This window comes from Styela clava, chromosome 5 (assembly GCF_964204865.1).
Source record: "Styela clava chromosome 5, kaStyClav1.hap1.2, whole genome shotgun sequence".
In the NCBI taxonomy this organism is placed as follows: domain Eukaryota; kingdom Metazoa; phylum Chordata; class Ascidiacea; order Stolidobranchia; family Styelidae; genus Styela; species Styela clava.
Window position 1 is genome coordinate 12,783,337 of NC_135254.1, and position 61,927 is coordinate 12,845,263.

General features: G+C 35.0%; 5 protein-coding genes across 7 annotated transcripts; 1 reads left to right on the forward strand and 4 right to left on the reverse strand.

Annotated features, from left to right (window-relative positions):
• The first annotated feature begins 565 nt into the window (after positions 1-565).
• LOC120344174 (bromodomain-containing protein 2-like) lies at positions 566-15,515 on the forward strand. Its single transcript, XM_039413282.2, has 23 exons — positions 566-620; positions 705-828; positions 1,290-1,541; positions 1,800-1,937; positions 2,033-2,212; positions 2,331-2,819; positions 4,331-4,426; positions 4,515-4,633; positions 5,214-5,342; positions 5,509-5,640; positions 6,201-6,312; positions 6,807-6,940; positions 7,526-7,630; positions 7,953-8,157; positions 8,321-8,456; positions 8,620-8,733; positions 9,118-9,222; positions 12,451-12,497; positions 12,573-12,698; positions 13,011-13,139; positions 13,225-13,356; positions 13,954-14,225; positions 14,371-15,515. Exons 2-23 carry the CDS (start codon positions 826-828, stop codon positions 14,630-14,632), a joined length of 3,417 nt encoding a protein of 1,138 aa, XP_039269216.2. The 5' UTR covers positions 566-620; positions 705-825; the 3' UTR covers positions 14,633-15,515.
• Positions 15,516-17,335: 1,820 nt separating this feature from the next.
• Positions 17,336-21,029, reverse strand: LOC144422921 (uncharacterized). 2 transcript variants are annotated; one of them, XM_078112933.1, is made up of 6 exons: positions 20,395-21,029; positions 19,644-19,999; positions 19,413-19,552; positions 18,898-19,001; positions 18,689-18,812; positions 17,336-18,508 (listed from the first exon to the last, which is right to left on the reverse strand). In XM_078112933.1, exons 1-6 carry the CDS (start codon positions 20,805-20,807, stop codon positions 17,408-17,410), a joined length of 2,238 nt encoding a protein of 745 aa, XP_077969059.1. In that variant the 5' UTR covers positions 20,808-21,029; the 3' UTR covers positions 17,336-17,407. The 2 variants fall into 2 exon arrangements, with proteins under 2 accessions (XP_077969059.1, XP_077969060.1); XM_078112934.1 differs by having other exon boundaries at positions 18,140-18,508; positions 18,894-19,001.
• A 1,056-nt stretch (positions 21,030-22,085) lies between these two features.
• Positions 22,086-28,744, reverse strand: LOC120344865 (uncharacterized). 2 transcript variants are annotated; one of them, XM_078112962.1, is made up of 8 exons: positions 28,543-28,744; positions 27,393-27,469; positions 26,158-26,206; positions 25,432-25,524; positions 25,020-25,112; positions 24,466-24,582; positions 23,858-24,047; positions 22,086-23,559 (listed from the first exon to the last, which is right to left on the reverse strand). In XM_078112962.1, exons 1-8 carry the CDS (start codon positions 28,634-28,636, stop codon positions 23,433-23,435), a joined length of 840 nt encoding a protein of 279 aa, XP_077969088.1. In that variant the 5' UTR covers positions 28,637-28,744; the 3' UTR covers positions 22,086-23,432. The 2 variants fall into 2 exon arrangements, with proteins under 2 accessions (XP_077969088.1, XP_077969089.1); XM_078112963.1 differs by lacking the exon at positions 25,020-25,112.
• Positions 28,745-30,211: 1,467 nt separating this feature from the next.
• LOC144422998 (zinc finger MYM-type protein 1-like) lies at positions 30,212-31,501 on the reverse strand. The gene has a single exon (XM_078113140.1). It carries the CDS (start codon positions 31,499-31,501, stop codon positions 30,212-30,214), a length of 1,290 nt encoding a protein of 429 aa, XP_077969266.1.
• Positions 31,502-33,924: 2,423 nt separating this feature from the next.
• LOC120344182 (uncharacterized) lies at positions 33,925-40,266 on the reverse strand. The gene is made up of 6 exons (XM_039413292.2): positions 40,081-40,266; positions 39,356-39,547; positions 37,093-37,192; positions 36,622-36,763; positions 36,135-36,215; positions 33,925-36,050 (listed from the first exon to the last, which is right to left on the reverse strand). Exons 1-6 carry the CDS (start codon positions 40,190-40,192, stop codon positions 34,074-34,076), a joined length of 2,604 nt encoding a protein of 867 aa, XP_039269226.2. The 5' UTR covers positions 40,193-40,266; the 3' UTR covers positions 33,925-34,073.
• Between the last annotated feature and the right edge of the window lie 21,661 nt (positions 40,267-61,927).

A 61,927-nucleotide genomic window follows, 5' to 3' on the forward strand; every position in this document is an offset into this window, starting at 1 on the left:
CAATGTTTCCTAGTCCATAATGCAGCTATTTTCATGGTTTCATAACACCTAAAATAATACAGAACTTTGAGAGGTTTTCAGTGCTTTAGATGTTGAATAGGCTAGTTAAAAATTTGACGGTTCTATGCAATTTGTAGCGCCTCATTTGATTTATGCGTAAGAAGGAGTTTCAATCTTTTTGAGAGTGCTGTGACAGATGATAGGAAATTTCAGTCAGTTTAGGGACAGAAAAAGGTGTTTTACAGGGTATTCAGTGTTTCTCATCGTGTAATAGTAAAGAATTTTTTCATTTTTTTGTGTGGGCCTTAGCAGTAGCAAGTCAAATTCAGCATGAGGCTATGGTGTAAATTCCATGTACCAATAATATGCTGAATCTGAAACAATATATCTTAGTTCTGAAGTTGTTAATTAATCAAATTTGGGAGTGCTGGCTCGATAAAAAAACAACCCTTTATTCCATTTTGTGTTACATTTCTCCAACATCCATGATTATTCCAAGCGACATTTAGTCCATAGCCAGTACGTGCATATTGTGATCTTTAAACTTATAATGTATTAATTCTTTTAGTATTTCTTCACCCATAGCACTGAAGTAATGATGGTTGGGGTTGGGGATACAGGTATAATAATTATTACTTTATGGTTAGTTTTGTGTAAATCCATAAATATTTTTCTAAATATATTTTTTGTTTCATATTCCACAGGTAATGGATACAGAGTAAATAAATTAAATTTAGTGATAAGGAGTTGACAACACTGACAGTCTAATTGCAGTGTAGATTGGTTGCGTTTTCTAACTGTACGTTTTAGCACACTACAGTGAAAATGGTAAGATTACTTAAATATTATTACATGTTTTATCGTATTGTTGAGAGTTCTCTGAGATCTGTAAATAATGTACCTACCTAGTTGCTCAAATCTTCTTGTTATGCTACTTACTAAAAAGTTTTTATCCTCATAATATAATGCCATGCCACCTGTGCCAATATAAACTACCGTACATTAGCAACATTACATGGTAAAAGTCCTGGGCTGTTCTTACTCGGCAATTAGTTTTGTTCTTTTCCAATCTAGTAATTAATTGTATTAGTATTTGCTTGATTTGGTACTTCGAAGTTTTTTATGCCAAAGCTGTATATTCAATTCTTCTATCAATCCGTATGAATTTGTATTTAAATTTCATGTGGCGTATTAGAATTTGGATTTAAAAAAATGAAAAAAAAAGGAAATTAAACAGAAGCATTTCTTCTGACATAATTTCCTTTATATATGTCTTTTTTATATTTCAGTCAGCAGCTGAAGTGACACAAGCTAATGCTCAGAGTAGTGTCAGAGATATGGATACAATGTCAACACCATCATCTGTGCAATCTAATGAAGATGGAAGACGTCTGAGCATAGACATGCCTTCTGGACAGAAGAAAGGCCGGCTGACAAATCAATTGGAATATTTAAAGAAAAATGTGTTGAAGGCTGTTTGGAAACACCATTTTGCTTGGCCTTTTCATTCACCAGTCGATCCGGTCAAATTAAATCTACCTGTAAGTAAAACAAATGTATGTTGTAAAGTTTTTACGACCAAATTCTATTTTTATCGATTATCTGATAGACTCTTATATGCCATTCTAAACTGCCATGCTGGCTACATTTTACTGCTACCTAAAACTTTAGTATAGCCAATTATTTTGTTTTGTGTTGTTTGTGTTGTTATTTCAAATGTGATCTAGACGGGCATGATTAACATGATTTTTTCGTCGTGTAATAAGTAGCTTCTGCTGAACGCAAATGAAATATTTCAGGATTACTTTGATATAATCAAAACACCAATGGATATGGGAATTATTAAAAGAAAACTAGAAAATAATCACTACTGGTCAGCAAAAGAATGCATTCAAGACTACAACCTCATGTTTTCCAATTGTTATATTTATAATAAGGTAAATATAAATATTATTTGAACTGTTGCTTCATTAATTTGCTTGCTAACTTGCACATTTGATTTTAACACTGTTCCATCAATATTCTTATTCAGCCTACAGATGATGTGGTACTTATGGCCCAAACATTGGAGAAAAACTTTTTGCAAAAAATCAAGGACATGCCACCAGTTGAGTATGAAATTGAAGCCCCTGTCAAAAAAGGAAGAAAAGGCAAAACTACCAGTACTTATGTTCCTGGTGCTGTGACAAGAAAGCAAACGGCTGAAGCACTAGTAAGTATATGTCTCATCACTTTGTTTTGCTTCACCATCTTGTACTTCCATGTGAAGTTACTTTCTAGAAAATCACACAAATCTTTTTGGTTTGGCCTGATTTGGTTCCATTTTTCAGCCTTCCAGTACGCAACCAACAACTGAGCAACAATCTGTAACATCGACGAACGATTCGCATCCTCCATACAAGCATGAACCGCAAACTATTATAAACAATAAATCAGAAAGTCTGCCAACGCAGCAAGCTATTAATAATGCTGCCCAGCAGATGATGGCTACGAATGTTCATCAAGCGCCTACGATGCCATCTAAACCAAAAAAAGGAGTAAAACGAAAAGCCGATACAACTACTCCAGTAATAACCACTGTAGCCGGAAAAATACCTACCGCAATGTCACCAGAACACAGAACAGAGTCACCTGAAGTAGGCCAGGGCCACGACTCTTCGTTTAATAACAATGATATTTCTGGGGAAAGTATCGAACATGACATGTCCACAGATATAGCTGGAAAAATTCTTGCACGCACACCCTCACTTGCCCGAAGAGAAACTTCAGGACGGACAATAAGACCTCCACGTTCAAAGGATTTAGATTCCGAAGAAAATGTGAGTTTATTAATTCATCATTCTAGGGTGAATTGGCAAATCTATATTTCATAGTCCATCTATATGTTTCTTTCCAATATTATGTAGGCATGCTTTCTAGTTCAAAGACTTCCAGTTATTATTATTAAATATCTTTCGAGTATCATCAGTGTGACTAAGTGATTTTTCCATCTCATATATTGAATCCAATGTTTAATAATGATCATCCAAAAAGATGTTAATCACAGTTTGACCAATAAATTTTATTGTGGTTGGTTGATAACACAATTGAATTCCACATTTTAAAAATAAAAGCGCAATATTGGCTAGTAACTTAGATTGGATCCAACTATTTTGCAACAAAGGTCATTGACCTCAGATTGAATTCCCAGCCCATTACTTGGCCCAGCAAAGTGGGAACATTACAGACCTTGAAAAATGTGACAACCTACGCATCAGCAGCTGCTTGTGCTATGCGCCGAAAGTGTGTAAACTTTCATGACGAAAGCACCTTTCTTCTGCGATTGATAAAATTACATCCAGTTCCATGTATGAAAGATGTGATTACGCTTCGTTATTCATTTCCTGTTATTATTGATTTAATGCATTGCTACATCATCACCATGCTTTTTTAAAGAAAGCCATACTCATGTCATCACGAAAAATGATGTGATTTATTGAGTAGCCACTCTTGATGACTCATCCAACTCTTCAATAATAGAAGAATAATTTTAAACATGATGTAACTGATATTTGATGTATATTCATGTTTTTGTCATTCTGAGTTCATAGATTCCAAGCTGTAATAATTCGATTCCATGTCTGTTTCAATGTTCGCTTGCTTTTGGGTTATTTAACAGCAAATCACTTTTTCAATAGCTACTCTGAGGATACCCTTATTTCAAAAATTTTCAATTTGATTCCAAATAAAATGAATAAACATCATGTGACATTTCATCAAACAATATATAAACATATGACATCACTACGAAATGTTGAATTTTACATTATTCATTTTGATTACTCGAATCTCATATGATAATCTTAATTTTTTTGTGAAGTATTTTGGACACCAGTGACAGCAACCAAACATTTGAATTTGTACTGTAAAGCTTTCTAACACCATTCAATTGAAGTATGTTGTACATTTCAATCAAGTGTAACATATATACCTGACATGGTCAACTACAGCCCGCAGGCCAAATCTGGCTCGTTGGTTAATTCAATCTGGCCCGCCTGATGTTACCACAACCAAATCAAAACCAAATTTTTATGTAATAGCTAAAAATTGCTCACAGAATTTTTTAAGATTGCAAATAAATTTAGTTTTGCCATGAGGCTTATTGTTTTACACTTTGCTTTTGTAACACTGTAAATATTGCCCTCCAGTCTAGGTGGGCAAGATTTTTGACCGCTGGTCCAAATACATTGCAAAACCCTGATCTGTACTGACTACAAAGTGCTGTAATAATATGCATTGCCAATAATGTGAAAGACGTAGTAATTTACCATTTTATTTATTTTTTCTGCAGGATCAGCATGCAAAGAGACCAAAGGTTGCCAAACTGAGCGAGCAATTGAAATACTGTAACAACATCATAAAAGACTTGCTATCGAAAAAACATGCAGTATGTTATTATATGCATCTTTTCTAGTCATAATGACTGGTCAAATCCTAAAGATGATGATTATTATCATGCATGTCATTTCTTGCAGACCTACGCATGGCCATTCTATAAACCAGTGGATGCCAAGGCGTTGGGACTGCACGACTACTTTGAAATTATCAAAAAACCAATGGACCTGGGAACGATAAAGAAAAAAATGGAGAACAGGTTACTAGGACTTGTATATGTGCAACAGACGCTAAAGTTAATATGTGTGTTATCATGACGATTGCCTCAACTGGATGTTCCTATTTTATTACTAGTAGTTTATGTGATTAATGGACGCGTATCAACCACATTATCCAGATTGCAAAACGTCAGTCGGTGTTTTTGAATTAAACCCCAAAATTCTTCATTTTTATCATTTTTGCTCTATATGCCTACCAATCGATGGATTATAGGTTGGTTCGCTATCGAGCATACACCGTGCAAAAATTGGATTTGAAATTTTCTAAATTTAGTTTATTCACGTCCTAAGGAATTTTCTGTGGTTATTTAGCTAAATGTAACCTTGTCTTTGTAACAGGATCATCATTTAGCTGTTTTTCAAATTTACTTATTCACAGAGTTGCTTCTGATTCAATCTGTCGTCCAATCTTCATTCCTAATATTTCTGAATACACAAGCCAAGCTTGAAGAGTACCCAATTATTACACTTCAAATATGTTAATAATACAGTCTTTTTATTTATTGCCTTAATTATACAATCGTAAATATGTTTGAGGCTCAATAAGGTATATTGTTTTAGAGAGTATCGTTCACCTGGTGAATTTGCTGATGATGTTAGAGTTATAGCAACAAATTGTTTCAAATATAACCCTCCAGATCATGATGTTGTTGCAATGGCAAAGAGGCTTTTGGAGGAATTTGAAATCAGGTACATCAGATGTTGCATTTCTCCATTTTTTAACTTGAAAATGTAAAATAAAACTGTCATTTTTCTAATTTTATTTTGCTGTTTTTGTATCCATTTCTCAATGTGAAAGTATTCTTTGTTGACAATACTTCAGACATTTACAAATTTGTTCCTCCCTTTCGCTTAGATATGCAAAAATGCCTGACGAACCTGTGGAAGCTGATCAGACTAATTCTCAGGCAGACTATTACGATGTATCGTCAGCTACAAAAGGAGAGAAAAGTGTAAAGTCTGAAAAATCTAAAAAAGATAAACACAAGTAAGTATATTTACTCAATATAAAGCTCTTCACATGAAAGTAGAAAATTTTGGTTTATTACAATTTGTCTTAAAATTAAAAAATTTTGTCGTCTTTAAAATCTTTAAATGTCCTAAATCTAAAACAGTGGTTCTTGAAATGGTGAGGGGCATGATGCTAATTAAAAATAAAAATATTTGTCAGATCTTGCCTGTCTTATTTTGAATATTTAGATTTCAAAACTTTTTATTTATTTCATTATTTACGATCCATCCACATATTTTCAACATGTTTTTTAAATAAAACATACTTTCGCCTTACTATCTGGTATTTGTAGCTTATTGTTAGCTCGTTATTTTTGATGTGTGACGCGAGACTTGGCAAATTTCAATAAGGGGAAACGACTTAAAAAGTTTGAAAATCACTGATCCAAATAGTTCTTAAAATGAAAACCACTTGTTTGCTTCTAGCTTTTTTTAGATTGCATAATTCCCAAATTGTGCGTTTATCTACCAGAAGTTAAGTTGAAAAATAAGAATTTGTTCTTGGTTCTGACTCATCTCTCTACTTTCCGTTTGCAGACATCGCAGTCGACATCGTACAGTTAGTAGTTCAAGTTCGTCAGATTCATCTAATGAAACTTCAGACGTGGAATTAGAACGTAATAAGAAAATTGCACAGGTTCAAGAAAAGGTGGGTGCAGGGTTAATGCTTGACAACATTCCAAGATTTTCCACCAGAAACCTTCGACTGCGGATACAGCAAATTATCCCAGTCGGCTAGTTGCGTGGATTTGTATACCAAACAATTTCTCGAAATAATATATCTCAGGGAACCCTCCGACATCAATCTTTTAGACAGCACAGTAGAGACAGATCTAACTCGCCCATCTCTAATATTTGACCAAAAATTTATCTGTACCAATATTTGCATTATATAACTGTGGGACACCAAGATTTTATTTAGCGATTATAGAATATACTTAGAAAAGTGAAAAATTGTGTTTAATACTTGTTGTAAACATTAAAGTGCAATTTACTAGCAATCAAGATATGCTGTTGCCCTATTGGTGATATAACTATAATGATATAGTATATTAGTGCAGCAAATCTACGACTTCGACTCTTGGATTAAAACTATTTAATTTTTCGTCATGCGAATATCGAACCATGTTGAAAATTTTTCAGATCAAACAAGCACAAATTGACTTAACCAAATTAATGGAACAGCAGGCTGCACTGCTGGCAGAAGCAGCAAAATATAAAACTAAGAAAGAACATAAGGAAAAGAAGAAGAGGAAAAGGAAGGAAAAGAATGCAAAGTAAAAAAAATATTCATATTTACATATACTGTGATGAGCGAATCAATGTTACTACAATTAGGCCTATTATCTGTATTATGAAACCCATTTCATAAACCTGTATTTGTTATACAATGTACTACTGTTGTATACATAACTGAAATATAATAGTATATAAACAGTTACTCCCGTAGTGTGTGTACCAGGTCAGGATTACGCCATGATTCCTATTTAGTTCGGGTACTGTCTTTCTTAGCCAAGTGAATATACCCACTTGCCCATAGGTTTCAGTCCGTTTACACAACTTGATGTAAAGTAGGCAAATAAAATTAGTTACCTCCATATTGGTACACACACTTCTGGAGCGCCTAAAACATGTATAGGTACCTGAACTATAATTAGGGATTACTTCAATGTAATTCTATTTGTAAAGGCATTTTTGTTAAATATCATAGCATTAGATGAATATTCCAACCGAAATGTTCTAAAATGCGCCGTATATTGCAATGAAATCATAAATTTGCTTCAAAATAATCTAATAAGATTAGGTAGAATTCTATGAATAGGAATGCCCTAATCAGAATTTGACGAAACTTTTTTTGTCAGGCAAAAAGATCAAGACAAAGAAAAGAAAGGTGGTTCGAAAATGAAAAATGATAAGGATGACAAAACATCTATGTCAAAATCGAAGTCGAAAAAACAACCTAAAAAGTATGTTTCTATATGTATGTTTATTTTGGCATAATGAATAAACATCATAACAGAGACTGGACATGATTGAGACACAGTTGTGCGGCATGTACTCTGTTTTAGACTGCTTCATACTAATATGATAAAATACATGGATTAACTGAAATATACAACAATATCCTTATGGCATGATATAGCACAATTATATCTGGCTAGTTGCCAACACCATAACAAAAACCTAAAAAATGTCTTCGCATTTGTGTTTATGCTATGCTTCTAACCATGGGTTAATTTGTTTAAAAATGTATTCACAAAACATATGGTAAATCTATGATTCATGCAGAACTCAGAAGAATAAAAATGTCAACGGCACGAATGCTCCGAATTCGGCTTCTGCTCCCGGTGCGAACACATCTGACGTTTACGTTTTTGAATCCGATGATGAAGATCATGCAAAACCAATGACTTATGATGAAAAACGTCAGCTTTCTCTAGACATCAATAAACTTCCGGGAGATAAATTAGGACGTGTCGTACATATTATACAGGTATTGTTTTTACGTTCATGCTCAATTTTATGAATTCTTTTGAGTTTGTTGTGATTTTTCGATTGAAGTTTATACAACAAAAACTGTAAATTAATTGTGCATTTTAAGTTATTTGTTTTTTTATTCATGAGAAAGTTGAATTCAGTATTGTTTTTTTTCCCAGACTCGTGAACCTTCACTAAAAGATTCTAATCCAGATGAAATAGAAATCGATTTTGAAACATTGAAGCCATCAACGCTGCGGGAACTTGAAAAATATGTCATGACATGCTTGCGGAAAAAACCAAGAAAACCTTATTGTGAGTTGATGATATAATATATAGCCTATGCATCACAAAATTGGCATCTGGGATATGAATATTTCAGTTGATATATTTTTTCTGGTCAGGTTTTGTGTACCATGGATATCTTTGTCACTTATATTTTAGGTGATTAAAAAAATCTTTTTTTTTGTCTGAGCAGCAAAGAAAGCACCTTCTTCTAAAGAAGAATTCACTCGGCAAAAGCAAGAGGAATTAGAGAAACGATTAGAAGATGTCAGTGGTAAGCTCGGAATGCCGAAGAAGTCAAAGAAAGGTAATTTGTATTTAAATATTCCTGTTAATGATCCATCCATGATTCTGGTTTATGGTAGACTTGAAAGAATGTGAAAAGAAATGAATGTTATTGATGCCTTAAGAATTTTGGTGGTAGTTGTGCAAAATCAACCTTTTTGAGTGGAGTTTTGATCGAAATATCCAGAATATACTTTCATACACATAATAAATAAGATGTATATTCACATCTATAGAGATGGCCACCAATGTTCTCCTACTAATCAAACGTGAACAAAAAACCAAATTCATGAATCTAAATGAAAGTGTCATGCTGTAGAGCTAATATTTCTAGTTAACCAATATCGAATATTGACAGACATCTTGCTCTGAAGTTTTGTAATTCATATTTTTGTTCATTTTCCAGGTGGAGGTGGTGCAGAGAGTCGATTATCAGCAAGTTCCAGTGATTCAAGTAATTCAGACTCTTCATCCGATTCCAGTTCATCTGATACATCTGACTCGGAGTCAGGTATTGACGGATAGATTGCATTATTTAGAATTGGAATACTGGCCAAAACGAAAGAACGCGGTTGGTTCGAGCGAATAGCTTCCATTGTGTACCGCCGTTCCACGTACAAAAAGTCGTTACCTCATTGAAGGTGTAGTCTAGTGTAATTCAAGTGATTTTCATGCGCTAGAAAAGAATGCACATCAATACGAATGTAAATTTGTATTGAAATACGAAGGATATTTATCAGCTCAAAATGGTGAAGCAAAATTTTTTTGAGTAAGAAAATTTTAAGGCATATTTGTATGGTAATTTATAGAGTCTATCTCTGATGAATAGCTGAAAACTAAAAACCTTGTTGAAAACCTTTATGTTAATGTGGGAGAATTTGTAATTGTAGATTATTGTGCATCTGTAATGTACATTTATATATATGTTGTATTTAATGAGTTTGTTCGGACCTGAAAATAATGAATTCGAAAACGCAATAATCGTTCCAGTAAAGTTTACAACAATCTCTTGCTAACATGGTGGGTCTGTAGACTGAGTATCACTACTAATAATAAGTTTAGGTTTTAACTAATCAAATTTATAATTGAGCTAATCCAGAATACCTTTTTTAAATTTAATTAAAATTAAAAAAATCAAACGGAAATCATCAAAAGTAGTTGCTATTCTTCCTTTTCGTTCTTTACGATCTGGCAATTAATAACTTCAAAATTAAAATCGAATATTCCTTTTATACGCATAGGTTAGATTCGTCTCACAATTTTGCTTTGGACATCAAAAATAAAACTTTACTAAAATTTATCATATTCGGTGAGACTCATTCGAGTTTTTGTTCGATCGAGTCTTTGTTATGAAATTCACTTAAGAGATATCTTGTTCAATACAAAGTACAATTGGTTAAAACTTGTGAGTAAATGTTTTAATTGACTAGACATCGTTTCGAATTTTTCATTCATATTTTTACCCAATTTCTGCCAAGTAGTTAGTTTTTGAATACTTTCGTTTTTCGAAATTATATTGTAGGATAAGTTGATTATTTCGGTTATTTGTTTGAACGATCGACATTTATCGGGATGTCCTTACAGTTATATCCATTTGAATTTGATGACGGGGTACAACTGTAATATCCATGGATCAATACTTTTGGTTTTTAGTCTCATATTTTTGAGGTTTTTGGCTCAAGATTCCTTAATTATTGGCCCAAATCTTGATCTTCTACCAAAACCTTTCATTTAGCTAATTTTAGGACATCCCTGTCACTAGGGAGTGCTGGAGAGATAAGAGCTGGTGCGAGCAAGAATATAGCGTGCTGCGGGAGCGTCAACCTAATATTTGAGAAGGGAGTATCAATGATACTTTTCATGTACTTCTCTGTACTTAATTCGATTGATTTAATAAAGTAATTCTTTGACACTTGTGATTTTTTTAGTTTTGTCGAAAAATGCACATTGTGACAATTTGTGTTTGACGTTGCGTTACTCTTTTCTAACACAGCTTTTCTCGCATGGTATATTAGAAAACAAATGATCGCGTGTACATGCTTAGCTCTCTTGCACTCCCTATGTTGATCGACTGTGTCAAATCTAACTAAATTCAATCTATACAGTTGATACTGATGTTAAATTATTCGAATGAAAAAAAAAATGTAAGATAGAAATTTTGATTTTTCGTCAAAACATTTTCTTTACAGCTGCACACTTTCTTACAATTGTATGTTATTTTTACTTTTACATTTTTCGTTTACTTATTCTTTTCAAATTGTCACAATGTGCATTTTTTACTCAAATTAAATATGTTGGTCATTTTTATTTGAATTGTCTGTTTATGCACGCAGGGAATACGGTCAGTGTATAGTTGATCTCCAGCACTCGGTAGTGATCAGGATGTTGGATTTGGTTAGAAAGAAGATGGTCTGTTTGCTTTTCGGAGGAAGCGTTATGCTAGTTTTTTTAAAACAAAAGTACATTAGATTTAATATTAAGTGGTGATAGCAACTCACTTTTCCTTCCGAAAGTTGCGAGATGTCATTATCGGTGCAAGTCCCAATTATGACATTCTTGGAAGAGATGTCAAGTCTCTTTTCTGTTGTCTGCGTGGAAAGCGCTTTCATTGTTCATTCATATTCTGGACTGTAGCGACTTGCTTGCTACTCTGTAAGAAGTTGGGTAATTGATGTTATCAAGCTTAATACATCCGATTTGCTGTTAAGTTCTAAATTTGATGCTAAAAGTCTAAACTCTTTGGATTGTCAAGGTTAGCTGTAGGCCAATGTAGTACAGCATTTGTTCCCAACCACTTTTGATACATTCCTCCTTTTGCCTATTTTGAAACTCTACTTCCCCCCTCGCAATGCAATAGGCATGTTTAATTAGTAAATTCTTATGGTGCATTATGTAGTGGGCGATACACTTACTATGGCCTTTGTGACGTTTAAATAGTTTATAATTTTGCATAAATATACTCATACTACTAAATAAGTCAAAAATATGAGTAATACTACATGCAAATACAGGGTGAAATTTTTACCCCCAAAAACAATGAAATTTGTCCAACTATGAATCATGTATTACAGTATACTTCTGTCCAATTTACCCATATATCATAAGCTTGTTTCTTCTAAATCGATTTGCTGCACCATGTATTGGACTTGGCAGATTGGACTTGTGCCAGATTTAAGCTTCTTTGCGCTGGAGTGCTCTTTTATTTTTTGATTTGAAAAAGCCCGCTGTCATATCAAGAATAGAATTCAAATTTCTTGTTTCAGATACTCTAAATTTACCTCCAGATTTTAGAATTGATATATTTGACTTCAACTACTGTACCCAATATTTTAAACGAAGCCTGTAGATAATATTACAGATTTGACTTGACCAACCTGTTATTTTGCCAGATAAGTTTAAAATATGTCCACGACGTTACCTGCTATTCTCACCTGCCAACAAAAATTTCTAGGCTGGAAGTTTTTTGCCCAAAAACTTAGCTAAATTTTTTACCTTGCTATTGTCTGACAGAGTTACTCTAAATTGTTGCAAGCTTTGTGCTAGTTGCTGTCTACTGCTATCGTAGTAAGATAAACCTATATTTATATATAGTAACTCTCATATCACTTTAAGTGGGACCAAGAACTTGAATTCTTGAAAAACCCCGGAAGAACATGCTTCGCTCATAAGTTTCCGTAATATATCTCATTCTATATAACCACACATAATCCTCTATCTTCTCGTATTTATGACCAAACAGATTCACAGCCACCACCAGCAAAACAGCCTGCTCCTCCAATTGCACCGGTAAGATTCATTCATTTGTCAATTGTTTCCTTATCTGATGTTTGTGAATTTAAATATCATTCTCTTCACCATCAGACTGTTCAACCTGTATATAATGAAATACCCAAGAATTTGCCAAAACCAGCTGTTCATCCTTCTATGCCAAGACTACCGTCTAGTGGACCAACCGGAATTGCAACCGCCAAGCCTCCTGCTCAAGTAGTGAGTTAAAAATTAATAAGTATTTAGCCATGCAAAATTTCAATTATTTGATTTTCTACTTTCACATTCTTATGGAAGTCTGATTGATTCGTTATATGAAATAATAACTACAAATAGCTCACAAATTAAGGATCCGATAATAACAAGCTATTGTATAGGAATTTCCCTTCATATATAGATTTCATATTCTCAAGTATTTGAAAAATAATGTCAGTTATTTGGATTTCGATTATTTACATTGTCTACTCTGTAACTAATCAAGATCCTTTCTTCCCTGTACTTTTTTATTCAACATGATAACATATTTAATAGATGAATCCTGTTATTGCACAATCGATGCCTAAATTACCAAATCCAACAATGAATACCGGTCCTACTTCAGCACCATTACCACTGAATCCAGGTCAAGTTACTACGCAAAGGCAGTTTTCAGATACAACTGTAAGTCACTTGTTTTTCAATGTTCTCTTGATTCGTTTCTATTTGGTTCAATGCCGTTTTAATAAAGAAATTGCTTTTTCTTTAGAGCAAAATTCCATCTGTTGGTGGTGCACTCCCCCTGGCTAAAACTGTTTCCGATGGGGCACAACCACATCATGCATCTGTCAATTCCACACAAAACCCGGTACCATCGCAAGATCCTCAAGACAAGAAAAAGGTGAGAAATCCCACAAAGAACATTATTTTTAGGCTTTTATATAATGTTAGAATATTATTAGAATAATGGCCTGTTTCGTGTACTCTTTTTCAGTTTTTATGATATAATCACAATACGGGTTTCGAGGTGTGCCAGGGGTGTGGTTGGGGAATAATTAGATTTAATTTACTCACTCGGGCTTGTCATTGTTGGCGTAATAATATAACATACCCATTGATTCTTTGAGACTTTTTTTCACTTCATACAATGTGATTTACAAAACTGTTTGAATTTTGGAAATCCTAAAAGTTTTTACTGTGCCAATACAACGTTTATTCGACAAAATAAATCTTTGTGACATCTTTTCTTCTAGTATCATTCCTTGAATTGGCAAAAATGGAGATTCCTAAAACTGTGTTTTTTAGCTAAAAGTCAAGGTTATACATTCTGGAAGGAAATTTTTCTTGTTGATATTATTGCTTTGCTCTAATATAATTTATTCGTAAGTCTTACTTACCTGTTTTTAAATAAATACATTTTTTCACCAGTCAAATAAATCGATAATTCTTTGATCCTGATTGTATAGTTCCTAAAAAGATTGGTTGTTTTATCTTTTAGACCGATTTCAAAATGAGAAACATGAGTTCGTGGAGCAGTCTAGCACAAACAATGGGAAGTAAAGGGCCAACAAACAATTCACAGTCATCCTCTCATGGAAATGTTATGCATGGTCCTACACCAGGGCAGCCACCCGTCAGCGTTAAAAATGCAGCTAACAGTTTTGAGGTGTTCAAACAGCAAGCTAAAGAACGGCAACAGTTTATGGGTCTTCTTAAACAACAAGAGGAACAGAGGCGAAGAGAGCAAGAGCAAAAAGAAAGAGAAAAAAGGTGAAACTAGTTATATTTTTGTTAGTCAGTTACATCTCGAACTTGATAGCCTACTATGTTAAGATGGCTTCTTATACAACGAAACTTCAAATTCTAAGCTGAATAATCCGAACTAACACGCAAGGTACTTTATATTTTCCCACAGGGAGAAAGAATCTGCATCATCAACTGCGGCTCCACAACAAGCAATGACTATGGCACCGATACCAAAACCAATTGCAAACGATGCAAACAAAGCAATTGCGAATGGAAACAGCCAGTCAAATGCTCATCAAGCACCTGCAGAATCAGCAAATATAGCCAGGATGCGAGAAATGCAACGTCGTCGGAGGCAAGAGATGGCGGGTCAAATCGACATGAACCACCAGTCGGATATTATGAAACATTTTGAAGACAATTTGTTTTAACAATCCTTTATTACAACCACATGTTGCAAATACTATGTTCACTTATTTATTAATGTTTTTTTGTGCGCTGGACAGTTTTTTTTTTTTTTTTGTGAAATTTTTTTGAGGTATTTTGTAGGAAATTGTTCTTTTTGTACAGTACTTAGATATGAAAGTACGTGATAATTTTTTTTGCAATAATTTTACCGCCGCTGTTAATTGCCGCGATGCATACAATTTCCATTCGGCGTATTTAGTTTGTATACCATATTTATTTAATTTTCAGTCGTGTTATTACTTATTACCATTCTTCTTTCCATTATAATGCTCCATTTACAAAAAAGTGCAAGTAATTTGTAGATAGATGCACAAAGCTGCCGGTAGTGTTTGATTTTTTCTCTGTTCGCATATGTTTTTTCCCTGATTGGTTAAATAAGTTGATGTTGCATAGCAAGTTTATTTCAATGTAGACAGATTGTATGATTATTTTAGGTGTGTGAATATAAAGTGGGTGGATCTATAAACTTGGTTTATTTGTGGTCCATGACTGTTAACTGTTTCTGGTGGTATGAGTTGGCGAAAAGGCAATTTCCCAAAGTTTTGATCATTACACCTCTGAAACATGTTTTCTGGTGTTGAAACGATGTGTATACAAATTTAACGATAAGTCATTGCGACTGATTGGATTATGGTAGAATCACTTAGTTCTATGCTTACATGGAATTTATTGTCATCAGATGACGTTTGTTCGTTTCATGTTACCATATTTTTGTAGCTAATTTTTCATTTTCCAGGTTTTCTCGGTAGTAACGCGATTTCGTTGTTTTCTCGTACCTATGAAGGTAGTATTTTTATTTTTTATTATTATTTCGACGGCCTGTAATAAAATGTGATTTTTACACTGTCCTGGTTCTTGGGGCTTACTATTGCTGATGTGGGTGCCGTGAGGTTTGGTATTTGATCTGCAGAGCTCATAGTTTCCCCGATTTTTGGCCCCGAGAAAGCTCATCTTAAATTTACCAATCATAAATTTCTACACAAACAACTTTTTAAGTGTCTTTGTTCCAAAGCTGGTTTTTGTCTTCACAATCATTTGTATTCAAAATATTCAACTATATCTGCTGTGAAACAGTGCCAGCTAAATTTAGGTTGGCGTAGCTATTTCGGACTTAATATTTGGTTGTCGCCACTAAACTAACCGTTCCGAAGGCAAAAAAGCCATGGTGTTATTCGATGTGAACACGCAAAAACATAAATTTCAAAACCAAAGAAAAAAATGTTTACAACTATGACTCAAAATCTGTCCGCTGGAAAAAACGAGTGGCTGCTTGATTAGCCAAGGTGAAAAAACAAGACGTCCATGCTCAAATATATAGACAGGAAGTCGTGCGGATATCAAATCTTTTAGAGCTGCGTTTCTCAAACTCTCGAAATTGCGACTAAATTGGTCTCTGTGGTGGCGATCTCAGCCGTTCTTCGGATCCCCCATTTGTAAATTTGTCTTCCAACTGACAACTAACAGGCGGACAGTCCTGGCGCCAGTCTGGGTAGCCTGACGTAAGTTTACAGCAATCTTTTTAATTTTACCATATGCTAAATGATTTGGAAACCACCCTTCTCAGTGGATACTGGAAGTCGTATAAGATGTCGTGATAAGCCGGTTGGGCAAGTTGATGCACAAAGTGAATCTATGGACCTTGCCCCGAGAATCGTTTTCCTTGTTTACTTCGTGATATTGGCCAATCAGCAAGATGCAAAAAATGACGTAACAATGCCCCCCTTTTCGCATCCGCTCAGACACTTTTCTCACTCAGACAGATTTTCAAGTGTGGTTGTAAACATTACCTCGTTTTCGCGTTTTTGAACTTTATTAGTTAGTTTTCAGTTGTGTTTCGGAAAATTAAATATAAATCAGATAATTCAATGATCACTCTGTCTTCCTAGGAGTTTTAATTTGATTGCAGTAATAAAAATTAGTGTAGAAATAGCTGTGATAGACTAGCCTGAAATTCTAAACTGGTACTTTCAAAAAACAGATTGTTGTATTCGATGATTCATAATGATGGCTTGTAACACATACCCCATTTTACAGGCGCCAACTCGCAGTAGCACTCTTAAAATGGCCCCGAAAATTTTGCAATGGTAAAGTAAAGGAAAATTTTTTCGAGGGTCAAAGGTCGGGGAAAGGTCCATTACAAATTTTTTTATCACCAATTCAATCTTTTAATTTCTTGGTGTTTCGCGAGACAAGATAAAAAGCGTAGGTGTTCCGGGACGAAAAAAGTTTGAGAGATGCTATTTTGAAGTACCGGTACCGTAATCTTTCCGACTTCGACTGACCCCCAGATCGCGTTACCGCCACAAGGTGACAATTTTTGTGACGTCATCACACGATCTTCCCTCCGTTTCTCCTGGCGTTTGATCCCGATGTTAAGTGCGCCTACACGCATGAATGACTGAACTCACCCAAGATGCTTCTTACAGCCTTTGGGTGTTTTGGTTTCGCTGTTAGCCAGTCGTAGGCTGCGAGGTCTCTGTGCGCAAGTGTTATCGTTTCTCGACTGAAATTTAAATCTGCAGTTATGGGTATTGTTTATAAACCTAAACTAATATAAAACCTCAGATTTTTTTATTGCCCAACAGACTAAGCGGCTGCCCATGTGCAACTTTCATCCCAAGATGTGTAAACATTTGGGTCCCGATTCAATATATTTTAAGACGTGGCAGTTTTCATGAATATATATTTAATTCAAATTCGTTGTAATAATTGCACATCATAAAGAAGCTCCCTTGAAATCACATCACTCGACTATCTGACAAGCTATACGATCTTGTTGTCACTCGGCGGCCCGTGGCAGTGTTTGGTGTATTTACTTTAATGCGATCTTGCGATCGGTTCTGATTTCTCAATAAGTCTGTTATTTTAGTGAATTGCTTTGAATCTGCTGGATGTGCATGTCTCCTTTGTAAGATTATCTGCCTTGATTTCATGGCTTCAACAGAAGCTGATACCGTTGGTAACAAATGAGATCGTTTCACGAACAAAATCGGTTTTTCTTCATCTTTTTGTTCGGCTTCACGTACAACCCTGCGATATCCAGCATGACCGGTTTTTGCTGGTGAGGGCGATATTCTTCTAATCTCCTTTTGGTGAGTTTTTCTTATTTGCTGTGGCGTGCTGTTACATCTTTTTGGATGCCTGACGTTTGTTGCTTTTTCTAGCAAAACCAAAGAACCGAGTTTAGTCAAGTCGCGGGGAGATGGCATTTTCTGCCGAGGGGGGCTTTTTCGCGACGCTATATTGCGGAGGTCTTTTCGCAGCTGCGCGATTTGATTCCTGTTTTTCATGTTAGTATTTAAGTATTCTTCATTTTCACGTCTTATCAATGCCGAGTTCACTTGCTCCTTTAGTTCGGGTGAGTTGTCCTGGTGTTTCTCCGCGTCCACTGGTACCACGTTCTCAGATTCGATGTAGTGGCTTAGTAGATTTGACATGTTAGATAATATGGACCTCGTGCGATTGTAAACAACTGGTCTATCGTCTTTCTGAATACTACTAAACAATTTGGTATTGCTTTGGAGTTTCATGAAGCGATTTTCAGAACTATGAGCATAGACTATCTCCCGATCCGACCCGGAGGTTTCGGGTGATATGCTGCTTTCAAAAGTCATTTCGCCAGTATCTGGTGATTTCTCGAGACTGCGACTCGAGTCTGTATCCAACGTTGGCGACGTGCATTCTTTCGTCGTTGTCAAATCGGACCCATCTGTACGGGAGGGAATTGAACATGAAGCTATCATCTGCATTATGCGCCATGTTGACGTCTCTTTCTGTAGGTCCCCATGCAATTCTGGGCTTTTGGTCGTCTTGATTTCGGGCCTCATTTTCTGATTTCCCTGAAAAGAAAATTATGATTGAACAGATCAATGACAGGTGGAAAGATAAAACTTTCCCGATTATTTTTTCCTTCAAATTTCAATATCTTCTTCATTTAGGCAAAATTTGTTTAGTTCGCGTGTTTCCTGCTTTGTACGTTACACTTCTTCCTCCTGGAGACAAGCAATTTTACTGCTTACCTTGTTTTCTCCTGTACATGAAGGCCTTTGGGTTTGAGTTGTTGGAGGCCTTGTTACGGCAATGGAAGGATCTGGTGTTCCGTCGTCTCTCGTCTTCCAAAACTGGGCAAATGCTCCGTTTTGTCTGAATAAAAAGAAATATCGTGAAGAATTCTATTCAAGATTGTAAACGATGATTAATTGATGAGGTACGTAAAATACCTACCGACCTAACAAATACCCTTGGACTTAAAATTGGTTCTTCAGCTGGTGGTCTCCTCTCTCTTGAATATCTTTGACGAAAAGCTGACGGTAATGGAAGATTGGCATTTGCCTAAAATATCAATGATAATTAGTTTTTTTTTTTTTAGATTTCTCCAATTAGTTACACAATCTACATATTCATTGTTGTCACATTGGGTACACGATGCATTTTTGATACGTTGACTCAGATCATGTAACACACAATACTTGTTAATCATTTTATGGAATGTACTAAAAGTCGAAGTCGTGCAAAGTTTCCGAATATCACAATCATTTGGAGCTTCAAATACGTATTTTAAGATAGACCATCATTGCTTACACCAAATTAATTTCATTTTAAGATAATAAAAAAATGATTCATTAGTCAAATAGTGTATGATGTAGAAAGTACATTGTCAGTTAACTTGAATGACAATGTTTAATTTAAGTTGTTGTAGGTAATCAAGAATGAGAGATATGAAAATATATCTATTTCACCTACTTTCCATATATTAGGTGTCACTGGTGTAGATTGCACACCCAATACGAATCCATCTCTCGCTTTTGTTGCGTTGTAGTAATATGGAGTATGTTCGGGTGGACCAGTAAGACGATACATGTTATTTTCATAAACAGGTGACACTGAAATAAAAAACGCAAACCGAATATTTGAATTGTGCGACGCGCTCTATATAAGCAGGTCAGCATACTCAGTTACAAATAAAAACATTACCGCTTGTTAAATGTGTCCTTTGTCCCACACCACATGAATGATTACGTCGATATTGCTTTATATACAACCTTAAATCCGCATAATGAAAAAACTTGAATATTGCTCCAACTGAATTGGCAGTATATCTATCATATAAATTGATTTTAATCTTCAAGTCTGAAGCCAATGTCGGGGTTGAGGGTATTGTTCTTTTTTGTGGTGTTTTTGCTGTACAAACAGTTCGGTTTTCTGTACTCCTTGTCTTCAAATGATATTTATCGTAATCTAAATTCCATCCACAAATGTGTTTTACAAATTTTTTACTCGGTTCCATCATTTTCTTCTCATTGCCGTTCTGATCTTGAAATTCAGTTTCCCTGAAAAATTGCCACATAACTTTTTTCAATTATCGGCTTTGCAGATTCAGCGACTGTGTTGTTATAAGCACGACGAAACGAATATTATTGTGCTTCATGTTTGTGCTAGAAGCACGTTCGCTTGGGTACCTTTTTTTCTATCGAAAACATGGTATTCTGCAATAAATAACTAAAACATGGCAGTTCAGTGACGACAAGATCACATACATCTTCATTTTTGTTGCATATTATATTTATTGTGTGATTGGAAACTTCACAAGTTATACAGTTATCGTGACACATACAATTCAATGGAAAATGATGACTTTGTTTTTTTTTCCGGGAAATTAGATTTAACTGGTATATATGTACTCAAACCTATATTGAAGGATGAAGCGAGCTTACTAAAAACCTACCTTATTAAATTGTTTATTAAGCTCCGATCTTTCTTTACATCAAACGCGTTGCACGGAGGTGGGGGAGTACCTGGGTTTACGATTTCGACTGGTAGAATTTCTTTAGCAGCAATTTCTTTATGGGGCTCGATATTGGCCCTTGGGGAAAGTTTTAGTACTGGTGGAAGTCTTTCGCTCGGTGGCAATTTTGCGCGCATTCGAGCTTCTTGTACAGACATACGCATTTTGGTTCGGGCATCCAGTCGGCTTGCAAGTAAATTTTGTCCCATAGGGACGCCTTTGTCAGTCCAACCGGTCGGCGCAGATAGGGTGCTTTGAGAGGCCACTGCCGGCGCAGGTGAAAGCTCACTAAGAGTCATTTTGTATTGTTTTCCGGATTCTAAAATCAGCCTGTCACTCTCGATTGAAACCATGAGTTTATTGTTTTACACAATTGTCGTCGCTAACTATGTCTTTTCAATACTGAGTGACATGTAGGAGAGATTACATTTTATTGACATAGCATCGTACTCGGTAGCTTAGAGTGTCTGGAACTGCCAACAATCTTTATATAAAGAAACTATTTCCGAGAGCTTACAATGCTCATTTATTGTTCTTATGCTGACATCATCATACTAAGTAAACCAACAGTTGTATTTTCTAGAAAAAGTGCGTTATTTATTAACATCATGTGTAGTAATAAAAGTCTCGATTTGTCGAGTAGTGTACACCATATATCACACGAAGAATATCTGAGGTTTTTATTTTAAAAACATATATCGTCAAGACTGATGAAATATAATGAGTATTGCTACTGTAACAACGTATGGCAAAATAGACGTTTTTTTACTTACTAAATGAAAATCTGAGATTGAGAACAACTAAATTCAAATTTTGTTAAAATTCTCGCTTCAAGAAATTAACTGAGTCGTCTAATAGTCTTTCAAGTCTGACATCAACAGTACTGAATGGTCTCTTAAGACTATGTAAATAACATCAAGTCTTTAACGTGAGTGAATATATTTGCTATCACTGCCTTTGTGTATAAACCTCATCATATTAGGTCAATGATATATATTTACAATAAACGTTATCCGACTTTGTTTATGAAGACAAACTTTTGCTTTATTTCGTTAGATGAGGAAAATAACATACCTCATAAATATTTTATACATATATCTTAATAAGGGAAATATATCACAGTGTTTACATAATGAAGCGCTTTTATTTCAACGTATTACGTTCGATATATAATATATTACTTGTTATGTTTTCTATCAAATCTGAAAATCACTTAGGCTACTACAAATCTCAAAAAATAACGCTCAGCAATTCAACGTCCCGTACTGTCCGGATTTAGATAAGATGGAGATATTTATGCTGCTCTGTTTTTGCCTTTTGGGCCACTGAGCTAAACAAGGACGGCTATGTGTTGTAAAACTTTAATGCCTGATGTAGTGTTCTCAGACTGAACTATGGCTAACATGGTTGTTACAATGAGAGGGTGACTATTATAACGAGTGGAACTAAATCTCGGTACGCGATCATAATTCGTGTTTCTTTTGTGACGGACAATGCCTATGCCCGATGAAAGGCTACCGTGCTGTAATCAGTCAAGAAGAGGCACCAAGACAACGTAACTCTTTCCCACCACAAACGTAATTGAATACCTTTTGTTTCATTTTGATCATAATGATTGAAACTTTCCAGTTTTATTAGCAAGTCATGCATACGCACAAATATCATCAAACAAGTTGGCTATCAATGATAAATTTCCTATAAATTGGCCTACTGAAGATTTTGGAATTATCAGCCAACTTTTTTCTCTGTTTCGTACTTATGCTGGAGTAAATCTAAGAATTAGAGTACTGGAGTTAGTAATTATTATCTAAACTAAATCATAAATTCTCAAAGCGCTCCACATGGAGCCCAAAGTTTTGTAAGAGAAACCTGGGTGCTCCGCGAGCTATTCGTTTACTCATCAAAATACTGACTTGGCTAATTTTGTAACTATCCAAAGAGGCAATAACAGCATTAATGAAATTTAAGAACGATGGCGTCGAAATGTGGCAACAATGCAGCAATTCAAATATGACATTCTTTGTAAGTTTTAATAGATAATGTCATATTTTAATTACGGCATTGTTGCTACATTTCGACACAACTTTATTCATATGTTTGTCAAGTTTATTTTTTAAATATAGAGCAAATACATCCGGGTCATTGAATGAAGTAATTTTATTTTACTCAGGAACTTCAATCGGTAAGTAACAAAGTGTTCATACATCTAACTGGGACATTGAGACGACATGGAAAAATAAAATAAACGATGACACAGATATTGGTATTTTACTTTTATAATCTCAGAGATAAAAAGACAGAGCAAAATTCAATTGATTTAATCAACTAACTTTTGCAGATGAATGAAAATTTCATACGTACACATATTGTTTAGAAATACAAAGCGACAATTATTCTCCGATTGGGATTTGACGAGGTTGCTATACAGTGCCTATTTAGCATTTTCCCCAAATGCACCAACCGAGATAGATGAAATGCGCACTTATATATCTTGATTAATGGAGAAAGTCTGTGGATAGATTTTTTAAGATATCGTTAGATATCGGTGGCTGCTTTAATGTGGTCTTGTTCAGAGCAAAAAGCGCGAGTACGCGTCGTAATACGTAATCACCAAAAAATTGCCCCTACCAAACTTTTAGGTTGGCTACGCTACTAATCAGTTCGTTTGGATGCTTCTTGCCCACCTTACTAACGTACGATAATTTTATAAGCAAACGAATTCTGTAAGCAATTTGAAATACCACTGACACAATATTTTAGTGAAGTTGTATCTATTTGAAGATTGGAAAAAAAAAAGAAATTAGTTTTGTAAGACCAAAGGTAGTCGGTCGTCCGTAAAATATATCCGGGTTTATATACTGGGCTGATAGGACGAGTCTTGATAACTACAAGACAGAAACAGAAAAAATACATTTTATTCAAATCGTATTAGGCTTATGTTAGGTCCAAAGTTATTACCAGAGTCTTATACAAACAGTTTAAAAATTGTTAGTTATCTTGTATACAGCATTCGTGGCTGGAGCTCCTTCGCCTCCTCCTGGTGGGCACGCAGAGGAATGGCCATATGAACTGTACGTTAAGTGGGCGTTCTCTGATGTAGCACACCTATTGTACAGAGTTACATTGAGTATATACATACACAAAATTTGGTAATGATCATACAGACATTCTTATTTGAAGAATGAAGTTGGCTTGACAGATCTTTGTTAGAAACATTGTTTGCCTCGTTTCTACATATTTCTCTCATTTATAAAGACAAAAATTTGCACATCAGAAAAAGAAGCAAGATCAGATTGTAATAACCACCACATTAAAATGGTCATAGCGGTGCTTAACGTTTTTGAAGGGTTGCATAAACACGATCTAAATTACTGTACATATAAAAAAAATTAGATATAATTACCAGCCATCATCTTGTAGGGCAAAAACCTTGTATCCCAAACAAAATGCTATTCTTGCACATTTCTGTATTGCATTTGTTCTGATTCCATACGAGTCTGAAACTGTTGGATACTTTCCTTCGACTGTTGGTATTACTCTTCCTCCGCTCCATGGTGTTTCCTCCTTGTAACAGCCAACGTAGACGTAGCTTGCTGGAAAAAGAAAATATCTACTACTGAGGTTTTTGTGAATCTTGGAAACTGTTTTGAGGCGAAATTGTTTTGCTGGTTGTAATCTACGTACTTCGGTTTTATATCGTTAAAATAAAAAATCATGGAGATTCTTAGCTGTTCGTCAGAGTGAAGTTACTAATCATTAGCGCAATACAGTAAACTATTTACTTCATCCACTCGTTGAAATAAACTCGAACCGCAAATTCATTTTATTTCACTTTACATTTTATGAACGAACTTAAACATTATTTAGCAACATAAACTTTTTGCTTATAGACTTTATATAAGCCTTAATTTGTTTACTGGTAATGTGACATAACATGCAAAGAGTAAATACTTATTTTGTATTTAATTAATTAATACTTAATTGCCTTGTTGTCTATCAAACATATCTTACTTGGTTCGTTCCAATTGTTAGTACAGTCGATTATAGAAGTAGTTGTTGGCAAATAGGTTGTCGTAACTAATGGTTTAGTTGAGATGAGGACTGAAGTTACAGTGGAAGTTGGCACACCTGATAACATTGAAAATTTCTGTTATCCAGCGAACATCACTGGTTGCTATTAGAAAAGTCCAGAGGGAAAAGTTGCCACTGATCACCGAAAGAAAGTTGGAAACCGTTTCAACCGTATTTTCAAAGCTATTATATTTTAAAATTTTCATCATCATTACTTCTCGTAAATATTTTGAAACATTCACTGATTCCAAGTAATATAAATGAGATATTCAAGTTCATCAAATCAAAATTATAGTTGTATTTTTAACTTTTGACGTGTAGTCAAAATGAAATTACACATGTAAAATATACGATGTGCATTCCTTCATCGAGTCAAAATACGTCCTAAATATACATTTATTCAATTTTTTGGCACATCAATTAATTATTATCAATAATTTCATGTGGTATTTTGGTTTCAAAATACCCTTAATTTAGTAACAAACAGTACATACTGTCTATAGTTGAAACAGTAGTTAATAAGTCATTGGTTGGACTTAACGTCTCTGTAGTGATGTCGGCCGGAGTTGCAGTCGACGTCAGCATGTCTAAACACATTGGAAATTCCCGTTATAAGAAAATTGACGACTGAAATGAACGCTATTTTCTTAACTGCAACAATCGAAACCAGGAAGATGTTCAGGAAGAATTTAGCTTAGAAATTTCACGTTTAATGAATGGCATATTCAAATCCATTTATCATCCTATTCCCAATATAACTTATATATTTCTAATGTAACATCCTGGTACGTCCACACTACACTTTCACGCTATGTTTAAAACATAAATGATAATTGTCTATTTTTCATTCTTGTTATAAAATACTCTCAATCTATAAATAAAATGTTACAATAACGTAGCAATTACCTTTATTAAATGGTGTAGACTGCTTCAAGCTTTTGTATTTGTTTAATCTTTTGCGCAGAGCCTTCTCTATAAGACGAAACTCAGCCATATGATCTTAAATTGAGCAATATCATAGTTAACTAATACGGTTAGAAATTACTTGAACTTATCATCTGTGCAATGCTCAAATATATGGACACGAATGCCGCGCTCGGTGGTTTACTGAAAACATCGGCCAATACGTAATAAAAATGTTCCCCTGTAATTGAGATAAAACAGCAACATTTTTGTTAAAATATCGGTTCCCATAGGACGCAGCGACAAATTGAAAAAACAGAGCCTTCTGGCAAATAATTCAATTTTTATGTACTACAAATTTGACATCGATACCCAATAACAACAAAATAAACCCCCCAAATCACAACAAGAAAAACGATCTATATGCATCTCTGTATCCAATTATTCGTTCCATAGAGTCCAGTTCTTAATGAAAAAATATCGTTTTCTGAGCTTTATTATCTGATTCATAAACAATTTACGACAAACTGCTTATAGAAATTTTTTATCTTACTGGGCAAGTTATTGAATGTTGAATTAGAGACATGAATTCAAGAATTTATGATTGTTACTACATGCTCACCACTTGATACATATGACTGTATTGAAATGGACGCTGCTGATTTATAGTGTCAGAGGATAGATTCTTAATGTTCAAATGGTTTCTTATCTAAAGCATCACATAGCTACCTTTTATTCTTTGAATATCCCTATCACAATCCTGAGCGGAGTAGGAAGTCTATAAAAACAAAAAGAATATCCCTATCACAATCCTGAGCGGAGTAGGAAGTCTATAAAAACAAAAAGAATCGTCATATTAAAATTTTGACGCTACATTAGAATATTCAGAATTTTGTTTATACGATACGCAAGAACTAATGACAATTTGATTTTGATAAAAAAATACAAGGGCTAAAATTGCTTCGTACATTAGTTTGGCCACTCGCAATACGTTTTGATGGCAAATTTTGTACCATCAAGCCGTGGATAAGACGTTCGTGGATAAGCCATTTAGATGATGGTAGTTGCGATGAACGTTTACAAATACAGTCTGGCTATTTTAGCTTCAGTCCACTACGAAATACCGAGGTTCAGTGGGACATGTTCCACGGCGCAGTGACACGGTCAGTGATTTATCCATTGAATGCGTAGAGGCCCAGTTTTGCGTTATTTTTTGTGTAATATTAGGTTAGTGTTAGGCCCATGGTCCAATCTGAAATAGTCCAGAGTGTTTTTGAAAAAGTGAATTATTACTTTTAATGAATTAATTACTTTTATTGAATACATTTGAGAAGTTTAGTTACTAAAAAAATTACACTTTCGTTTTTTTTTTTTTAATTTTGACTCGAAAACAGTATTTAATGTTTTTGAATCTTCTAACTATCTAACAAATAACTTTTTTTGTTTCAGAATTTATTTCAGATTCCATAATAAGCATCTGAAATATTCAACAGGCAATTCTACAATGGCAGAGTAAATAGACACGTATATATATATATGTCGTCAAAGTTTTATGTTGCCAATGCGGGGAAATTTTTTTTTTTTGAATTATTCGAAAAAAAAATGAAATATTTTGGTTGAACAATATTACAAAAAATAATAAATCTACAAACTTGAAGTCGCACAGGTCTTCAAATGATGAAGCTGATTCGTTGCTAATTTTACCTGAATATTTCGTTTAGTTTAATAGACTGCCCCATTGTGTACCAGTATGTGTCCCACCAGCGGGGTGCAGCGGCACACTTGACAGGCGTTCTTCAGAGCAGTTTGGTGGTTAAATGTGTGTCGCTTGGGAATTTCCTAGCCGCTGAATGAAAACTACATTTACCCTTCTCTGCATTGGTCCTATAATGTCAAATGAAAACGCAGGTTTTGGTGCCCAAAATATAAAATGAAAAAAAGTTTCACTAGTAATAGTATCTTGCCTCATCTTTATTCGTTGGCACTGTAATCCATACAGGTTTTTCATCGCAAATCGCTGCCATTTCGCATCGTTCAGTTGCTAAAATTTATATGAAAAAAATTATATAATTCAAATTTATAAAATAAAAAATTGTTTTATCTTCCCATGAATAAAATAGTTCATAAAAGGATCTAATCCCAAAATTACCATCGATATATGTGTCCGATTTTGGATTTAAGCTATCAACTCAGTAATAATACATTTCAGACAAGGGTGTTCCGAAGGTAAATTTTGAAACTTCGCGGAGTTTATATTCTAGATTCCCCTGAAATTTAGATTTGGAATCAAAATTTGCAACAGAATAAGAATAGATTAGTGTTTTCGTAGATAATATTTTGTAATCCCAGAAAGAGAAATCAGGATGTGAGATAAACTGCTGGAGATGGGGATCAAAGCTGCAGTAAACTGCCAAATGACTGGAATTTAAAAATTCATCATTTTAAATGAGATTTACATAGATTAACGATTGTTTAGTGGCGATCCGAACATATGATAGCGTCTACTTATAAACATGTGCTCTCCAACGAAGATAAGTGTAATCGAGTGACATATTCAATATGTTAATCATGAATGACTAACTGCTCGATTATAAATATTTTTTATTCGTATTTTCATACTTATAGAAAAATAAAAACCTTACTATTCTCAAATACCACTAAGTGTTGCTATTCTATTGAAAGACGAAATAATTCAAATGCTAACACAAAATATATAGAAAAATACGAATAACTTGGCAACGAGTTCGCGGCTCACCATGAGATGCTTGACGGCCCGCCAGTGAGCCGCGAACCACCGGTTGAGGAGCGCTGGACTACAGAGTTGATACAGAATTGCAGCATCTTTTAAAATCGAGAACCATAAACATATTTTCGATTCGATGTAATTCTATCTGAAATTCTAGAATTCGGATGCGATAACCAGGTTCTTGTAATTCATGAAGTTGTCACATATTTTCGCTTTTCATACTGATATCCGCTCATTGCATGAAGTTAATGTTACCGCTGCAGTTCATATGGACCGATGAATTAATATTATTATCTTCCGTAGAAATGTAGAATTGAAAAATTATTTTCGACTTGCTACAGGAGAAAACTCATAAAAAAAAATCTAACCTGATATAGAGAGTCCAGCAGTTAATAGAAGAGTTGTCAGCGTTACAATTATGATTTTAATCATTTCTAGACTCCACGCTGCTCTCTCTGGCATTCAATAACGTCTCACTTAATGAACGTTTATATACTGAAAAATTGCTATCCTAGCTAAAACATTTTGTAGTTTAAAATCGTGCGGTTACGGAAGTGGATCAGGTCGTGGCACTAGCATAGCAAGTTTGATGAACATTTATTCCTTTGAAATATGGCCCAATCACAAGTGCTGATGAACTTTTCGTCTTTTCTTATTCCGGGACAAAGCGTAACGAACTATAGAAAAATAACTAATCGTGACATTACACCGATTAGCTGTAGCAGCTTTCGACAATGATGATTGATATCTTTCCCAGTTAGAAAACTATAACGACTTCCTGAATAAACTGGCTATGAATTCAATCCTGATTTCAAATTATGAATCACTAAGTCCACTTCCTTGAGCAGGGGTCACCAGTGGCGTAGCCAGCCCAAAATTTTGGGGGGGGGCAAATTTTAGAAATTATATTGGGTTTAAAACACCCGTTCTTCAAGCGCAAAACAACAACAGTTGGTCAACAAGCAAACTGATTCAATTACTCAGCTGGATTTTTGTGAATACAAAATCCATTAATAAACAATTTTTTATTTGAACTAACAAATATTAACAACGCAATTTGAATAAGTAAAATACATCGCCCCGATTAAAAGTCCATCCTTCGCTTCCCGCCAACTATGCTCGACACAACTCGATTAATTTTCTCCTCGGTGACCATTTCACGGTGACAGTGAAGCACACACAAATCAGAAAGGCGATTGGACGTCATTAATAAGCGCAGCCATGTGTTTACCCGTTTCATGCACGAGAAAGACCGCTCAGCCTCAACAGCGGTTGCTGGTAGCGTCATAACAATCTGTATTGCGGTGTACACGCTTGGATAATCTCGAGCGCTCAGAAGAAGCCCCTCAAAACACTCGTCGTTAACGTCGGAACTTAAAGAAGTTCTCCACAGTCTCACTTCATTCTGGAGGTTATCCAATAAATACAGACGCTCTACCTCATCCACGTGAACTGGTTTGTTCGGTGGAAGAATTGATAGCAATGAAAAAAATGATGGGTTGTCAATGAAGCGTTCCCGAATAGAGCAGCTCAAGTCGTCGACGTATGGGAAATATACGAAACGTTTAAAATACTGGGATGCTGAATCAGCACAGACATTGTCGCGATAAACTTGTACTTCGACTACTCTGGGTATTGTCAACTCTTTCAAGCCAGCTATTTCACAAGCTTCTTTGTAAATATTCGATGCGATTTCAGAGTCATTGCGTTCCTCAGCGATAACGCTCTGAAGAGAGGATGTGAGGTTCTTTACTGACGGCACACTGACTCCGACCGCCTGAAGTGCGCGCGCTAGTGGCTCCATTAGTGCCGAATATCGACCAATCAAACATACGGCGTAGATAACCGACGACTTTTCTAGAGCAGATTTCAGAGAAAAAGCCTTCGCCCGCGTCCGACTGTTAGCATCTCTCGCCAAAGAATCAAGAGCCTCAAGTACTCGTTTGAAGTTGCATTTGAAGATTCGGATGCTCTTGTACTTCTCAGACCATCTGGTGGGGCAGAACAAAGGGATGTTAATTCCTGAACCCGCGCGCCTTATAGGGCTCTCCCTGAAAAAAAACGAATAGTCTCACGAATGATATCACAGGTGCTTCTGATGATTGCAACTTTACTTTGGTCATTTATGACCAAATTCAAACAATGAGAAGCGCAGTGCACAAATATTGCGCGCGGGTATTTATCACGAATGCGTTTTTGCACACCGCTGACGTGACCTGCCATTGTCGTTGCACCATCATAGCCTTGCCCCACAAGTTTTTGCAAATCCACTCCTCGACCAGAGAGGTGGGTCAAAATATTTGAGGAAATTGATTCGGCAGAAACAGAATCCATTTCCACTAATCCTGTGAAGCGCTCGCACACTTCACCACCTTTCACATACCTCAAAACAATGCTTAGTTGTTCTTTCCCAGAAATATCACATGATTCGTCGGCTATTACGGACACAAACGATTTATTAGCCTCCATAACGATATCTTGCACTATCATGTTGCTTGATACCTTGAGAATTTCATTTTGTATCATCGGGCTTGTATACTTAGCGTTTCCGGCCTTTCGAGCGAAATGCCTTTTCAAATCTTCATCCCCTGCGTCGATACGAAATAGAAGAAGGTTCACAAAATTCCCACTATCCCCGGAATGTCCGCGCAAGGGTATGTTACCCGAAGCACAGAACATGAAAGTCTTGACAATGGAAGTCATTATTCGTCTGTTTTCTTTTGTTTGCGTAGCATATTGGGCCTCCATGTTTGCACGCACATTTTGACCAGTTTCCATGCTTTTGACAAAATTTTTCGCAGCTATATTTGATTCTCGGTGGTAATTTGTGTCTCGGTGTGCTACAGCCTTTTCCATAAATCTTTTGTAGTCAATGCATGGTCTTGTAACAAAGGCAGTGTCCCTGAGAGTTCCATGCTTCAAACGTGCTTGCATGACTATGCATATCTTACACAAACCACCCCCATCAGAGAGTTGGGTGTAAACTAACCAACTGCAAAATCTGTTATCGTCAAGCCATTTTTTGAGAAATTTACGACGACTTTGTCTAACAGTATCCAGAATCGTCACGTTTTTCGGACCATCCGAAGTTAGAAGCCTGTATCTCTCCGCATCGGTAAGCTGTGTATGTTTCTTAAGAATAAATCCAAGATCGTTTGTTTTCCCTTCGTTGATTATTAGTTCATCTTCGGGAATAGAAGTGATAGACGTAACTGACGTAACCGGTGCATCCACAGCCTGAGAAGCGCTTATTGATGTATTTGAGGAAAGCGAGTCTTTATTTCGCTGAAAAAAACTATCGAATTTCGCCTGTTTAAATTTAGCCATCGAAGTAATTTTGGTCATCAAGATGCCACAAAACTGGTGGATTAGGAATGGAATTCTTGAAAATTTTTGGGGGGGGCCATGGCCCCTCTGGCCCCCCCTGGCTACGCCTATGGGGGTCACCAAACTTTTCGAAGCCGAGGGCTACCAGTTTAATGCACACTTTTAAAGAAGTCAATTTGCGCTCGATCAACCTTCAATTATTGATATTTAGTAAAAACATTGTGATAAACTTTAGGATTCTTTAGGAGCGGGTCTTGCAGATTTTCATGAGTAAGGCGTATTATAGTTCCTTGTGGAGTTCATTTCAAAAAATGTTGATTCACAAAGATGGCTTGAACCAAAGGCTGATCTCGTAACATGGGATTGCTGTTTGATTTAAAATGCGAGCTTTTTTCTGCCCGTACTGCGCTGACCAATGGATAGTGACAAGATGGGAAATGTCTCTTCGCTTTGTCGTCGCCATAAACTCCCCGCAAATGAGACATACGCAAGCTGTTTCCACGGTGGTAAAACGGAAATCTACCTCCCATTCATCGTGCAAATGGTAGCTTTTCTTTCATTTTTTTGCCATTTGAAATCAATAGTTGTATTATTGGCATTGCTGCTCCACAAATCAACGGACACGAAAAAACGCGGGTTCGTGGAAGGTGACATATGTGTGATGTCAAAATTGGGAGAGTATTAAATGACCCGTCACATTACTGAGGTCAAATAAAAGTTAGGATGATCGTTACCATAATAATTGACATAGTGTTGTTCCCAGTTCCCCAAAAAGGCAAAAATTAATTGATGCAGCTTACTTATAAGCGCCGTTATTAAGCTTATTTTGGAACAGACCTGCGGGCGACTAATGTGGTCTTCACGGGCGACTCGGTGCCCGCGGAAAACGGGTTGGTGACCTCTGCTATAAAGTATATTGCTGAAACATTCGGGACTATTTTATCCATATTTTGGAGTGACAGTTGAAACCAAAATTCTAACAGATCAAATGTTGCTTCATGTCAGCAAAATTGTCGTTTTCAACGAGATATCGCTCTGCCGTTTATTTTTCTCTGATCATCCTGGGCATTCGTGGAAAGCTTTTACAGCGTTTACATTTCCTCAACGTCAAGCAAATTTTGAAAATGGACCACACTATGGATTTCCGTCGAGTGCAGGGGTAGCCGTGAAAAACACAATTAGCAAACGTCGTTTAGCGATAAAAGAGGAGACCTTTGTAGAAAAGACCGCAATCGTCAACCTTGTGAAATTGTGTCTAAAAAAGGAATACTTAATTAAAATTGTTTGAATTTTGAATTGAGGAACTGGTGATAACTAAAAGTTTAGATTTTTTTTTATCATAAACTTTTGTTTACAGTACATACAGCGGGTCATCACCCATAAGAATACATATGGTAGCTGCTAATGCGCTTGTAGAAGGTATATCAATCAATATCAGCCCCTGTCGATGTAGGCGGAAACCGTAGGTTAGTTTATATTTAGTTTACTATATTTTTACGTTACTCTTCATTAAAAAGAATAGTCTTTGATCAAATGCTTCTTGCTACCCATCATCATCCACGCAAAGGCATATAGCAACAGCAAGGAAAGGTAGTCTGTGGTAAGCCCAAATGATAGTTACAACATGGAATGTTTTGCTATGAAGCAGTTTGACTACCGTTGGATACCATTGGTATAAGTGTATTGTATGTGTATATCGTATTTTATGCATGTACAGTACTGTATTCGTGGGATATTTTTTGGGGTATTTTAATAAATTCACTCAACATCAGACGCGATGGACTACTCGAGACGTAGCGATCGACCGGCGTGTTGGCCAACCCTGATCGGCCCGAAATTCATAGAAACGGGATGTCTGCGTATGATGAAAATTACTCTTTCTAATTTTTTATACAAAACTGAAATAGGATACGTGTACACTAGCTCAGACATGGGTAAAATCCGGCCCATTGGGTAATTCAATCTGTGCTGCCACAACCAAACTGAAACCAAATTTCGATGTTTTAGTTAAAAATAACTCAAGTAATTTGTTGAGATTGCGGTTAAATTTAGTTTTGGCACGAGGCTTATTGTTTTCCACTGTTGCTCTTGTGAGACTCTGAAATGTTCATAAAATGTAACTTTTTACGTCACACTTACATGGCCCGCCAGGGTAGATAGGCAGAATTTTTGGCCCCTGGTTCAAAAACCTTGCCCATCCCCGTACTAGCTACATCTAAATAACAACCTTCGCGTGGGCAGCTCTTGCTTAAAAACGAAACGGTTTCAATTCACTTTCTGTTGTTTCTATTTCGCTTGTTTCATTCGAGTGGAGTTAATACCGACTGTTTATATAACGATCTCTGCTATATCATACTAATTACGCTTCGTTCATTGCGCTGTCGTCTCATTTTTCTTCCTTATATAAATATAACGTATTGATGCTCCTTTGTTATGCTGATTATTGAAAAATAATTTTCGGCATAATTCATAAAATATAAACAAAAAACATGATTAAAATTGCACCCATTAGTGCAACAAAGCAAGAAGGAACTGAAAATTTGCAAATTAGTACTTTGCGCCCAATAAATGCCTATTTTTTCATGACAAGGCATAATGGCTGTTCTTGTTCGGGCTGATTTGTAGCAGTTACAGGAGTTTCGGTAGGCTTAATTGTACGCAACGGAGGAGGGAATGTGTGTCTGTTGGGAGCGTAAGGAGACGTCATAATCGGGGAAAATATTTTTTGGGGTCGTGTAGCAGGTCTGGCATTATTTTGAATATTCAGCTGCGCCACCTTTGGCGAGGGTAACCGAGGAAGAGTCGGTATTGGTTTTGGGGCGATCAGGACAGGTTGTGTCACTCGAGGCGCGAAAGTCGTTCTTGTAGTTGGTGATCGTTTCTGAAATCTCGGAGACTGATGGGGACTAATCAGAGTTCTTCCCCGGACACCAGGGGCTGCCATTCGATTTTTCAAGCTGTCCATTTGTCGAATCGTATCCCTCGCTTTTGCAATTGTATGTTTATATATATCTATGTTTGTATCGCGGGAATTGTTTAATAAAGATGGACTGGCGTTGCTGGAAACTCTAGAAAAATCCGTAGACTTGACGCCATTTTCCCGAACTGCATGAATGCTCGCGCCGTTTTTCCGCATGTGATCTTGTGCGGACTGGGAAATTTTTTTGGGAGAAACGACGGAAAAACGTGGCTGCATGTTTGAGAATGGCATTAGTTGACGTTGAGAAGAATGTGCTTTATTCGATATATTTTGATGTGATATCGATACATGGGTGGGTGATGTCATTCTAGGTGACATGCTAGAACTGGCAGCCCGAATTGTTTCACTAGTCCGAAGGGGTGGTTTGCTACGCCCATGCATGGCCGCGGCAGCAAACTCGTTGAGAAGTTTTTGTTGTTGCCTTAGCGACGCAAGTTCTCGTGTCGTTGATAGAAGTTGAAGGTCCTCTGCGTTTAATGATCTTTGTATTCTTTGGGTTGGCTGTACTGGTCTACTCTCAGGTCTCTGTGTTGTTGGTTTAGGAAGAATGCCTTGATACTTAAGGCGGGCTTGTTTTATCATCTGAGCTCGTCGCATTAGTTCCGTAGCTTGCGCATAGTTAGGCAAATCCGTTCGTTTCAACTGAATGAATTTGGTAGCTGGAGCATTCAATGCAGGAGCTTGAACAGTAGTCTGTCTTGGTAATGCTTGACTCGGGGCAACTGGTCGCGAGCCTGTCATCATTGTGTTTCTCACGCATTCAAGCGCCAGACTATGTGCCTCATCCGTACTCAAGTTTTGAATTTTAGATAGGTTCAACCTACGAGTTAACTGATCATGTTGTATTTTCATCGCCGCCACTGTTTGTGTAGGAGTTAACGAGACAGGAGGTGGGGGACTAAACTGTGCGGAAGATAACTGCTTACTTCGATTAGCGTCTTCTCGACTGACGAAGCTTTTCACTTCAGTTTCTGAGCGAGACTTTTCGTTCTGCATTTGCTGCTTAATCTGAAGTCTGTTAGCAATAGAGTTGATGCTTTTTACGCGTTCCACACCAGATAACGAGTGCGCATGTTGCGTTGCTTCCTTGAGACCATCTTGGCGTTGCGCTGACATTTGCGACAAATTCCGATTGCCGCGCTGTTGCAATAAATTTGTTTTCTGAGAAGCTTCTGCTACTGGGGCCTTGACTGCTTCCAATAAAGGAACATTCATTACAGAATAGGACTTATTTTTTCCTCCATTTTGTGAATTACCGTGGCTTTTGGAGGATCCTACAGTGGTCATCTTCGATTTTGACAACGGGGATTTCGTGTTTGTACCGGATGAATGACTGCTGAACGCCAGTTCATTCGTAGTACTAGATAGAGCCTTCAGTTCATTCGCCTTGTTGTCATTTAACTGATGATTAGCGCTTACATTTGATGACATCTTAGAGATGGGACTTTCTTTAAACAACTTTTTTGCTGGAACACTGCTTTCTTGTTTAGCATTCAAAATATCCTCCAATATTTTTCGTTTTCTATTTTTCGACTTGAAAGTCATATACGTCAGTGACAATGGCCGATCCTACAAAGCAAATGAAGCATTTATCATAAAATTATCAAAATACAGAATTTATTCAATTCAATTATTAAGTATTATTATACTTACAGATTTCCATGCAAATGTTTTTGTGACATCCATTAAAGTGTATTTTTCTGGCAACAACTCACCCCGACAAAACGTAATCACCTGTTTGAAGAAAAGAATCAAATGTAACAGATAAACTACAAACTAAAAACACCAGTTTAACGAGATAGGTAGGCAAATGGATAGGATTTAATATAGTACTCAAGTCTGTACAAAATTTATTGCAGATAATGTATTATTTATACAGTTACCAAATATTTTAGTTTCAGCCATGTAGCCGAAATTGAGTGAAAAATTAGGTTTTTCAACATCGATAAATTCGTATCATTCCAGTCACGGTCTTAAAGCCAGTAAACATAATCTACCTACAGATTCCACAATTCAGTTTCAAGTCAATACACGTAGCCATGCTTTGAACTTTTTAACTAAGGTCAACATATAGTTTTCAAGACAAAGTCTTTGCAAAATTGTATGTATGCTAGAAGAGACCTTACATATATACACATACCTCCAAATCATCACGTGAAAGTTTATTTCGTATTAATTTGTTAATAGTTCCTATTGTGACAGTGTCAAAGCATCTTAAGTAACGTTTCGGGAATGAAGTCTCTTCTTTTATCCACAGTGAATTGTCAGTTAGGGTCACGTGTCTGAAACACAAAATATTAGGCATTCAATATTTACAGCTCATGTTGATAATGGGAACAGCAATTTTATGAAGGTAGGAATTTCAGTATTTCTGATTAATTTACAAATAAAGCGCAGTTATTACAAAATGCACACCATAAACTTACGTCTACCATAGAAAAATAATATCTAATGAAGAAATATGAGATTTATGGGAAAATATTCCAGTTAGTGCGGGTAAGGTTCTAGACAACTTGGAAAATCAATGTGACGTCATTATTAAACTTGGAAAAGAGATTATTACTCATAGTGTAACAATTAAATTTACATTCTGACCAAAATTTACACTCACCGACTGTCATATTCAATGGACAAACTAACACGATGTTCCTTCTTCTCTGGTGTATTAGTAACTAATACACGTTTCCGTTCTTCCACATTCATCGGTATCCCTGTTCAAGGAGAAAATTTTGGTTGAAATTTCGGACCCCGGGGAATATTTAAAAAATAAATGAATCAAAGTATTGGTCTTCTAGTAAATCATTACCACTTTAAGACCTTTACATTTGAAATTGATTGGTCGATAACAAAAACAAGAATGACACTTAAACGAAGCCTGTCATGCAAACTAGAGATGTACCGATGTATCGGTATCGGGTATCGGTATCGGCAATATCGGCCATTTTTACGGTATCGGCCATGTATCGGTATCGGTGAGATTAAGGCCGATATTTCCGATATATTTACCTTTTTGATATGGTCCAGAATGTTTTAAAGATAAGTTGGAATACTACTTTTTAATTTATTTTTTGTCTGGAGAGATCGTGAGCTATGAGCCATACATGTCCCCACCCCCGCGAGAGAATAGGATTCACGTGTTTTTAGCTATTTATCAGCTCAACTAATTTGGCTATTTTCGCTGTCAAATTTTTATATTGACATTTTTAATATTACATAGTAATCATGAAGAAATATATCAACACGGCACATAACAAAAAGCAATTAAACGCCCAGTTTTAAATCATACAGTGGAATTGGGGTCCTTATTAACGGCACATGGACTTTTGGCACGGGTATAAATTCTGACTGTTTGTCGTCAAGTACGAGTGTCATTTAGTCCGTCGACATCAATAAACTAAATTCCGACACAATTATCCCTCTACGCAGGTATTAATTTTGTTTCATTACACAATTTCTTTATGAATATATTGACATGACCGCCTAGCCCTAGATTGTCACAAAATATATAATAGCAATTGTATAATAATATAAAATAGTAAAGTAAAAAAACGTCCTCGACGGTTATAGGTAGGCCTTCTTTTGGTCGGTGCTGATTGATATTCTTTCATGTGGGCTTTGACTTACATATTGCGTCGACGATTACGATTAGCCACGAAATGAAATATTTGAAAAATGCTTTTAATTTGATCGCAGGACGGCGGCTCTAGAATGTGTGGTTGATATTCGATATTCTTTTAAACACGAATAACGATTTTTGAAGGTCGCGATATTAACATTAAATTCATATTAGACATCCCGGCTTATGAGTTTCAATTGAACACCGAGATTACTAGCGTTACTGTACAATGTATCTTAACCAGTTAAAGCATATGGATACCAAACATTAATTTCATATTATGCGACATATATATCTTTTTTTTTCGATCTGAAATATTTTTTGTACTATGAACAACGCTCAAAGACCATTGTTTTAACCCGTCTGCCCTACACAACACACCTAATTAAGTAATATTTACATAGTATCGGTATCGGAATATCGGTAATATCGGCCTTTTTGTAGTATCGGCGTATCGGTATCGGTATCGGCGTTTTTAGCTGGTATCGGATCGGTATCGGCGACAAAAGTGGTATCGGTACATCTCTAATGCAAACACCTTACTGGCCATTTTGAAAACATGTTGTTCCCATACGTAACTGACCCTGCTTGTTTGGGGGATTGTCAGATATAGAGATGTAAAAACATACATCTTCAAAAGAATGTTTAAATATAACAAAATGTGCAATAACAAACAATGCTTCTAGCGCTGGATTCAATTTGACATTCTGCAAACGATTTAAGGCGGATTAGATGGCCGGGTAAACAAATAAGACTCAATTAAATTATTACTGGATTGAAGTATAGGTGCATTGCTCTTGAAAAGTGATAACAAATACCCCGTTCTGTTTGTGAAAAAATTCCTATTAGAAAGCCATATTCACCCATTTTTTTCCAAGTATAAATACATCATCATTTTATTTAGTATGTTACACAATTTTTTTTTAATAATAGCGAGATTGGCAGCAGGACTATCAGGAATACCATATAAATTTTGCGATGCGCGTGTGCAGGCATATGAGTTTGATGTTGGATTGAGAGCCATCATCATTTTATTTATACATCATCATTTTATTTAGTATGTTACACAATTTTGTTTAATAATAGCGAGATTGGCAGCAGGACTATCAGGAATACCATATAAATTTTGCGATGCGCGTGTGCAGGCATATGAGTTTGATGTTGAATTGAGAGCCATTGTAGTTCAATTACAAAATCAATTTTAAAATCTCACAGAACTCTTGTAAATACAAGATCTAAAAGTCTATATATTACTCACCCGTTTCTTCATGAAAGCTTTCTTTGCGCTTTATTTCCTTGTCAAAAAGATTTGGTACCAGTTTATAGACGACATCTTGCAATGTCTTGTCGCTTCTTATGTTCAGTAAAGGTCGAGTTTTATGCGCAGGTATCTCGCATTTCGGACAGCATTTGTTTGAAGCCAAATACGTCACAATGCAACTCCTGCAGACTGAAATTTAAAGCACAGTAAGTATTAAGTACAGATTTTATAATACACGGGGCGCATTTTCCGATATGCTACCACGAAAGTTGAAATTCCCACTATGATCAATATATTAAAGCTAGCAATGATGCTACGGGATGATCGATAACTCCTGATCGGAATTATGGTTTTTAAGTTTTATTTTTTACGAGTTAATTTATTGTGTTGAGAAACTAATGTATATATGTTGGTCATCTTGGCTGACCATAACAAATTGCAAAATTTTTAACCCAGAAGAATCACGCACACGACTTTCGTATTGCAATCGCATCAAATATCAATTTAATTTTCATTTCGTTTTTTTTATCGTATATCTGCGTCAGCATTTTTTGTTAATTCCCAATTACCCTATTCCCAAGTACTGTAGAGTGCAGGCGATACCGATGAATTTCAATTATTTAATTATCCATGAATTTAAAAAAATACTGTCCTATCAATTCAAGTTCAGAATGGAATAGGCGGCGATAAGAAAAATTAACGTAACAAGAAATCATACTTACATGAATGCAAGCATTCGATTATCGTCGTAGCATCGATAAAATAGCCACCACATAAAGCACACACTAAGTGGTCGTTCAGATCTCGTAGTTTCAAAGATAACTTTCCGTACATGTCGTCAATTTATAATATTTCAAAAAAAAATCAACTTTCATATCAAGATCTTATTCTGATCTAAATGAAAAATACCAATGTTTGGTTACGCGAGAAAACAGAAATGTTGTATAATAATAATAAAATAACAGCTATTATAACATAAATTTAAACCAGAGAATCACTTGGTTGCGTTCAAAACTGAAGGGAAGCACCTAATTTTTACAGCCATACAGCAACATTGAATTATGTTGAATTTATTACCGAGAAACGGTGATGCCCACTGTTGGCAACCGTTGCAGTAACAGGTCATATGACGCAATGTAATGTCATAACCACCAAAATAAATACACAGGTTAACAGAGGCTGCAGTTTCGCTCAATAACCGTTTGGTGAACATAGCCTGTATACATCTGCCGATGAAGCGTTTTTTGCATCGTGTATGTCATGGATTAATATTATAATAAATAATATAACTCAGCTTTCGGTTCGGCGACATATGTATAATGTATGAATAGAGATTTTAAAGGTTGTCATCCAATGCGTATTCTTCAGCTGTACGTGTATAATTCACATAGCTTAATTGAGCGCAGCACGATTATTGAACGGCGCAATCGCATCGATAGATCAGAGGGCCGTGCTTGCTTGATGCCTCAAGCAATTTCCCCGCCAATTTTACGAGACGAAATACTTGGATTACATGCTTTTCATCGAGTGAACGCTAATCAAAGGCTTCGGTTCCGATATTTGACGTCAATAAACAGGTAGTTAGTTGACTTACATTTTTGCAGTGTATGGCAACTAAACAGAAATTTTGAATATCTCGTGCCGAAGCACTATGTGAATCCATTTCTCTTCGCGAGAACGCAACAAATTGTTCCGCATGGTTAAGGTGATCCCTGAATTATTTCCTGTACGAGTTTCCTACAAAAATTGCTATGCAAACCTACAATAACATGCTAGCAACATAGTTTTCACTGTCATCTGGCCCATGATATACACTAAATTTAGCCTGTAACAATGCATTCTTTATCTTACAAAGCGTTGTATTATTCGATTGTACTCTATGGACATGCCCCTGCCCGTACGCCTTCATATAACTGGTAGTACTAGTACTTAACCTTGGGTGTAATATTGTATCTAGCTATCACTGCTGACTTGCTACGCAAGGCTGGCTTTGTACAGCGGCCTAAAGTGACATAATAAACCCTTACATCGATGAGCACTCACTACCAGACGATTCAACTAAAATGTTTGCCGTCATCAACGTCTTTCCGTTTCAACGCTTCGTTTGTTTTACTTGACAGTTCCATTGCTCAGTTTCCCTCCCGCCGCACAACGCGATTGCGCGACTCGTTGAAATGCCATCCAAAGGAATGTGGGCGATGTCGGTCGATAACGACTTGCCAGCTTACGTATTTTCGCTTTGACTCAACTCGTATACACTGTTATTAGATATTTTAACAAATTATTCTCCATGAATATGAGCTTGGAAGTACGTCATGTACCAGATGATTCGTATTATCGATTTTATGATACTATACCTCTTATTACACTTAAATGCATTAGTTCTCAAAATAGGCCATTTTATGGATGATATACATTTATGTAGTAGTATATCATTAACTTACACTGTACATGTTTCACTATACAAACGAATAATTCAAACATGAAAGTAAATTGAATGGGATATAATATCACTTCTTTTATTTTTCATTATTTGTCTAATAATAGTTTTATTGAGTTGGCGCTCAAAGGTTCACAATATTCATTCAAATGATTGTGAAACTTTTTTCATTTATTCAATGACTGATTAAGCGTGCTATTCGTTGATGCTCTTATCATGTTTTCATTTAAAATTTGATTATTTGAGCATACCTGAAAGAATTAATAAGCCCACAATCACTATATTTGGTTAGATATAAATATGCTGCTAATTCGCAAATACTTTTTCATCGTGATGTATTATTTTTCACGATTTTGTGTACTCACTAGAGTAATTTATACTTTACACCTCCTCTAGTTGATTTTGAAATTTACATTAAATGTAGAGTAATGATAACAAATATGAATGAATACGGTATAAAAAAAGTGATTTGTCGGTTACACGCGTTTTACCAAAGTGTATTTATTCCAGTCTACCCACGAAAGATTCGGTGGCATACTATAAACAATGTTCGAGTTACATTTTACTAATTTTAATATTACCTCATTCTATTTGTTCTGAAGTGATCTTGCAGGAATTAAGTAATCAATAACTTCCAATGAAAAAAATTTGTATATGAAAGTCAGCTCAATTTCGTTTATTTAGTTGTTCTTAGTTGCCCATGTATTGTTTTAGATATTATATACGTAATGTACTTCACTATCATTCGCTCCATGATGTAAATTTCTCTCGCGCCTTAAAACTGTTAACCAAAGAGTTAATTAATCTAGAATTGGTTGTAAAAATAATTTTCGAATCCTCAACTGTTTCTGGGAATTTTAAACATATAAATCGGGATAAATTTTTCCATTTTAATATCAATTTCATGTGTCACAATTTTGGTTATTATATCGCCACGCTAATAACCGAATTGCGTAAGTCATTTTTAGCAGTTTTGAAGAAAACGTAAAAAACTTCCTAATGATATTGTTATGCCATTGAGAGTCAATAATTTGCCATGGTTCAATTTTTTGATCGTAGCCGGATTTAAGGTAATCTGTATGACGCCGTTAAGTGACGTCATAATGGCGCACTGTGACTTAGGCAGAAATGTGTCTATTACTTGGGGACATACGCAATTTTGCAACTTTACTATATGCTCCATTCCTGAAAACTAAAATTCCAAAAACGAATGTAATTCACAGTATCTGCAATGTCTAATCCCCAAAATAGCTAATCAGTTTTAATTACATTATTTTTTATGTTTAAAAATTTATTTTTCAACAATATAACACGCTCTGCACATCCACCGAAATAAGACTAAGATTAAATATAAATAATAAAACAGCAATGCCCCCAATATAAAAGCCAACCACGGTGAATTGGACTCGGACAGTGAATATCACAAGTGCACGTCTTCCTATACTGTAGTATAAATTCAAATTAATACGCGCTATGCTAGAATCCGAGATGCAAAAACTCGAAAATACTTCGCCGAGGTTATTTTGCCTTTGTGGCGTCACAATAGTAATGCGTTAACATTATGACGAAACAATTACACAAATGTGCATGTCATACTAAATTTCCATTTTTATGGGTTTCGGAATTCTTAAAATAAAATCTGCGTTAACAGACAGGTGCGAAGCATTACATAAATACCTATTTCATAAAAAACTCAAAATCGCCAAAAATGACTTACGCAATTCGGTTATTAGCGTGACGATATCGAACTGGGAAGAACTGGTGTAAATATTAAAAATTAAACAATTAATTTACCACGTGATCCCAAATTTGATGTTGATTTATAATAATAATTTTAATGCTCTGATATTAATTACCTAATTAAACTCGATCGCAATTGTTAATATGGAGTAATATGGTCCTTTCTCGACGAGAATATAATCTCTCTAATTCCCATTGGTTGCTAATTTTGGGATGAAAATTATTACTGAAAATTGATTCGAAGATCGGTTCATGACCTTCATCGAAGGCTAATAGTTTATGGAATCATGGAAACTCCAAACTCTACAAGTATTACTGGTATATAGAATAGTTGGGAGGAAGTTTGAAATCTATGGTCGAAGATAACTAATAACTTATTATATTATATTGCAAATAATCAAATCAAGATCAGTTAAATTAAAATTATATTCAATAACGATATGTCCTATAAATAATCATAGTGATATTATATTCTTGATATGAAAGTTAATCATTTTAGACTTGCTGCTTTAAGTTTAATTATATATTTCTGTTGGACAAGAAGTTAGTCCCTCAAATCACAAAAGTCTGTCCATTGTTCAATTAACCATCAATAAAACTTCCATCAAAGTTTTTTTGAATAATCCACCTGTCAATGTCACGGATCCAAAAATGAATACTTCATAACAAGTTTTTCAAAAATAATATAACAATGTGATTACAATTGGTTCATTCGCAGCGCAATCAAATACCACGCACAGAATGTCGTTTTATAGTACAACTTCATGAAAAAATGGAATCCTAAATAAGCTGCGTAGAATTTTTGCTCCAAATCAGTCCTGTAAAAGCAACTACTTCAGGGTTTAGTTTAATGAGTTTCTAGGCTGAGAACTAGTCCGACATATAGATGTATCCATATCTGTATATATTGAGTGAGTTAACAGTGAACTGATGTGGACGAAACCCGATATCTTTAAGACTTCAAACATGAGACTTAGTTAGGGCGACCAGGTCAAGTACTTCGTTTATTTTTCGTCCCCTTTTATTTCATACAATATTTTTTATTTACCCGTTTCGGTGTCCTTTTCAGTCGCTTTTCAAAAATTATAAAAATTCTCGGCGATATATCCGCATAGATTATTTGAAATATATTTTACACTTGACATTTTCTCAGAATATTTCTTTGTTACAAACTAATATTTTCTCGACTTCAACTCGCAAAAACTCTTTTTGGTGTTGTGATGAGTCATCATGGATTCTTCACTTTAGTTTTTAAAAATGAGGTCTAAAGTATTACACCAAACTAAAAAATGAATGATAAAGGGAAAACAATATATTCAAGAAAAGAGATCAATCTACTTTGACAGTCTATCGTTATATTCAGTGAAACATTTTACGATAAATATTTATTAAGAAATTTCTTTGTTGTTTGTGAAGGCACAATAGAATTGATACGTGAATTATAAACGTTAAACGGAATTTCAATTTGAAAAATATTTATATTTTGAAAACAGTGTGTGGTGGAAAGTAAGGCCAAGTAATTCAATATTTTGACAATCGACCATTATTATCTGGATATAACATGTTGGTGCTCATACTGAAGAGATTATAAGAGCCATTCATTTGCTTGTCACTAATGAATTGCAGATCGACATTTGCATTTATGGGTAAGAAGACAACAAGAATTTCGTTCCACATGAAGCTTCGGAGTTGAAGTCCATGCAATGCTGTAGCTGTGGAAGGTACGCCATACTTCATCTGTCACCCATGTTCTGACAATAGTGGAAACATAAAACAATGATTTGACGAGTTATAGTGAAAAGTCACAGAGTGCTGTTGCCGAGTAAGCAAAAGTGTTATTTACAAACAAAACTCACATTCCATATAAAACACCAACGGTCGGATTTGTACTTTTACCCAAGAACCCTGAAACACAAAGAAATATGAAAAATTACTAGTTCATTAGAGTTTCACACTATTTCTATGAATGACAAACTCTGTTTTCACGCTAGCCATATATGGGGGATCTAATATTACAGAATGACAACATAAAATATTAGTCTTTCAAATAACTCTGTTATTAGTGGTCATATAGGATATACCAGGGGTGGCCAACACGTCGATCGCCACAGCTTGAGTAGTCGATCGCGTCTGATGTTGGGTGAGTTTAATAAAATACCTCCCAAAATTGCCTTGAATCAGTTTCATGCAGCGCATTTTGTGTGTTTTAAAACAGCAATAATACGGGCACGGGCAAAATACAATATACTCATATAGTATTTGAGTCTGGGCAAAGCCGATAGAGCATATTATTACGTACCAAATCCAAGTTTCGCCGCAGCCATGTTTTAGAATGAACTTGCCAAATATCGTGTGCCGTGACAGACTAACAATCCTACAACAAGTTCTGCAGTATGCAAAAGTTATTATCTCACTCCAAGAGTAGTGTAATAAATTTTATTCGCAACGGTAGCCATGGCATCAGAAAGCACAATCTTCCATTAATTCCAAAGCACGGGAAGAATAAATCATACTCTACAGAAATTGTAAATTAGGAAGTTTGGAGGTTGGCCGCCCCTGGTATATACAACCACATGCTTATTCAAACCAACTGTAATGACGCTGGTTTGTTTTATAACTCAACAATCATCATATTTATGAAGTTATATATTAAAGCCGACAGAGGTAACACAAGTTTTGTAAGAGATTGTGACTCAATAAAAGGTAATTTGTCTAGTTTAAGTAAAATATGGAATAGGAAAAAGAAGTCTCAAATGAAGAAATGAAGTAGGAAATTGAAAAAATAAAAAAATTTGCTTGCTTTTGTATCAAGGATTTGAAACAAAATTTTGAGTAGTTTTTTCAAGTCCATGCATCTCATTGTACAGATAAGTTTCCTTACCCCTGATGCAAAGATAAACACATCGATGTTTCATTTTGAGAACCGCATGTATCGTATTATATCAAGCACTCGATTGCATAATAAGTGTACATAAAACGCGTCAATGAGACAGCATACTTGAGTTATGCAATGTCTGACTCGTGGTTTATTTAGGAAACTCATGAAAATTTATGAAAATTAACAAACAATTTCATGTTTTTGTTCGTACTAAATGTTTTACATTAACTGATAGTTTTCGATCAAAATTGAAATATGAACAAAATTTATAAATAGTATTATTAAAAAAATAAACAACAACTAATATAACAATTGACAATTCGTCACGCTAATAACCGAATTGCGTAAGTCATTTTTGGCGATTTTGAGTTTTTTATAAAATAGGTTTTTATGTAATGATGCGCACCTGTCTGTCAACTCAGATTTTATTTTAAGAATTCCGAAACCCATAAAAATAGAGATTTAGTATGACATGCACATTTGTGCAATTGTTTCGTCATAATGAATTATCATTGTTACCGCAGGACTATTGTGACGCCACAAAGCCAAAATAACCTCAGCTAAGTATTTTCGAGTTTTTGCATCTTGGATTCTAGCTTAGCGCGTATTAATTTGAATTTATACTACAGTATAGGAAGACGTGCACTTGTGATATTCACTGTCCGAGTCCAATTCACCTTGATTAGCTTTTATATTGGGTGCATTGCTGTTTTATTCTTTATATTTAATCTTAGTTATATTTCGGTGGGTGTGCAGAGCGTGTTATATTGATGAAATATATATTTTTGAACATAAAAAATAATGTAATTGAAACTGATTAGCTATTTTGGGGATTAGACATTGTATATACTGAGAATTACATTCGTTTTTGGAATGTTTAGTTTTCAGGACTGGTGCATATAGTAAAGTTGCAAAATTGCGTATGTCCCCAAGTCATAGACAAATTTCTGCCTAAGTCACAGTGCGCCATTATGACGTCACCTAACTGCGTCATACAGATTAAATCCGGCTACGATCAAAAAATTGAACCATGGCAAATTATTGACTCTCAGTGGCATAACAATATCATTAGAAAGATTTTTACGTTTTTCTCAAAACTGCTAAAAATGACTTATACGCAATTCGGTTGGCAATTCGTGACGAATTATTATTATATGGGTTATTATTTTCCTTTTAACATACCGAATTGATTGTGGATAAAATTTATCCTTGGTAGTGTTTTATGTATGTATTGTATTATGCAGAGAAAACTCGTATTTAAAGGCATTGAAATAAAAAGAAATCAAAGCACGCATTAAACTTATGTGACCGTGACGACAATGCCTTAGAAAATCTAAATGTCATTATTATCGGAAATCTTTTTTTTTCACAAAAGCGATGTTTGGGAATGACAATCAGGTCGTTTCGAGGTCACTTCTGTTAAATCACTCCCTCGAACTTTTTGCTCAATTTAATTAAATTTATTTTTTATTTTAAAATAGTAATAATTTTGTTTTTTATATACAACTCAATTTCCACATTGTTTCAATTTGAAATTATAATTATTATCCAGTCTTAAAAAGAGTCCGTATCTAGCTTTTAATGACACCAAACAATCTATATATAATTTGTTAATGAATCATTGACAGAGGTGATAATATACAAACTATATACATGTACAGTACTATAGTATGTTTTATATACCATATAAACCTCAGGTATAAAATACGGACAAACATAATCTTACAAGAAACATTCAGTCACATAAACTGCTTTTTGATAGCACCCAATGTCTGTCCCACACGCGTGTGATACGTTACATCAAAGACATCTCAATTCTTGTTTGGTATTACTACGGGCAAAAACAAAAAGGTCATGATATTTTTCCGCGATAACGTAAATAGTATTTCAATATCTTTAACTTTTTATACAGACAAAATATATATTAACTTGATCAAATACTGAAAAGAAGTTCATCATTTCATTGAAAAATATATTGTTATTGCCATCATGTTTTTCTTCATCAACTGCAAGTGAAACTATAGGAGAATTATTATTGTTGGGGCGCTCCCGAAGTATGCGAACCAAGATGGCGGACATCGGAACGTAACATGGGTAACAGGTTAGGGTTAGGCGATAATTTTTTCCAATTTTCCTTATTTTAGTCCTATTATCAGTTTGAAGACTAGCCAAGAGTCTCCCGTAGTATTTATACCTAAAATTATGGCCTAACCCTAACCTAGTACACATATTACATTCCGATGTCCGCCATCTTGGTTCGCATACTTCGGGAGCCCCATTTTTGGAATAAAAAACGAACTAAAATTTGTATGATAAATTTCAGATGTGGGATTCAAATTATTACTCACATGTTTTTCTCAATTCAATATCACAAAAATTCGGAAACAAAAAATCAAATTTGCAATATTGTATATCACATAATCTATTGTGCATAACATGATATGACGTTTTATTTATGATCAAAAATTGTTTAGCTTTATATTTCGTTCAATTTACCTTTATATTTGGTACGATAAAATGAGCAAAATTTGTTTTCGTGTTCCATTTTTTTTTTTAAATCCGGTATATAGCGTAAACAAAATAAGTGCTTTCAAATTAATTATTCAACAGGTGTCTGACTCACGTTTTATTTTGTTGGTCTCGAACTTGAATGCGCTCCAATCTGTATAGCAGTTGGCTGGGTAGGCTGGTATCCCGACTGTAATTCTCCAGGAATTAAAATATTATAAATTCTCAACGATTATATCCAATTCTTCCAACCTCATTAGTCAGTATGTTTCTATGGTTGTATTTATTGTTGTACAAAGCATTACAAAGGAAATAAATGTTAAATTTTTATCCAAATCAATCGAATTATCTAAAATAAAAATTCATTTCAACGTGTTTTAAAAACCCTTAAAACATTAAGGAGTATTTTTCAAAAACTAGGCCATTTGTCATGGCCTTGAGCTATGTTGAAATTATAATATACTTTATTGTATATACATCCCTTAAAGTATAATAATTCCTAGAGAAACGTGGTAATGAAGAGACTTAACAAAATTCACGAGTTATTGTTTAATCAATTCGAAAAGTTTTACACAAAAATTGAATAGTTTGGTGCCAATCTCAAATAAGCCGCTAACAGTTTGCCGATCAACTGAAAATTGCTGAGCTTGGTTATTTTTTCAAACAAATCTTACTGATTTAAAAATTTTAATAATGTTGTTTAACAAACAATATTTGTCTGCAAACACTCTATTCCGTACCACCACGTTGGTTTATAATTAAAATTATTACACATAAAACTTGATATACATTTAAGTATATTATATATATTTGGAGCGCAGGCCATTCTGGCCTCTCAATTATGTTTTAGTAGCGATATGAAGATGAATATGATATGAATATCGCTGTAGGCGTATTGCACCAAGAATCTTAATTTTTGGTTTGCTGTTTGTTTTATATTCGTCATTTGTCGTGATTTGAATTCAAATTTAATGAATGAATCGTCATTGTTCAATTTTAACTGATATAAAACAAATAATAGATTTTCATTTATGAAAATCTATAAATTAACCTTACAAGAATAATTTTACAATAAGATTAATTAAAGGGCAATCGATTCTTTGGAGGTTTTTCATTTCCGAACTTTCAACGAAACGATGAATTAGGATAATATGATGAAGATTGTTAAAACGATTGATCTAATCCTGTACATCCAATTCCAATTCAAACTTGGTTCAACATCGCCTCTCTGCAGATCGTTTCATCGAGCCATTTTGTAACTTACATCAGATTGATTTTCAAATATTCTCTCAGTCAAATTGCTGCCTGACTCTTTTTTCCAAATAACAAACAAAAAATAATAAATGTACAAATAAAGCTATCAATACATCAAAGTTTCATTGAATTAAAGACGTATTGTAACAATTTAATTTTAAATCAACATTTATTGGGTTTTGTCCAGCTCTAGTATATCTAATCACTTCAAAGTTTTTTACCAGGAAGGAAATATTACTCAAAGAAAAAGTATAAGAAATGACTAGCATGAACAGCGTTAATATGAATTCCTACGTAGGTTGAAACACTATATTTCGACGAATGAAAAACTGAGAATTCCGCAAACCGAATAAACGAAATATTTCTAAAAATACATCGCATGTTCAAACAATTCTCATAAGTGTAAAATTTTTGGTGTAAAAAAGTTTATGAAAGTAAAAATATATGGCGACACCATGAAAATCGAATCGGGAAGCTTGAAGAATAATATCTAGAATATTTTTGATTCGAAAAATGACTCAAATGAGTAGAAAAATGAAAAAAAAATGAAAAGAATGAATAAATGTTTATGAAATCTCAATATCCTAATTTCCAATAAATGCCTTTATATTTGTATCCAGGAACACACTAGGGGCGACGCGTGTCCGTTCAAGTAATAGTGGTAATGAATTTTAATAAATAGAGTATCTTGTATTGAAAAAAATCTAGAATATAAGTACAAAATGGTCTTCTTTGCCGATGTTGAAAAAACGATGCGAGTGGACTAAAAAAAAATATAATTATTTTTAGTAAAAGAATAATATGATTTTTTTCTGTCTTGGAAACTGTTTAAAATGAAAAAATGTTATCGCCGATATATCTTAACTTTGAAGATTCAGCGCCGTGAAAATGAAGGCATAATTAATCATAATTAAAGTCATTAGGACATGAAATAATAATTAATATGAAAACGCAACGTAATTACCATGAAATGTAACAGCATAAAAACTCTAACACAATGTTACCAAATTTTTCGAAAAGAATTTACCAATGTTATTTACTTTTGGAATTGTCGATTTCACTATGGTAACAAACCAAATATAGTAAAAGTATAAATAAAGCAGTCATTGGTAATATTCACAAACGAAAAACCGCAATATAAGTGCAATGGCATTATAGATAATCTCTCTCAGAGCTAAATGATCAGGATTGGATTATGTACAGCTCACCAAATGTCTCAATAACTGTTCTAGTAAACCGACTAAAAACACGTACATATTATAATCGAATGCTTTAGTACATAAAGCTTCTTTAATATCTTGTTTTTTTCTCTTCCTCTGAATCACATTTTATTGAAATGAGTCATTGCATGAAGATATTTATTTACGTGTAACAACCCGCGTTTCAAAAACTCAATCCGTTCCAGTAGCCTTGATTCTCAAATACAGAATGAAAACCCTAGTTTAACTCCTTTCTAATCTGAGATAAGATTGTTTTTAACAGATGTTTGAATAGTATATAATATTATATTTCATTTTATGTCTATTCAAGTGATAAATTGTTTACTTTCTTTTTATAATTTTACGGATCAAGATAAGGAAACTGCACTCCCGTAACCGGGAAAACGAGGGTTCTTTATCGCAAATGTCAATCCGGCTAAATCACGTGGCTACCACCGCACACACGCGCGCAACAAGTAACTTGAATATTATAAGAAGTGCAAGTTTGAATAGGTTGATTTGATTTTAACAGAAACTATTAGATATAATTATAGAAACGCGTATCTACGTTTTAAAACTGAAAAGGTTTGGCACTCAATTAATGCCTTTTTATGGTAGTCATGTGTTGAATATATATGTTACATACTGTTCATTTTAATGTTAGATTTTTGAAAGTCAATGTAAAAATTAGACTTGGCCATGTTAGACTTCGGGGATGATAAAATAAAACTTGATTCTGAACATTCCTGATCATCGGGCATTTGTCCGGTATACGGCGAATAAATTTGAGGTAGTCATATTACATATTTTTTATATATATGTATTTTTTAGATACTTGCATAATCTCACCGAGATATGAGAAATAGCATGATGATATCGACAAGAAAGGAAAACGAAAAATAATGCATTGACTGGATTCATTCTATTCAGGTATGTACAAAACTTGAACCCTCTATCTCTCAAACTCACCTTACACCATGAGGTATCAAAAGGAAAGTACCAATGATGAAAAGGTATTTTCAGATTGCTCATATTTCTTTGAAACAATAGATCGTCTTCCGCATTCATAAAGCTTTTCGTTATACAAAGACAAAATTTTTGTCATTATGCTTAAATTTTGAATACAATCATCCCTGTTTTGCTTCTCATCTAACTTACTCTGTCTTGTTGCCATTAACAATAAAACATGTGACCGATGTGATTACGAATATCAAAATACGTATATGTCAGTAAAATATTATTTTGAAAATGTGGAAATCTTATCTGTTTATAATTTACTACAAATAATAGGTAGTAGTTGAAGTTCATTCTTGGGTAAATTTATGATGATATGTGTAATACTTCTACTACTTTGCTCTCTGCAGGCCACTACATAGCATAGTAAAACATGAAGTATAGTTGAACTCTTGAAATTGTATCGATGAAAATGAACGAAACGTTCGCGTAAAACTCGTTTGAACTTTACCGGTAATCTGTATCAAATAATTTTCATCTCATTTAGGAAATTTGAGGTCAGAAGCAAGTTCACGCACGTAAATGTAACAACATGAATTGGAGTATTGGGAAAAGTATAAATACAGGAGAAAATTATCGACGCGCACGGAATGAAATCCAACATACCTCGAATCTTTTTATACAGCTACTCCATATCACAAAACTCGATGAAGTTTTTTAAACGAATTTTGAATGAAAATTTCAATGAACACAAATATAATGCTGCAAAAATATTTTGTCAAACATCTTCTTCGGTCATATTTTTTCTAAAGTATTCAAAATACAGCTAGTGGAGTTCATCGCAAAGTGATTCAAATATATATCTCAGTATATGTTGTACAGTTTACACTACTTTTTCATGGTGAAAGTGGGATTGTTTTTCATTCAGTCACTCACTGATATTGGTCTCACTGTTTCGCAGTTGGAAGGCAAATTTTACTTATCAGGAACAAATCAGTACAAATAAACAATGTGATAAAATTGAAAATAAAAAGTTCCCACTCCATTCCTATTTGGAACAGGAAATCCGAAACGATTCTCCATGTCAACGTTGCGAAGTACGTGACTAATCACACACAAAGTCATGTTCTTTCCACACACATTATCATATACTCACCTTATGCTTTTACTAATATAGGTATGATCGTTAAAGTGATTATAGTCACGAAGATCTGTTCGGGAGAGAAACTGAAAAACATATAATACTGGCTAAATTGTAGGGAATGAATACTACGCTTACAATCATAGCTTATCGTATGGTCAAAACTTACGTGTTGCAGTCAAGGATATTAGGCACAACAGTCGTTCGTTAATCAGCCTGAACTTTTCGGTTGGTTCCGTGGTAAAATTGAATTAGTAAGATTATCCTAGCAAACCATAAATCAAAAACGCAATGACAATATAATTTATCGGGGGATTCCAAACTCTGCATAAATACAGTTGAGTAGAATTTTAAGTGAACAATATTCAGGAAGTCAACAAGCGAACGCATTAAACATTTTGAATGTAATTTTGACATGATTACATCAACGTAAGAATGAAACTTGTGGATATAGAAACATTATTAATGACCATAGTTTCGATTTAACCATACATAGTTTATGTTGCATCACTTCTTTTCAAATACAGTAGTGTTTTGTTGGCAATTAATTATTGTATATATATTTAAAATAATACTGAAAACAAATTCTAATATTCTATTCTATATATTGCATATATTATCATGAGAGATGATTCAAATATTTAACATTCTTCCGATATTATTATTATCGCAAGAAACCATAATAAATTTAGTTGCTTGTAATGCAATTGTTAGTCAAATTTTAAAATTATACGAAGTTCGTGACATTGCAGGAATATTCCGTCAAAATTGGTCACCTACAAATTTAATATTATGTTCAATTTATTCTGCTATATGACATACTATCACGTTTAACGTAACATGGTATTATAATAAAATAAACGGAAGTGTATTACCATCACAACAACAGTCACAATCCTAATTACATGCCTTGCCTTGAGTACGGTATTATTTCAGTAGGTCTTTACAATACTCAATAGATAATCGTGATAGCGGCTTTGTGGCTTACATTGAGTTAAGTCTTTATTTTTTGTTGTAATAGGTAGCTTGAAATGTACGCAAAAATTGAAACCAATGTGAATTCGCGACTGAATCGATTTCTGGTACTAAGCGCTGGCTTATTTTATGCATTATACTGAAAATTAAAATAAATTTGAATTGATGTGAATGTGACTCATTTTAGTGAATAGGTCATAACGGTAAATGAAAATAGAGTCACCATACGGCCAGTAGTATTACCGAATCTATATCTTACATGCATGTTTTCGGCATACCATGTAATACGTAGCGCAGAAAACACTGTTTCACATTCCTAAGTAAATTACAAACGTTGTGGAAACCAAAACGCAAACAAAGTGTAACATAACTATGTCTACTTTGGCTACCAGAGCCTGACTGATAAAACAAGATACTGAATAAATCATGCCTTACAAATTATGAAAGAAACGTTTGGTTTATTGTTTCGTTACTTTACAAAATCAAACCATATTGGAAAGGTGTTTATGAGCGTTTTGAATAGCGATGAAGTTATGTGGGCGTTGCTGTCAGAAAGCGACACCGCGCCGCCATTACAAGCTCACTGTAAAGCTATCGAGAGGTTTCCCTAAAGCAAACAACGCGTACACATTTTTACCGAGGTAGCTTGTTGAACCTCCATTTGCAGAGCAATCGAGGTATCATGCCGTGTCGAGCATTTGCCTTTTTCTTTTCTCTCTGTTGCCACATTTCCGTCTTTATTCATCGTCGGAGTGATCGAGAGAAGCTAGCTGACCTTTTTCCTTTTCTTCATATTTTATTCAAAGCCTTCTTTCTGCCGAACGCGTGACGCAGTGACTCACAATCACGTGCTGTTCCGTCTGTTGTTCTTCACTCCTACTGCGGTACGCACAAGTATGGCGGATATCGATTTCGCACGCTCAAATTCGTGTATAATTTGAAGTTCACGACCGTTCACTGTGCGCGCCTGGGTTTAGTTTGAAAAACAAACAAGGACTTGCTGACTTTAATTCGAGCAATCGCGCGCAGTCACTATATCTTATAACGCCAAGTAAAGCCTAACTTAACACAATAAAGATCTCAAAGGTCATTCACATACCGAATGACGTATAAAAAGTAGGCTTACGCCATGTTCTACTTGCTCATAGGTAATATAACGGCAATTTTAATAAATATAAATAACAAGTATAAATAACATATTTGAGTTGAATGCTAGTATTTCTCGTAGTACGACATAAAATCGATACTTTCAATTATCCAGAAAGTTGCCTCCATATCGATTACGTTTTTACCACTTTACACTTCTGGACAAACGCATATCCTGTGGATTACTCTTTGAATGATTTATATATTTTTTACAACAAAATCAAGTGCCTTTCACAGAGGATAGGCAGAGGCATAATAATAATAGTATTATATAGTATTGAAAATAGTACAAAATGCAGTGTTTTTTAATACAGATATCAACATCAAATGCTTCATAGAATTACTGCGACAATAATTTTTCAGCGAGAAAGGAATATATGTGTTAACAATAATATCTTTTACTGCGTCATGATGAATTTTCGGAAACAAAATTTGCCCTTATATTTTCATCATTGAGCTTTTATTTTTAGTATTCATATGTTTCTTCCCATTAAGCCATATTTAACTTATATTGGAAAGTCCTGTAAAGTTGCGCTGTAGAACACAGCGTCAATAAGACTTACGTCGCAAACTTTATACGTTAACACTTCGTCTGACCAGAGTATTGAATGTCGCAAAACCAGAGAACTTCAATATCATTTTTCACCTAAAGTATAACATATCATGTTAATTTACATCCGTGCAAATGTATCGCATTTTGTTTGCATCATGTGAGCTTTTTCTTCTGGCGTTATGTATAAATCATACAAAACCATGCACATTGCCATTTTTCAAGGCATCTACCTCACTTAAATGTAGTCTCAAACAAAGCTTTCATTGATGACCTGTCTCCGATATCATTTTATACACGATTCTAATATTTTTATGTCTATATAACAAATTTGTTGATCATTTTCAATTTTATTTCATATATCTTACTTGTTGATGGAAATTATAACAAATTTGACTGGAGAATGAAGTATCATTTGTAACTTTTGTCGGATTCATTCAAGTTTAGAATTCTTAAAACCACAGAACAAGGAAGAGAAGATGTTAATATTCATATATGTTTGCAATTAAAACAGAAAAAGTGAATTACGATTCGATAAGGTCTGATGGAATATTCCGATCTGAATTCAAATCACTGATGACTCGGGTATACCCGTCAATACTCAGACCCCCCCCCCCCCCCCAGACGCCACGTTTAAATCACCTTGCGTCATGTATTCTTTACAACGAAACAACCATTTAAAAATACCTTGATGTAATATCAAAATTGCTAAATAGCATTTAGCTAGCATATAGATGGTAAAAACCAAACAATTTTATTCGTAAAATAGTAAATAGATTTGTGAGCTTCTGATAAATCAGAGGCTAACGCTTCTAGACAAAGTACCAAATGACGTATACCCTTCTTTTCTAGAGTGTTCTATGCTCTACCAAGTTCATCTATATACGTGCCCTGGGCTTGAACAAGACGAAGCCATAATCTTTTTTTTTCGGGAGAATTTTGGGTCATTTATTTACGCAAAGTGTATTTTACATGGAAAAAATATTTTTTGAAAACATGATAAACTTGTCACGTCTACAAATATCAAAGCACATATTTAAACTTACTAAATACCCTTTGAATAATGTTACTATTATCGAAATGATGATATGGACCAAAGAAGTGACACATGTTGTGGTCAGGTTGTTAAATTCTTTACAGTGTAACCGATTTCGATATTATACTACTGTAAATTATCACAGTCTTTTTTCCACGAATAAAATTTTAATTAGACAGTTTTTTATAAGTTCGTGGCGTCGTGTTGCAGTGCCTTTAATCGTAATCTTTTTACTCTCGTTTTGATGAGTATGGATTGTGGAATGGTTAGTATGTTTTCTCAAGTTGTTAAAGCACAAGATATATATACAGACATTCAAAATAGTTTCTGCAAAAAAAGAGAGTAAATTAAACATGTGTATGTTTCCTAATTTCGACAAATTTGCTTGGAATCATTACACATATCATAAAAAATACTAATTCTCGCAAATTTCAAAAGGCAAATAATGAATGATTGCAAATGTTGCGAAATAACGTTCTAAAATATCTACATATCAATCAATTACCAAATATGTCTTATTTGCTAGTGAGTTTCCATACAGACCCCAAGCGAATGAGTTCATGCCATATGTAAATACAAGTCGGGTATATATTGAACAAAAATAGACTCATGGATCGTTTGCTTAAAGCTCTTCTGTTGTTTTAGGGATTGTTCATGTTGTTAAGACAAAACAACTTTCTCTTTAACTCTATCTACTTAACCCATTATTTTCTAACTTTCGGTAGTTAAAAGTCAAAGCGTTTCTTATGGGGTCATGTTGTTAAGACAAAACAACTTTCTCCTTAACTTTATCTACTTAACCCCTTATTTTCTAACTTTCGGTAGTTAAAAGTTAAAGCGTTTCTTATGTGGTCATGCTGTTAAGACAAAACAACTTTCTCTTTAACTTTATCTATACATAATCCATTATTTTCTAACTTTCGGTAGGTAAAAGTTAAAGCGTTTCCTATACTGTTATTACTTTCATATTCTTCCAAATTGTTCCGGGCTCGATGCATATATTCATCATCACTCCAATTCTCCTCAAGCGATATCGACGACCTCATTCGATAATTGCACCTAGCTGTTAGTTTATTTGTGCATTGCTCTCTTGTCCCAGTTTTATTACAAAAAAAAAGCGTATAAATACCTATATCGGTCGTTTGTTTATTTGAGCATTTACTTCCGAACTATGTTTGTATGCAGTGTTCCTTCTAAGAAAATATTACACTGCACAAATGTTTGTTTTACTAAGCATGTATATATTTTGGGGCTGAGCAGAGTCCTAAATGATTTACAAACTTTGTGAAATATTACAACAACAATATGTTATCAGAATGCGAACAAAATATGTACACATTTAAATCAAAAAGCTTTTCTTTGTTTACGTGATTTTTTAATGAGTATACACTTTGTCCACGTTTATTGCTGGCCCGCGGGAACCGGCCCTCGTTGGCATTGTAAACTTGGCTTAAAATAGATCTTTTCAGATGATCTTTCAGGAGAAATCACGGTTATCATGTGCCATGACATTTTATTACAGCCTTAGGTTTCTTAAAATCGTTTTTAAATTCAACTTTCATTCCAATCTATTTGAGTTATTTATTACCGTTCGTGTATTGTCTGTAACTGTAATTTCGTATTTGTACATTTTTTTTTAAATTTGTTCATGACGCCATAGTTTATTTAACATAACATTTGAATATCAATTATGACGCCATCATTGATTCCAAGGCGCGTTGTGACGTCAACGTTGCACTCCGTGTTCTTGTTTTGAATGGTATGCTAGTTCTGTTGGAAGTTGCATTTGAAAAACGGTACAGTAGGTTGAAACAAACATGTTCAAATGATGTCATTGCATTATTCGAAGTGATCGGGAAGATAGCAAACTGAGGTTACCTAGAATATACTTTACCTTTGTGCTAAACTAGTGGGGTTAATGCTGTAATTGGATATGTTTCCATCAGTTCGCAAAACCTGCTTTACCGAGATGATTCTCATTCTTAATGACCATTTGACAACTTCAGAAAATAAAATTTAAGAATATTTTCCCGCAATCAGCATTAAAGAATTAGATTGGTTTGCAATTCTTTCTTAGATTTATTGTCATAAGTCTCTCCGTTTTCCACTTATGGGAAAAGGAGGAATTAGCAGGTCTTTCCAGTGATCGTGGATTCAAACTCAAGTAAGCACTACTGTCATTAGACGCTTTTTGGATCTCCGTTATAGAAAATTATCCAACTTAAAGCAATGAAGCCGTCAAAGTCTTACTACAATTCTCAACTTCTTACCTATGTGAGCTAGGCGCGGCGGTGTGGCTCAACGGGCTAAGCGTTAGGAATACGCTCGCCACCGCACCTCTAATTACTCTGCGTGGGTTCGCAGGTTCGAATCCCATGCAGGGATGGTTATGTGCGAGAGGATTGCTGGACTCCTCGCCGTCGTTGGGTGGTTCACGTAACCGCTGGTCGATTACGGCTTCCTCAACCACCAAGTCCATGCTTCCGAAAACAAACAATACAGTAAAACTAATCCCATACCCGACTTGGAATGGTAACCGGACGAGACAGTAAAACTAATCCCATACCCGACTTGGAATGGTAACCGGACGAGAGGCCGTGGTTCGCCATATGGATAAGCCGTCTTATCGGCTTTCCTCTCCCCCGGGATAAATATGTAAATCCTATCCTAATCCTATCCTAGGATTTTCTTACCTAAACAATATTAAGAATAAAAAACGTGAAAGACTTGAAAACGCGGATGTCTCTCCCACATTTGTCCACAAATTGCAGCAGTAGCAAAGAAGCACCAGACACAACAGTCCCACTGACACTCACCAATATTATCTTATACCTGTTACTAAATTCAGGGTAAGTCGTATTTACATGAATAAAATTCCCCTTATCTGATCTTCTTTGTTTTTTATTATTTTATAGCAAAATTGCGTTATCAATAGAAAATGTTCATGTTTTGTGATAGGTGTGCCGCGAATCTTTAAAGTGCTCAATAGTGTGCCGCGATCTAAAAAAGGTTGGGAAGCACTGCTGTAATGTAATATATTTTATGCGAAACACCTAGTCCTAGGCAATTTCTTTTGGCTTAAATTATCTAAATTTCATGCAGGTTTTGTCCACCTTTCTGATTATATAATCAGTTCTTGCAATGCTTGGTCGATGTGCAGTTGGCGGTTTCTCAAAAACTAACAATGATGGTCTGTCCCTATACAACTTCCATAAAGACGAAACAATAAAAAAAATACGCATCAGATTTGTTCAACTAACCCCTATGATTTCCCGATGTATCATACAAAATATCGCTAATTGGAAACAACAATTTCGACCTGGAAAATTTGTTAAAATCCATGCAAAAAACTCTTGCCGCACAGCCCAAAACAACAATACCTGGCAACCTGAGTTTTCAAATAAAGTTTTTTTGGCGCCCCCAAAATATGTGCACCAAGATGGCGCACAACCTGAACATTAATCTGGGACACATACTATGTCCAGGTTGTGCGCCAACTTCTGGAGCTCCTTTTTTTTCATCAATTTTCGATAATTCATTCATGTCAATAAATGTTTCTTCCACGACTCTTCATTGTCTGATGGCTCTTATTGTATATATATATATATTGAGTTGGCACTAAAGAGGACCGTTTTGCTATTCCACTCTAAACAAGGCTCTGTAAGAGTAGACGAACCAAGCAGCTTAGGCTCTGGTGGTGAGTTGAAATCCCGGGCTTGACAGGATCACTGACAGAGTACACATGATTGAACTAGGAATCTCATCTTCTTTCTAGTCGTGCTCAAGCCTCACTCCACAAATGATCAGTAGGCTACGAGTTGTGTCGTTTTATGACAGCTGGGCTGTTTTTTTTTTTATAGCAGTGAGAACTAGATTACATACATATAGTGTTCGAATTAAATAAAATTGGCATATACACGTGCAAGTTGTGGTCGACAGACAGATGGGTAAGGTCCAGCATGCACCATGCAGCGCTGTCTTGTCGCACAGTAGGCTAATGTTAAATGTATAACAATACCATTTTATCAAAAGATCAAATCATGATACCCTAGATTTATTGGTATATCATCTTGAAAGAATTTACTAATTCTATGTGTTCATTGGGTAACTTCTCTTTAATGTTACTGATCTACAACGTTATATTCACATTAAGGCTTTCACACCGAAGTCTGTTCTTTACTTTTATATTCGCCACCGATCATGCCGTACTTTCACTATACACGAACGTTTACCGGTAGCTGATTCTATGATTGATTGAATTTATGAATCAGGCCAGTCCAAAGTTGGTTAAAATAACAGTATGACTTGATAGCATCGTACCTTGACTAAATAGGGATAGCAACTGACTGTACAATCAGCTCTATAAAGTCCATTGTAAGTACCGATACGGGATACGTCTATTATAAACTGTCATCGCTAGAGTGCCTGACCGTTCCGAAACCTGTACACTTCTGTTTAGCATTTCAAAATTGTTTTACTCTTTATTAAAATACACGAGGAGGAACTCTAAATAAATACAGAAACAGTGGCATAATATACTTGAGTAGGAAGACTATTTATGTATCCGTAATAAACCACCTTTATTAGCAAAAGCTTAACATTATCTTCGTGGCTTCTTGAATGTTCTAGTTGAACATTGACAGAGAGGAATGCCTTCTCTCAAGCACACGAGTTTTTAAAGAGTGACAATAAGCGATGCAAACGGTTTCTAACCTGCTAAGCTCAGAATGGTGGATAACCGTCGCACC

Excerpts from the sequence above, each read along its gene's own strand:
- LOC120344174 (XM_039413282.2), top strand. Across the intron at positions 2,820-4,330 it reads ATTTAGATTCCGAAGAAAAT|GATCAGCATGCAAAGAGACC; the intron begins GTGAGTTTATTA and ends TTTTTTCTGCAG. Across the intron at positions 8,158-8,320 it reads GTGTCGTACATATTATACAG|ACTCGTGAACCTTCACTAAA; the intron begins GTATTGTTTTTA and ends TTTTTTTCCCAG.
- LOC144422921 (XM_078112933.1), bottom strand. The coding sequence starts at position 20,807 with ATGGTTTCAATCGAGAGTGACAGGCTGATTTTAGAATCCGGAAAACAA. Across the intron at positions 18,813-18,897 it reads AGTCCAAGGGTATTTGTTAG|ACAAAACGGAGCATTTGCCC; the intron begins GTCGGTAGGTAT and ends CTTTTTATTCAG. Across the intron at positions 18,509-18,688 it reads CATGTACAGGAGAAAACAAG|GGAAATCAGAAAATGAGGCC; the intron begins GTAAGCAGTAAA and ends TTTTCTTTTCAG.
- LOC120344865 (XM_078112962.1), bottom strand. The coding sequence starts at position 28,636 with ATGCCAGAGAGAGCAGCGTGGAGTCTAGAAATGATTAAAATCATAATT. Across the intron at positions 26,207-27,392 it reads TGCCAACGAATAAAGATGAG|ACTTCCTACTCCGCTCAGGA; the intron begins GCAAGATACTAT and ends TTGTTTTTATAG. Across the intron at positions 24,048-24,465 it reads TAACAATTGGAACGAACCAA|CAAGCTACGTCTACGTTGGC; the intron begins GTAAGATATGTT and ends TTCTTTTTCCAG.
- LOC144422998 (XM_078113140.1), bottom strand. The coding sequence starts at position 31,501 with ATGGCTAAATTTAAACAGGCGAAATTCGATAGTTTTTTTCAGCGAAAT.
- LOC120344182 (XM_039413292.2), bottom strand. The coding sequence starts at position 40,192 with ATGTACGGAAAGTTATCTTTGAAACTACGAGATCTGAACGACCACTTA. Across the intron at positions 39,548-40,080 it reads AATCGAATGCTTGCATTCAT|TCTGCAGGAGTTGCATTGTG; the intron begins GTAAGTATGATT and ends TTTAAATTTCAG. Across the intron at positions 37,193-39,355 it reads AAGCTTTCATGAAGAAACGG|GGATACCGATGAATGTGGAA; the intron begins GTGAGTAATATA and ends CTCCTTGAACAG.